Raw genomic sequence first — 71,434 nt, 5'->3', positions numbered from 1 at the left:
GTTTCTCAGTCGGTTTCCTAGTGCCGGTTTGAAGTGCCTGCCGTTTTCACTGTAAAACCGAGTTGGAGCTTGTACCTCCCCATATATATGTATGGAGTGGAGTTGGCAACTGAAAAGAAACTTTGTGTTCCCTTCAAGCTAGGTGAAGGACGGCTTTCACACACACTTATCTCTCAGAACTGAGCATGTGGAGAGACGTTCGTTCATCCAGCACAAAGGGAACGGGTTGCAGGAGAAACCCTTACTCTGGTTTCTCAGTCTGTTTCCTAGTGCCGGTTTGAAGTGCCTGGCGTTTTCACTGTAAAACCGAGTTGGAGCTTGTACCTCCCCATATATATGTATGGAGTGGAGTTGGCAACTGAAAAGAAACTTTGTGTTCCCTTCAAGCTAGGTGAAGGACGGCTTTCACACACACTTATCTCTCAGAACTGAGCATGAGGAGAGACGTTCGTTCATCCAGCACAAAGGGAACGGTTTGCAGGAGAAACCCTTACTCTGGTTTCTCAGTCTGTTTCCTAGTGCCGGTTTGAAGTGCCTGCCGTTTTCACTGTAAAACCGAGTTGGAGCTTGTACCTCCCCATATATATGTATGGAGTGGAGTTGGCAACTGAAAAGAAACTTTGTGTTCCCTTCAAGCTAGGTGAAGGACGGCTTTCACACACACTTATCTCTCAGAACTGAGCATGTGGAGAGACGTTCGTTCATCCAGCACAAAGGGAACGGGTTGCAGGAGAAACCCTTACTCTGGTTTCTCAGTCTGTTTCCTAGTGCCGGTTTGAAGTGCCTGCCGTTTTCACTGTAAAACCGAGTTGGAGCTTGTACCTCCCCATATATATGTATGGAGTGGAGTTGGCAACTGAAAAGAAACTTTGTGTTCCCTTCAAGCTAGGTGAAGGACGGCTTTCACACACACTTATCTCTCAGAACTGAGCATGAGGAGAGACGTTCGTTCATCCAGCACAAAGGGAACGGGTTGCAGGAGAAACCCTTATTCTGGTTTCTCAGTCTGTTTCCTAGTGCCGGTTTGAAGTGCCTGCCGTTTTCACTGTAAAACCGAGTTGGAGCTTGTACCTCCCCATATATATGTATGGAGTGGAGTTGGCAACTGAAAAGAAACTTTGTGTTCCCTTCAAGCTAGGTGAAGGACGGCTTTCACACACACTTATCTCTCAGAACTGAGCATGTGGAGAGACGTTCGTTCATCCAGCACAAAGGGAACGGGTTGCAGGAGAAACCCTTACTCTGGTTTCTCAGTCGGTTTCCTAGTGCCGGTATGAAGTGCCTGCCGTTTTCACTGTAAAACCGAGTTGGAACTTGTTCCTCCCCATATATATGTATGGAGTGGAGTTGGCAACTGAAAAGAAACTTTGTGTTCCCTTCAAGCTAGGTGAAGGACGGCTTTCACACACACTTATCTCTCAGAACTGAGCATGTGGAGAGACGTTCGTTCATCCAGCACAAAGGGAACGGGTTGCAGGAGAAACCCTTACTCTGGTTTCTCAGTCGGTTTCCTAGTGCCGGTTTGAAGTGCCTGCCGTTTTCACTGTAAAACCGAGTTGGAGCTTGTACCTCCCCATATATATGTATGGAGTGGAGTTGGCAACTGAAAAGAAACTTTGTGTTCCCTTCAAGCTAGGTGAAGGACGGCTTTCACACACACTTATCTCTCAGAACTGAGCATGTGGAGAGACGTTCGTTCATCCAGCACAAAGGGAACGGGTTGCAGGAGAAACCCTTACTCTGGTTTCTCAGTCTGTTTCCTAGTGCCGGTTTGAAGTGCCTGCCGTTTTCACTGTAAAACCGAGTTGGAGCTTGTACCTCCCCATATATATGTATGGAGTGGAGTTGGCAACTGAAAAGAAACTTTGTTTTCCCTTCAAGCTAGGTGAAGGACGGCTTTCACACACACTTATCTCTCAGAACTGAGCATGTGGAGAGACGTTCGTTCATCCAGCACAAAGGGAACGGGTTGCAGGATAAACCCTTACTCTGGTTTCTCAGTCTGTTTCCTAGTGCCGGTTTGAAGTGCCTGCCGTTTTCACTGTAAAACCGAGTTGGAGCTTTACCTCCCCATATATATGTATGGAGTGGAGTTGGCAACTGAAAAGAAACTTTGTGTTCCCTTCAAGCTAGGTGAAGGACGGCTTTCACACACACTTATCTCTCAGAACTGAGCATGTGGAGAGACGTTCGTTCATCCAGCACAAAGGGAACGGGTTGCAGGATAAACCCTTACTCTGGTTTCTCAGTCTGTTTCCTAGTGCCGGTTTGAAGTGCCTGCCGTTTTCACTGTAAAACCGAGTTGGAGCTTTACCTCCCCATATATATGTATGGAGTGGAGTTGGCAACTGAAAAGAAACTTTGTGTTCCCTTCAAGCTAGGTGAAGGACGGCTTTCACACACACTTATCTCTCAGAACTGAGCATGTGGAGAGACGTTCGTTCATCCAGCACAAAGGGAACGGGTTGCAGGAGAAACCCTTACTCTGGTTTCTCAGTCTGTTTCCTAGTGCCGGTTTGAAGTGCCTGCCGTTTTCACTGTAAAACCGAGTTGGAGCTTGTACCTCCCCATATATATGTATGGAGTGGAGTTGGCAACTGAAAAGAAACTTTGTGTTCCCTTCAAGCTAGGTGAAGGACGGCTTTCACACACACTTATCTCTCAGAACTGAGCATGAGGAGAGACGTTCGTTCATCCAGCACAAAGGGAACGGGTTGCAGGAGAAACCCTTACTCTGGTTTCTCAGTCTGTTTCCTAGTGCCGGTTTGAAGTGCCTGCCGTTTTCACTGTAAAACCGAGTTGGAGCTTCTACCTCCCCATATATATGTATGGAGTGGAGTTGGCAACTGAAAAGAAACTTTGTGTTCCCTTCAAGCTAGGTGAAGGACGGCTTTCACACACACTTATCTCTCAGAACTGAGCATGTGGAGAGACGTTCGTTCATCCAGCACAAAGGGAACGGGTTGCAGGATAAACCCTTACTCTGGTTTCACAGTCTGTTTCCTAGTGCCGGTTTGAAGTGCCTGCCGTTTTCACTGTAAAACCGAGTTGGAGCTTGTACCTCCCCATATATATGTATGGAGTGGAGTTGGCAACTGAAAAGAAACTTTGTGTTCCCTTCAAGCTAGGTGAAGGACGGCTTTCACACACACTTATCTCTCAGAACTGAGCATGTGGAGAGACGTTCGTTCATCCAGCACAAAGGGAACGGGTTGCAGGAGAAACCCTTACTCTGGTTTCTCAGTCGGTTTCCTAGTGCCGGTTTGAAGTGCCTGCCGTTTTCACTGTAAAACCGAGTTGGAGCTTGTACCTCCCAATATATATGTATGGAGTGGAGTTGGCAACTGAAAAGAAACTTTGTGTTCCCTTCAAGCTAGGTGAAGGACGGCTTTCACACACACTTATCTCTCAGAACTGAGCATGTGGAGAGACGTTCGTTCATCCAGCACAAAGGGAACGGGTTGCAGGAGAAACCCTTACTCTGGTTTCTCAGTCTGTTTCCTAGTTCCGGTTTGAAGTGCCTGCCGTTTTCACTGTAAAACCGAGTTGGAACTTGTTCCTCCCCATATATATGTATGGAGTGGAGTTGGCAACTGAAAAGAAACTTTGTGTTCCCTTCAAGCTAGGTGAAGGACGGCTTTCACACACACTTATCTCTCAGAACTGAGCATGTGGAGAGACGTTCGTTCATCCAGCACAAAGGGAACGGGTTGCAGGAGAAACCCTTACTCTGGTTTCTCAGTCTGTTTCCTAGTGCCGGTTTGAAGTGCCTGCCGTTTTCACTGTAAAACCGAGTTGGAGCTTGTACCTCCCCATATATATGTATGGAGTGGAGTTGGCAACTGAAAAGAAACTTTGTGTTCCCTTCAAGCTAGGTGAAGGACGGCTTTCACACACACTTATCTCTCAGAACTGAGCATGAGGAGAGACGTTCGTTCATCCAGCACAAAGGGAACGGGTTGCAGGAGAAACCCTTACTCTGGTTTCTCAGTCTGTTTCCTAGTGCCGGTTTGAAGTGCCTGCCGTTTTCACTGTAAAACCGAGTTGGAGCTTGTACCTCCCCATATATATGTATGGAGTGGAGTTGGCAACTGAAAAGAAACTTTGTGTTCCCTTCAAGCTAGGTGAAGGACGGCTTTCACACACACTTATCTCTCAGAACTGAGCATGTGGAGAGACGTTCGTTCATCCAGCACAAAGGGAACGGGTTGCAGGAGAAACCCTTACTCTGGTTTCTCAGTCTGTTTCCTAGTGCCGGTTTGAAATGCCTGCCGTTTTCACTGTAAAACCGAGTTGGAGCTTGTACCTCCCCATATATATGTATGGAGTGGAGTTGGCAACTGAAAAGAAACTTTGTGTTCCCTTCAAGCTAGGTGAAGGACGGCTTTCACACACACTTATCTCTCAGAACTGAGCATGTGGAGAGACGTTCGTTCATCCAGCACAAAGGGAACGGGTTGCAGGAGAAACCCTTACTCTGGTTTCTCAGTCTGTTTCCTAGTGCCGGTTTGAAGTGCCTGCCGTTTTCACTGTAAAACCGAGTTGGAGCTTGTACCTCCCCATATATATGTATGGAGTGGAGTTGGCAACTGAAAAGAAACTTTGTGTTCCCTTCAAGCTAGGTGAAGGACGGCTTTCACACACACTTATCTCTCTGAACTGAGCAAGTGGAGAGACGTTCGTTCATCCAGCACAAAGGGAACGGGTTGCAGGAGAAACCCTTACTCTGGTTTCTCAGTCGGTTTCCTAGTGCCGGTTTGAAGTGCCTGGCGTTTTCACTGTAAAACCGAGTTGGAGCTTGTACCTCCCCATATATATGTATGGAGTGGAGTTGGCAACTGAAAAGAAACTTTGTGTTCCCTTCAAGCTAGGTGAAGGATGGCTTTCACACACACTTATCTCTCAGAACTGAGCATGAGGAGAGACGTTCGTTCATCCAGCACAAAGGGAACGGGTTGCAGGAGAAACCCTTACTGTGGTTTCTCAGTCTGTTTCCTAGTGCCGGTTTGAAGTGCCTGCCGTTTTCACTGTAAAACCGAGTTGGAGCTTGTACCTCCCCATATATATGTATGGAGTGGAGTTGGCAACTGAAAAGAAACTTTGTGTTCCCTTCAAGCTAGGTGAAGGACGGCTTTCACACACACTTATCTCTCAGAACTGAGCATGTGGAGAGACGTTCGTTCATCCAGCACAAAGGGAACGGGTTGCAGGAGAAACCCTTACTCTGGTTTCTCAGTCGGTTTCCTAGTGCCGGTTTGAAGTGCCTGCCGTTTTCACTGTAAAACCGAGTTGGAGCTTGTACCTCCCCATATATATGTATGGAGTGGAGTTGGCAACTGAAAAGAAACTTTGTGTTCCCTTCAAGCTAGGTGAAGGACGGCTTTCACACACACTTATCTCTCAGAACTGAGCATGTGGAGTGACGTTCGTTCATCCAGCACAAAGGGAACGGGTTGCAGGAGAAACCCTTACTCTGGTTTCTCAGTCTGTTTCCTAGTGCCGGTTTGAAGTGCCTGCCGTTTTCACTGTAAAACCGAGTTGGAGCTTGTACCTCCCCATATATATGTATGGAGTGGAGTTGGCAACTAAAAGAAACTTTGTGTTCCCTTCAAGCTAGGTGAAGGACGGCTTTCACACACACTTATCTCTCAGAACTGAGCATGTGGAGAGACGTTCGTTCATCCAGCACAAAGGGAACGGGTTGCAGGAGAAACCCTTACTCTGGTTTCTCAGTCGGTTTCCTAGTGCCGGTTTGAAGTGCCTGCCGTTTTCACTGTAAAACCGAGTTGGAGCTTGTACCTCCCCATATATATGTATGGAGTGGAGTTGGCAACTGAAAAGAAACTTTGTGTTCCCTTCAAGCTAGGTGAAGGACGGCTTTCACACACACTTATCTCTCAGAACTGAGCATGTGGAGAGACGTTCGTTCATCCAGCACAAAGGGAACGGGTTGCAGGAGAAACCCTTACTCTGGTTTCTCAGTCTGTTTCCTAGTGCCGGTTTGAAGTGCCTGCCGTTTTCACTGTAAAACCGAGTTGGAGCTTGTACCTCCCCATATATATGTATGGAGTGGAGTTGGCAACTGAAAAGAAACTTTGTGTTCCCTTCAAGCTAGGTGAAGGACGGCTTTCACACACCCTTATCTCTCAGAACTGAGCATGTGGAGTGACGTTCGTTCATCCAGCACAAAGGGAACGGGTTGCAGGAGAAACCCTTACTCTGGTTTCTCAGTCTGTTTCCTAGTGCCGGTTTGAAGTGCCTGCCGTTTTCACTGTAAAACCGAGTTGGAGCTTGTACCTCCCCATATATATGTATGGAGTGGAGTTGGCAACTAAAAGAAACTTTGTGTTCCCTTCAAGCTAGGTGAAGGACGGCTTTCACACACACTTATCTCTCAGAACTGAGCATGTGGAGAGACGTTCGTTCATCCAGCACAAAGGGAACGGGTTGTAGGAGAAACCCTTACTCTGGTTTCTCAGTCGGTTTCCTAGTGCCGGTTTGTAGTGCCTGCCGTTTTCACTGTAAAACCGAGTTGGAGCTTGTACCTCCCCATATATATGTATGGAGTGGAGTTGGCAACTGAAAAGAAACTTTGTGTTCCCTTCAAGCTAGGTGAAGGACGGCTTTCACACACACTTATCTCTCAGAACTGAGCATGTGGAGAGACGTTCGTTCATCCAGCACAAAGGGAACGGGTTGCAGGAGAAACCCTTACTCTGGTTTCTCAGTCTGTTTCCTAGTGCCGGTTTGAAGTGCCTGCCGTTTTCACTGTAAAACCGAGTTGGAGCTTGTACCTCCCCATATATATGTATGGAGTGGAGTTGGCAACTGAAAAGAAACTTTGTGTTCCCTTCAAGCTAGGTGAAGGACGGCTTTCACACACACTTATCTCTCAGAACTGAGCATGTGGAGAGACGTTCGTTCATCCAGCACAAAGGGAACAGGTTGCAGGAGAAACCCTTACTCTGGTTTCTCAGTCTGTTTCCTAGTGCCGGTTTGAAGTGCCTGCCGTTTTCACTGTAAAGCCGAGTTGGAGCTTGTACCTCCCCATATATATGTATGGAGTGGAGTTGGCAACTGAAAAGAAACTTTGTGTTCCCTTCAAGCTAGGTGAAGGACGGCTTTCACACACACTTATCTCTCAGAACTGAGCATGTGGAGAGACGTTCGTTCATCCAGCACAAAGGGAACGGGTTGCAGGAGAAACCCTTACTCTGGTTTCTCAGTCGGTTTCCTAGTGCCGGTTTGAAGTGCCTGCCGTTTTCACTGTAAAACCGAGTTGGAGCTTGTACCTCCCCATATATATGTATGGAGTGGAGTTGGCAACTGAAAAGAAACTTTGTGTTCCCTTCAAGCTAGGTGAAGGACGGCTTTCACACACACTTATCTCTCAGAACTGAGCATGTGGAGAGACGTTCGTTCATCCAGCACAAAGTGAACGGGTTGCAGGAGAAACCCTTACTCTGGTTTCTCAGTCGGTTTCCTAGTGCCGGTTTGTAGTGCCTGCCGTTTTCACTGTAAAACCGAGTTGGAGCTTGTACCTCCCCATATATATGTATGGAGTGGAGTTGGCAACTGAAAAGAAACTTTGTGTTCCCTTCAAGCTAGGTGAAGGACGGCTTTCACACACACTTATCTCTCAGAACTGAGCATGTGGAGAGACGTTCGTTCATCCAGCACAAAGGGAACGGGTTGCAGGAGAAACCCTTACTCTGGTTTCTCAGTCTGTTTCCTAGTGCCGGTTTGAAGTGCCTGCCGTTTTCACTGTAAAACCGAGTTGGAGCTTGTACCTCCCCATATATATGTATGGAGTGGAGTTGGCAACTGAAAAGAAACTTTGTGTTCCCTTCAAGCTAGGTGAAGGACGGCTTTCACACACACTTATCTCTCAGAACTGAGCATGAGGAGAGACGTTCGTTCATCCAGCACAAAGGGAACGGGTTGCAGGAGAAACCCTTACTCTGGTTTCTCAGTCTGTTTCCTAGTGCCGGTTTGAAGTGCCTGCCGTTTTCACTGTAAAACCGAGTTGGAGCTTGTACCTCCCCATATATATGTATGGAGTGGAGTTGGCAACTGAAAAGAAACTTTGTGTTCCCTTCAAGCTAGGTGAAGGACGGCTTTCACACACACTTATCTCTCAGAACTGAGCATGTGGAGAGACGTTCGTTCATCCAGCACAAAGGGAACGGGTTGCAGGATAAACCCTTACTCTGGTTTCTCAGTCTGTTTCCTAGTGCCGGTTTGAAGTGCCTGCCGTTTTCACTGTAAAACCGAGTTGGAGCTTTACCTCCCCATATATATGTATGGAGTGGAGTTGGCAACTGAAAAGAAACTTTGTGTTCCCTTCAAGCTAGGTGAAGGACGGCTTTCACACACACTTATCTCTCAGAACTGAGCATGTGGAGAGACGTTCGTTCATCCAGCACAAAGGGAACGGGTTGCAGGAGAAACCCCTACTCTGGTTTCTCAGTCTGTTTCCTAGTGCCGGTTTGAAGTGCCTGCCGTTTTCACTGTAAAACCGAGTTGGAGCTTGTACCTCCCCATATATATGTATGGAGTGGAGTTGGCAACTGAAAAGAAACTTTGTGTTCCCTTCAAGCTAGGTGAAGGACGGCTTTCACACACACTTATCTCTCAGAACTGAGCATGAGGAGAGACGTTCGTTCATCCAGCACAAAGGGAACGGGTTGCAGGAGAAACCCTTACTCTGGTTTCTCAGTCTGTTTCCTAGTGCCGGTTTGAAGTGCCTGCCGTTTTCACTGTAAAACCGAGTTGGAGCTTCTACCTCCCCATATATATGTATGGAGTGGAGTTGGCAACTGAAAAGAAACTTTGTGTTCCCTTCAAGCTAGGTGAAGGACGGCTTTCACACACACTTATCTCTCAGAACTGAGCATGTGGAGAGACGTTCGTTCATCCAGCACAAAGGGAACGGGTTGCAGGATAAACCCTTACTCTGGTTTCACAGTCTGTTTCCTAGTGCCGGTTTGAAGTGCCTGCCGTTTTCACTGTAAAACCGAGTTGGAGCTTGTACCTCCCCATATATATGTATGGAGTGGAGTTGGCAACTGAAAAGAAACTTTGTGTTCCCTTCAAGCTAGGTGAAGGACGGCTTTCACACACACTTATCTCTCAGAACTGAGCATGTGGAGAGACGTTCGTTCATCCAGCACAAAGGGAACGGGTTGCAGGAGAAACCCTTACTCTGGTTTCTCAGTCGGTTTCCTAGTGCCGGTTTGAAGTGCCTGCCGTTTTCACTGTAAAACCGAGTTGGAGCTTGTACCTCCCAATATATATGTATGGAGTGGAGTTGGCAACTGAAAAGAAACTTTGTGTTCCCTTCAAGCTAGGTGAAGGACGGCTTTCACACACACTTATCTCTCAGAACTGAGCATGTGGAGAGACGTTCGTTCATCCAGCACAAAGGGAACGGGTTGCAGGAGAAACCCTTACTCTGGTTTCTCAGTCTGTTTCCTAGTTCCGGTTTGAAGTGCCTGCCGTTTTCACTGTAAAACCGAGTTGGAACTTGTTCCTCCCCATATATATGTATGGAGTGGAGTTGGCAACTGAAAAGAAACTTTGTGTTCCCTTCAAGCTAGGTGAAGGACGGCTTTCACACACACTTATCTCTCAGAACTGAGCATGTGGAGAGACGTTCGTTCATCCAGCACAAAGGGAACGGGTTGCAGGAGAAACCCTTACTCTGGTTTCTCAGTCTGTTTCCTAGTGCCGGTTTGAAGTGCCTGCCGTTTTCACTGTAAAACCGAGTTGGAGCTTGTACCTCCCCATATATATGTATGGAGTGGAGTTGGCAACTGAAAAGAAACTTTGTGTTCCCTTCAAGCTAGGTGAAGGACGGCTTTCACACACACTTATCTCTCAGAACTGAGCATGAGGAGAGACGTTCGTTCATCCAGCACAAAGGGAACGGGTTGCAGGAGAAACCCTTACTCTGGTTTCTCAGTCTGTTTCCTAGTGCCGGTTTGAAGTGCCTGCCGTTTTCACTGTAAAACCGAGTTGGAGCTTGTACCTCCCCATATATATGTATGGAGTGGAGTTGGCAACTGAAAAGAAACTTTGTGTTCCCTTCAAGCTAGGTGAAGGACGGCTTTCACACACACTTATCTCTCAGAACTGAGCATGTGGAGAGACGTTCGTTCATCCAGCACAAAGGGAACGGGTTGCAGGAGAAACCCTTACTCTGGTTTCTCAGTCTGTTTCCTAGTGCCGGTTTGAAATGCCTGCCGTTTTCACTGTAAAACCGAGTTGGAGCTTGTACCTCCCCATATATATGTATGGAGTGGAGTTGGCAACTGAAAAGAAACTTTGTGTTCCCTTCAAGCTAGGTGAAGGACGGCTTTCACACACACTTATCTCTCAGAACTGAGCATGTGGAGAGACGTTCGTTCATCCAGCACAAAGGGAACGGGTTGCAGGAGAAACCCTTACTCTGGTTTCTCAGTCTGTTTCCTAGTGCCGGTTTGAAGTGCCTGCCGTTTTCACTGTAAAACCGAGTTGGAGCTTGTACCTCCCCATATATATGTATGGAGTGGAGTTGGCAACTGAAAAGAAACTTTGTGTTCCCTTCAAGCTAGGTGAAGGACGGCTTTCACACACACTTATCTCTCAGAACTGAGCAAGTGGAGAGACGTTCGTTCATCCAGCACAAAGGGAACGGGTTGCAGGAGAAACCCTTACTCTGGTTTCTCAGTCGGTTTCCTAGTGCCGGTTTGAAGTGCCTGGCGTTTTCACTGTAAAACCGAGTTGGAGCTTGTACCTCCCCATATATATGTATGGAGTGGAGTTGGCAACTGAAAAGAAACTTTGTGTTCCCTTCAAGCTAGGTGAAGGACGGCTTTCACACACACTTATCTCTCAGAACTGAGCATGAGGAGAGACGTTCGTTCATCCAGCACAAAGGGAACGGGTTGCAGGAGAAACCCTTACTGTGGTTTCTCAGTCTGTTTCCTAGTGCCGGTTTGAAGTGCCTGCCGTTTTCACTGTAAAACCGAGTTGGAGCTTGTACCTCCCCATATATATGTATGGAGTGGAGTTGGCAACTGAAAAGAAACTTTGTGTTCCCTTCAAGCTAGGTGAAGGACGGCTTTCACACACACTTATCTCTCAGAACTGAGCATGTGGAGAGACGTTCGTTCATCCAGCACAAAGGGAACGGGTTGCAGGAGAAACCCTTACTCTGGTTTCTCAGTCGGTTTCCTAGTGCCGGTTTGAAGTGCCTGCCGTTTTCACTGTAAAACCGAGTTGGAGCTTGTACCTCCCCATATATATGTATGGAGTGGAGTTGGCAACTGAAAAGAAACTTTGTGTTCCCTTCAAGCTAGGTGAAGGACGGCTTTCACACACACTTATCTCTCAGAACTGAGCATGTGGAGTGACGTTCGTTCATCCAGCACAAAGGGAACGGGTTGCAGGAGAAACCCTTACTCTGGTTTCTCAGTCTGTTTCCTAGTGCCGGTTTGAAGTGCCTGCCGTTTTCACTGTAAAACCGAGTTGGAGCTTGTACCTCCCCATATATATGTATGGAGTGGAGTTGGCAACTAAAAGAAACTTTGTGTTCCCTTCAAGCTAGGTGAAGGACGGCTTTCACACACACTTATCTCTCAGAACTGAGCATGAGGAGAGACGTTCGTTCATCCAGCACAAAGGGAACGGGTTGCAGGAGAAACCCTTACTCTGGTTTCTCAGTCTGTTTCCTAGTGCCGGTTTGAAGTGCCTGCCGTTTTCACTGTAAAACCGAGTTGGAGCTTGTACCTCCCCATATATATGTATGGAGTGGAGTTGGCAACTGAAAAGAAACTTTGTGTTCCCTTCAAGCTAGGTGAAGGACGGCTTTCACACACACTTATCTCTCAGAACTGAGCATGTGGAGAGACGTTCGTTCATCCAGCACAAAGGGAACGGGTTGCAGGAGAAACCCTTACTCTGGTTTCTCAGTCTGTTTCCTAGTGCCGGTTTGAAATGCCTGCCGTTTTCACTGTAAAACCGAGTTGGAGCTTGTACCTCCCCATATATATGTATGGAGTGGAGTTGGCAACTGAAAAGAAACTTTGTGTTCCCTTCAAGCTAGGTGAAGGACGGCTTTCACACACACTTATCTCTCAGAACTGAGCATGTGGAGAGACGTTCGTTCATCCAGCACAAAGGGAACGGGTTGCAGGAGAAACCCTTACTCTGGTTTCTCAGTCTGTTTCCTAGTGCCGGTTTGAAGTGCCTGCCGTTTTCACTGTAAAACCGAGTTGGAGCTTGTACCTCCCCATATATATGTATGGAGTGGAGTTGGCAACTGAAAAGAAACTTTGTGTTCCCTTCAAGCTAGGTGAAGGACGGCTTTCACACACACTTATCTCTCAGAACTGAGCAAGTGGAGAGACGTTCGTTCATCCAGCACAAAGGGAACGGGTTGCAGGAGAAACCCTTACTCTGGTTTCTCAGTCGGTTTCCTAGTGCCGGTTTGAAGTGCCTGGCGTTTTCACTGTAAAACCGAGTTGGAGCTTGTACCTCCCCATATATATGTATGGAGTGGAGTTGGCAACTGAAAAGAAACTTTGTGTTCCCTTCAAGCTAGGTGAAGGACGGCTTTCACACACACTTATCTCTCAGAACTGAGCATGAGGAGAGACGTTCGTTCATCCAGCACAAAGGGAACGGGTTGCAGGAGAAACCCTTACTGTGGTTTCTCAGTCTGTTTCCTAGTGCCGGTTTGAAGTGCCTGCCGTTTTCACTGTAAAACCGAGTTGGAGCTTGTACCTCCCCATATATATGTATGGAGTGGAGTTGGCAACTGAAAAGAAACTTTGTGTTCCCTTCAAGCTAGGTGAAGGACGGCTTTCACACACACTTATCTCTCAGAACTGAGCATGTGGAGAGACGTTCGTTCATCCAGCACAAAGGGAACGGGTTGCAGGAGAAACCCTTACTCTGGTTTCTCAGTCGGTTTCCTAGTGCCGGTTTGAAGTGCCTGCCGTTTTCACTGTAAAACCGAGTTGGAGCTTGTACCTCCCCATATATATGTATGGAGTGGAGTTGGCAACTGAAAAGAAACTTTGTGTTCCCTTCAAGCTAGGTGAAGGACGGCTTTCACACACACTTATCTCTCAGAACTGAGCATGTGGAGTGACGTTCGTTCATCCAGCACAAAGGGAACGGGTTGCAGGAGAAACCCTTACTCTGGTTTCTCAGTCTGTTTCCTAGTGCCGGTTTGAAGTGCCTGCCGTTTTCACTGTAAAACCGAGTTGGAGCTTGTACCTCCCCATATATATGTATGGAGTGGAGTTGGCAACTAAAAGAAACTTTGTGTTCCCTTCAAGCTAGGTGAAGGACGGCTTTCACACACACTTATCTCTCAGAACTGAGCATGTGGAGAGACGTTCGTTCATCCAGCACAAAGGGAACGGGTTGCAGGAGAAACCCTTACTCTGGTTTCTCAGTCGGTTTCCTAGTGCCGGTTTGAAGTGCCTGCCGTTTTCACTGTAAAACCGAGTTGGAGCTTGTACCTCCCCATATATATGTATGGAGTGGAGTTGGCAACTGAAAAGAAACTTTGTGTTCCCTTCAAGCTAGGTGAAGGACGGCTTTCACACACACTTATCTCTCAGAACTGAGCATGTGGAGAGACGTTCGTTCATCCAGCACAAAGGGAACGGGTTGCAGGAGAAACCCTTACTCTGGTTTCTCAGTCTGTTTCCTAGTGCCGGTTTGAAGTGCCTGCCGTTTTCACTGTAAAACCGAGTTGGAGCTTGTACCTCCCCATATATATGTATGGAGTGGAGTTGGCAACTGAAAAGAAACTTTGTGTTCCCTTCAAGCTAGGTGAAGGACGGCTTTCACACACCCTTATCTCTCAGAACTGAGCATGTGGAGTGACGTTCGTTCATCCAGCACAAAGGGAACGGGTTGCAGGAGAAACCCTTACTCTGGTTTCTCAGTCTGTTTCCTAGTGCCGGTTTGAAGTGCCTGCCGTTTTCACTGTAAAACCGAGTTGGAGCTTGTACCTCCCCATATATATGTATGGAGTGGAGTTGGCAACTAAAAGAAACTTTGTGTTCCCTTCAAGCTAGGTGAAGGACGGCTTTCACACACACTTATCTCTCAGAACTGAGCATGTGGAGAGACGTTCGTTCATCCAGCACAAAGGGAACGGGTTGTAGGAGAAACCCTTACTCTGGTTTCTCAGTCGGTTTCCTAGTGCCGGTTTGTAGTGCCTGCCGTTTTCACTGTAAAACCGAGTTGGAGCTTGTACCTCCCCATATATATGTATGGAGTGGAGTTGGCAACTGAAAAGAAACTTTGTGTTCCCTTCAAGCTAGGTGAAGGACGGCTTTCACACACACTTATCTCTCAGAACTGAGCATGTGGAGAGACGTTCGTTCATCCAGCACAAAGGGAACGGGTTGCAGGAGAAACCCTTACTCTGGTTTCTCAGTCTGTTTCCTAGTGCCGGTTTGAAGTGCCTGCCGTTTTCACTGTAAAACCGAGTTGGAGCTTGTACCTCCCCATATATATGTATGGAGTGGAGTTGGCAACTGAAAAGAAACTTTGTGTTCCCTTCAAGCTAGGTGAAGGACGGCTTTCACACACACTTATCTCTCAGAACTGAGCATGTGGAGAGACGTTCGTTCATCCAGCACAAAGGGAACAGGTTGCAGGAGAAACCCTTACTCTGGTTTCTCAGTCTGTTTCCTAGTGCCGGTTTGAAGTGCCTGCCGTTTTCACTGTAAAACCGAGTTGGAGCTTGTACCTCCCCATATATATGTATGGAGTGGAGTTGGCAACTGAAAAGAAACTTTGTGTTCCCTTCAAGCTAGGTGAAGGACGGCTTTCACACACACTTATCTCTCAGAACTGAGCATGTGGAGAGACGTTCGTTCATCCAGCACAAAGGGAACGGGTTGCAGGAGAAACCCTTACTCTGGTTTCTCAGTCGGTTTCCTAGTGCCGGTTTGAAGTGCCTGCCGTTTTCACTGTAAAACCGAGTTGGAGCTTGTACCTCCCCATATATATGTATGGAGTGGAGTTGGCAACTGAAAAGAAACTTTGTGTTCCCTTCAAGCTAGGTGAAGGACGGCTTTCACACACACTTATCTCTCAGAACTGAGCATGTGGAGAGACGTTCGTTCATCCAGCACAAAGTGAACGGGTTGCAGGAGAAACCCTTACTCTGGTTTCTCAGTCGGTTTCCTAGTGCCGGTTTGTAGTGCCTGCCGTTTTCACTGTAAAACCGAGTTGGAGCTTGTACCTCCCCATATATATGTATGGAGTGGAGTTGGCAACTGAAAAGAAACTTTGTGTTCCCTTCAAGCTAGGTGAAGGACGGCTTTCACACACACTTATCTCTCAGAACTGAGCATGTGGAGAGACGTTCGTTCATCCAGCACAAAGGGAACGGGTTGCAGGAGAAACCCTTACTCTGGTTTCTCAGTCTGTTTCCTAGTGCCGGTTTGAAGTGCCTGCCGTTTTCACTGTAAAACCGAGTTGGAGCTTGTACCTCCCCATATATATGTATGGAGTGGAGTTGGCAACTGAAAAGAAACTTTGTGTTCCCTTCAAGCTAGGTGAAGGACGGCTTTCACACACACTTATCTCTCAGAACTGAGCATGAGGAGAGACGTTCGTTCATCCAGCACAAAGGGAACGGGTTGCAGGAGAAACCCTTACTCTGGTTTCTCAGTCTGTTTCCTAGTGCCGGTTTGAAGTGCCTGCCGTTTTCACTGTAAAACCGAGTTGGAGCTTGTACCTCCCCATATATATGTATGGAGTGGAGTTGGCAACTGAAAAGAAACTTTGTGTTCCCTTCAAGCTAGGTGAAGGACGGCTTTCACACACACTTATCTCTCAGAACTGAGCATGTGGAGAGACGTTCGTTCATCCAGCAAAAAGGGAACGGGTTGCAGGAGAAACCCTTACTCTGGTTTCTCAGTCTGTTTCCTAGTGCCGGTTTGAAGTGCCTGCCGTTTTCACTGTAAAACCGAGTTGGAGCTTGTACCTCCCCATATATATGTATGGAGTGGAGTTGGCAACTGAAAAGAAACTTTGTGTTCCCTTCAAGCTAGGTGAAGGACGGCTTTCACACACACTTATCTCTCAGAACTGAGCATGTGGAGAGAGGTTCGTTCATCCAGCACAAAGGGAACGGGTTGCAGGGGAAACCCTTACTCTGGTTTCTCAGTCTGCTTCCTAGTGCCGGTTTGAAGTGCCTGCCGTTTTCACTGTAAAACCGAGTTGGAGCTTGTACCTCCCCATATATATGTATGGAGTGGAGTTGGCAACTGAAAAGAAACTTTGTGTTCCCTTCAAGCTAGGTGAAGGACGGCTTTCACACACACTTATCTCTCAGAACTGAGCATGAGGAGAGACGTTCGTTCATCCAGCACAAAGGGAACGGTTTGCAGGAGAAACCCTTACCCTGGTTCTCAGTCTGTTTCCTAGTGCCGGTTTGAAGTGCCTGCCGTTTTCACTGTAAAACCGAGTTGGAGCTTGTACCTCCCCATATATATGTATGGAGTGGAGTTGGCAACTGAAAAGAAACTTTGTGTTCCCTTCAAGCTAGGTGAAGGACGGCTTTCACACACACTTATCTCTCAGAACTGAGCATGTGGAGAGACGTTCGTTCATCCTGCACAAAGGGAACGGTTTGCAGGAGAAACCCTTACTCTGATTTCTCAGTCTGTTTCCTAGTGCCGGTTTGAAGTGCCTGCCGTTTTCACTGTAAAACCGAGTTGGAGCTTGTACCTCCCCATATATATGTATGGAGTGGAGTTGGCAACTGAAAAGAAACTTTGTGTTCCCTTCAAGCTAGGTGAAGGACGGCTTTCACACACACTTATCTCTCAGAACTGAGCATGAGGAGAGACGTTCGTTCATCCAGCACAAAGGGAACGGGTTGCAGGAGAAACCCTTTCTCTGGTTTCTCAGTCGGTTTCCTAGTGCCGGTTTGAAGTGCCTGCCGTTTTCACTGTAAAACCGAGTTGGAGCTTGTACCTCCCCATATATATGTATGGAGTGGAGTTGGCAACTGAAAAGAAACTTTGTGTTCCCTTCAAGCTAGGTGAAGGACGGCTTTCACACACACTTATCTCTCAGAACTGAGCATGTGGAGAGACGTTCGTTCATCCAGCACAAAGGGAACGGGTTGCAGGAGAAACCCTTACTCTGGTTTCTCAGTCGGTTTCCTAGTGCCGGTTTGAAGTGCCTGCCGTTTTCACTGTAAAACCGAGTTGGAGCTTGTTCCTCCCCATATATATGTATGGAGTGGAGTTGGCAACTGAAAAGAAACTTTGTGTTCCCTTCAAGCTAGGTGAAGGACGGCTTTCACACACACTTATCTCTCAGAACTGAGCATGTGGAGAGACGTTCGTTCATCCAGCACAAAGGGAACGGGTTGCAGGAGAAACCCTTACTCTGGTTTCTCAGTCTGTTTCCTAGTGCCGGTTTGAAGTGCCTGCCGTTTTCACTGTAAAACCGAGTTGGAGCTTGTACCTCCCCATATATATGTATGGAGTGGAGTTGGCAACTGAAAAGAAACTTTGTGTTCCCTTCAAGCTAGGTGAAGGACGGCTTTCACACACCCTTATATCTCAGAACTGAGCATGAGGAGAGACGTTCGTTCATCCAGCACAAAGGGAACGGGTTGCAGGAGAAACCCTTACTCTGGTTTCTCAGTCTGTTTCCTAGTGCCGGTTTGAAGTGCCTGCCGTTTTCACTGTAAAACCGAGTTGGAGCTTGTACCACCCCATATATATGTATGGTGTGGATTTGGCAACTGAAAAGAAACTTTGTGTTCCCTTCAAGCTAGGTGAAGGACGGCTTTCACACACACTTATCTCTCAGAACTGAGCATGTGGAGAGACGTTCGTTCATCCAGCACAAAGGGAACGGGTTGCAGGAGAAACCCTTACTCTGGTTTCTCAGTCTGTTTCCTAGTGCCGGTTTGAAGTGCCTGCCGTTTTCACTGTAAAACCGAGTTGGAGCTTGTACCTCCCCATATATATGTATGGAGTGGAGTTGGCAACTGAACAGAAACTTTGTGTTCCCTTCAAGCTAGGTGAAGTACGGCTTTCACACACACTTATCTCTCAGAACTGAGCATGTGGAGAGACGTTCGTTCATCCAGCACAAAAGGAACGGGTTGCAGGGAAACCCTTACTCTGGTTTCTCAGTCTGTTTCCTAGTGCCGGTTTGAAGTGCCTGCCGTTTTCACTGTAAAACCGAGTTGGAGCTTGTACCTCCCCATATATATGTATGGAGTGGAGTTGGCAACTGAAAAGAAACTTTGTGTTCCCTTCAAGCTAGGTGAAGGACGGCTTTCACACACACTTATCTCTCAGAACTGAGCATGTGGAGAGACGTTCGTTCATCCAGCACAAAGGGAACGGGTTGCAGGAGAAACCCTTTCTCTGGATTCTCAGTCTGTTTCCTAGTGCCGGTTTGAAGTGCCTGCCGTTTTCACTGTAAAACCGAGTTGGAGCTTGTACCTCCCCATATATATGTATGGATTGGAGTTGGCAACTGAAAAGAAACTTTGTGTTCCATTCAAGCTAGGTGAAGGACGGCTTTCACACACACTTATCTCTCAGAACTGAGCATGTGGAGAGACGTTCGTTCATCCAGCACAAAGGGAACGGGTTGCAGGAGAAACCCTTACTCTGGTTTCTCAGTCTGTTTCCTAGTGCCGGTTTGAAGTGCCTGCCGTTTTCACTGTAAAACCGAGTTGGAGCTTGTACCTCCCCATATATATGTATGGAGTGGAGTTGGCAACTGAAAAGAAACTTTGTGTTCCCTTCAAGCTAGGTGAAGGACGGCTTTCACACACCCTTATATCTCAGAACTGAGCATGAGGAGAGACGTTCGTTCATCCAGCACAAAGGGAACGGGTTGCAGGAGAAACCCTTACTCTGGTTTCTCAGTCTGTTTCCTAGTGCCGGTTTGAAGTGCCTGCCGTTTTCACTGTAAAACCGAGTTGGAGCTTGTACCACCCCATATATATGTATGGTGTGGATTTGGCAACTGAAAAGAAACTTTGTGTTCCCTTCAAGCTAGGTGAAGGACGGCTTTCACACACACTTATCTCTCAGAACTGAGCATGTGGAGAGACGTTCGTTCATCCAGCACAAAGGGAACGGGTTGCAGTAGAAACCCTTACTCTGGTTTCTCAGTCTGTTTCCTAGTGCCGGTTTGAAGTGCCTGCCGTTTTCACTGTAAAACCGAGTTGGAGCTTGTACCTCCCCATATATATGTATGGAGTGGAGTTGGCAACTGAACAGAAACTTTGTGTTCCCTTCAAGCTAGGTGAAGTACGGCTTTCACACACACTTATCTCTCAGAACTGAGCATGTGGAGAGACGTTCGTTCATCCAGCACAAAAGGAACGGGTTGCAGGGAAACCCTTACTCTGGTTTCTCAGTCTGTTTCCTAGTGCCGGTTTGAAGTGCCTGCCGTTTTCACTGTAAAACCGAGTTGGAGCTTGTACCTCCCCATATATATGTATGGAGTGGAGTTGGCAACTGAAAAGAAACTTTGTGTTCCCTTCAAGCTAGGTGAAGGACGGCTTTCACACACACTTATCTCTCAGAACTGAGCATGTGGAGAGACGTTCGTTCATCCAGCACAAAGGGAACGGGTTGCAGGAGAAACCCTTTCTCTGGATTCTCAGTCTGTTTCCTAGTGCCGGTTTGAAGTGCCTGCCGTTTTCACTGTAAAACCGAGTTGGAGCTTGTACCTCCCCATATATATGTATGGATTGGAGTTGGCAACTGAAAAGAAACTTTGTGTTCCATTCAAGCTAGGTGAAGGACGGCTTTCACACACACTTATCTCTCAGAACTGAGCATGTGGAGAGACGTTCGTTCATCCAGCACAAAGGGAACGGGTTGCAGGAGAAACCCTTACTCTGGTTTCTCAGTCTGTTTCCTAGTGCCGGTTTGAAGTGCCTGCCGTTTTCACTGTAAAACCGAGTTGGAGCTTGTACCTCCCCATATATATGTATGGAGTGGAGTTGGCAACTGAAAAGAAACTTTGTGTTCCCTTCAAGCTAGGTGAAGGACGGCTTTCACACACACTTATCTCTCAGAACTGAGCATGTGGAGAGACGTTCGTTCATCCAGCACAAAGGGAACGGTTTGCAGGAGAAACCCTTACTCTGGTTTCTCAGTCGGTTTCCTAGTGCCGGTTTGAAGTGCCTGCCGTTTTCACTGTAAAACCGAGTTGGAGCTTGTACCTCCCCATATATATGTATGGAGTGGAGTTGGCAACTGAAAAGAAACTTTGTGTTCCCTTCAAGCTAGGTGAAGGACGGCTTTCACACACACTTATCTCTCAGAACTGAGCATGTGGAGAGACGTTCGTTCTTCCAGCACAAAGGGAACGGGTTGCAGGAGAAACCCTTACTCTGGTTTCTCAGTCTGTTTCCTAGTGCCGGTTTGAAGTGCCTGCCGTTTTCACTGTAAAACCGAGTTGGAGCTTGTCCCTCCCCATATATATGTATGGAGTGGAGTTGGCAACTGAAAAGAAACTTTGTGTTCCCTTCAAGCTAGGTGAAGGACGGCTTTCACACACACTTATCTCTCAGAACTGAGCATGTGGAGAGACGTTCGTTCATCCAGCACAAAGGGAACGGGTTGCAGGAGAAACCCTTACTCTGGTTTCTCAGTCGGTTTCCTAGTGCCGGTTTGAAGTGCCTGCCGTTTTCACTGTAAAACCGAGTTGGAGCTTGTTCCTCCCCATATATATGTATGGAGTGTAGTTGGCAACTGAAAAGAAACTTTGTGTTCCCTTCAAGCTAGGTGAAGGACGGCTTTCACACACACTTATCTCTCAGAACTGAGCATGTGGAGAGACGTTCGTTCATCCAGCACAAAGGGAACGGGTTGCAGGAGAAACCATTACTCTGGTTTCTCAGTCTGTTTCCTAGTGCCGGTTTGAAGTGCCTGCCGTTTTCACTGTAAAACCGAGTTGGAGCTTGTACCTCCCCATATATATGTATGGAGTGGAGTTGGCAACTGAAAAGAAACTTTGTGTTCCCTTCAAGCTAGGTGAAGGACGGCTTTCACACACCCTTATATCTCAGAACTGAGCATGAGGAGAGACGTTCGTTCATCCAGCACAAAGGGAACGGGTTGCAGGAGAAACCCTTACTCTGGTTTCTCAGTCTGTTTCCTAGTGCCGGTTTGAAGTGCCTGCCGTTTTCACTGTAAAACCGAGTTGGAGCTTGTACCACCCCATATATATGTATGGTGTGGATTTGGCAACTGAAAAGAAACTTTGTGTTCCCTTCAAGCTAGGTGAAGGACGGCTTTCACACACACTTATCTCTCAGAACTGAGCATGTGGAGAGACGTTCGTTCATCCAGCACAAAGGGAACGGGTTGCAGGAGAAACCCTTACTCTGGTTTCTCAGTCTGTTTCCTAGTGCCGGTTTGAAGTGCCTGCCGTTTTCACTGTAAAACCGAGTTGGAGCTTGTACCTCCCCATATATATGTATGGAGTGGAGTTGGCAACTGAACAGAAACTTTGTGTTCCCTTCAAGCTAGGTGAAGTACGGCTTTCACACACACTTATCTCTCAGAACTGAGCATGTGGAGAGACGTTCGTTCATCCAGCACAAAAGGAACGGGTTGCAGGAGAAACCCTTACTCTGGTTTCTCAGTCTGTTTCCTAGTGCCGGTTTGAAGTGCCTGCCGTTTTCACTGTAAAACCGAGTTGGAGCTTGTACCTCCCCATATATATGTATGGAGTGGAGTTGGCAACTGAAAAGAAACTTTGTGTTCCATTCAAGCTAGGTGAAGGACGGCTTTCACACACACTTATCTCTCAGAACTGAGCATGTGGAGAGACGTTCGTTCATCCAGCACAAAGGGAACGGGTTGCAGGAGAAACCCTTACTCTGGTTTCTCAGTCTGTTTCCTAGTGCCGGTTTGAAGTGCCTGCCGTTTTCACTGTAAAACCGAGTTGGAGCTTGTACCTCCCCATATATATGTATGGAGTGGAGTTGGCAACTGAAAAGAAACTTTGTGTTCCCTTCAAGCTAGGTGAAGGACGGCTTTCACACACACTTATCTCTCAGAACTGAGCATGTGGAGAGACGTTCGTTCATCCAGCACAAAGGGAACGGTTTGCAGGAGAAACCCTTACTCTGGTTTCTCAGTCGGTTTCCTAGTGCCGGTTTGAAGTGCCTGCCGTTTTCACTGTAAAACCGAGTTGGAGCTTGTACCTCCCCATATATATGTATGGAGCGGAGTTGGCAACTGAAAAGAAACTTTGTGTTCCCTTCAAGCTAGGTGAAGGACGGCTTTCACACACACTTATCTCTCAGAACTGAGCATGTGGAGAGACGTTCGTTCTTCCAGCACAAAGGGAACGGGTTGCAGGAGAAACCCTTACTCTGGTTTCTCAGTCTGTTTCCTAGTGCCGGTTTGAAGTGCCTGCCGTTTTCACTGTAAAACCGAGTTGGAGCTTGTCCCTCCCCATATATATGTATGGAGTGGAGTTGGCAACTGAAAAGAAACTTTGTGTTCCCTTCAAGCTAGGTGAAGGATGGCTTTCACACACACTTATCTCTCAGAACTGAGCATGTGGAGAGACGTTCGTTCATCCAGCACAAAGGGAACGGGTTGCAGGAGAAACCCTTACTCTGGTTTCTCAGTCTGTTTCCTAGTGCCGGTTTGAAGTGCCTGCCGTTTTCACTGTAAAACCGAGTTGGAGCTTGTACCTCCCCATATATATGTATGGAGTGGAGTTGGCAACTGAAAAGAAACTTTGTGTTCCCTTCAAGCTAGGTGAAGGACGGCTTTCACACACACTTATCTCTCAGAACTGAGCATGTGGAGAGACATTCGTTCATCCAGCACAAAGGGAACGGGTTGCAGGTGAAACCCTTTCTCTGGTTTCTCAGTCTGTTTCCTAGTGCCGGTTTGAAGTGCCAGCCGTTTTCACTGTAAAACCGAGTTGGAGTTTGTACCTGCCCATATATATGTATGGAGTGGAGTTGCAACTGAAAAGAAACTTTGTGTTCCCTTCAAGCTAGGTGAAGGACGGCTTTCACACACACTTATCTCTCAGAACTGAGCATGTGGAGAGACGTTCGTTCATCCAGCACAAAGGGAACGTTTTGCAGGGGAAACCCTTACTCTGGTTTCTCAGTCTGTTTCCTAGTGCCGGTTTGAAGTGCTGCCGTTTTCACTGTAAAACCGAGTTGGAGCTTGTACCTCCCCATATATATGTATGGAGTGGAGTTGGCAACTGAAAAGAAACTTTGTGTTCCCTTCAAGCTAGGTGAAGGACGGCATTCACACACACTTATCTCTCAGAACTGAGCATGTGGAGAGACGTTCGTTCATTCAGCACAAAAGGAACGGGTTGCAGGAGAAACCCTTACTCTGGTTTCTCAGTCTGTTTCCTAGTGCCGGTTTGAAGTGCCTGCCGTTTTCACTGTAAAACCGAGTTGGAGCTTGTCCCTCCCCATATATATGTATGGAGTGGAGTTGGCAACTGAAAAGAAACTTTGTGTTCCCTTCAAGCTAGGTGAAGGACGGCTTTCACACACACTTATCTCTCAGAACTGAGCATGTGGAGAGACGTTCGTTCATCCAGCACAAAGGGAACGGGTTGCAGGAGAAACCCTTACTCTCGTTTCTCAGTCGGTTTCCTAGTGCCGGTTTGAAGTGCCTGCCGTTTTCACTGTAAAACCGAGTTGGAGCTTGTTCCTCCCCATATATATGTATGGAGTGTAGTTGGCAACTGAAAAGAAACTTTGTGTTCCCTTCAAGCTAGGTGAAGGACGGCTTTCACACACACTTATCTCTCAGAACTGAGCATGTGGAGAGACGTTCGTTCATCCAGCACAAAGGGAACGGGTTGCAGGAGAAACCCTTACTCTGGTTTCTCAGTCTGTTTCCTAGTGCCGGTTTGAAGTGCCTGCCGTTTTCACTGTAAAACCGAGTTGGAGCTTGTACCTCCCCATATATATGTATGGAGTGGAGTTGGCAACTGAAAAGAAACTTTGTGTTCCCTTCAAGCTAGGTGAAGGACGGCTTTCACACACCCTTATATCTCAGAACTGAGCATGAGGAGAGACGTTCGTTCATCCAGCACAAAGGGAACGGGTTGCAGGAGAAACCCTTACTCTGGTTTCTCAGTCTGTTTCCTAGTGCCGGTTTGAAGTGCCTGCCGTTTTCACTGTAAAACCGAGTTGGAGCTTGTACCACCCCATATATATGTATGGTGTGGATTTGGCAACTGAAAAGAAACTTTGTGTTCCCTTCAAGCTAGGTGAAGGACGGCTTTCACACACACTTAACTCTCAGAACTGAGCATGTGGAGAGACGTTCGTTCATCCAGCACAAAGGGAACGGGTTGCAGGAGAAACCCTTACTCTGGTTTCTCAGTCTGTTTCCTAGTGCCGGTTTGAAGTGCCTGCCGTTTTCACTGTAAAACCGAGTTGGAGCTTGTACCTCCCCATATATATGTATGGAGTGGAGTTGGCAACTGAACAGAAACTTTGTGTTCCCTTCAAGCTAGGTGAAGTACGGCTTTCACACACACTTATCTCTCAGAACTGAGCATGTGGAGAGACGTTCGTTCATCCAGCACAAAAGGAACGGGTTGCAGGAGAAACCCTTACTCTGGTTTCTCAGTCTGTTTCCTAGTGCCGGTTTGAAGTGCCTGCCGTTTTCACTGTAAAACCGAGTTGGAGCTTGTACCTCCCCATATATATGTATGGAGTGGAGTTGGCAACTGAAAAGAAACTTTGTGTTCCCTTCAAGCTAGGTGAAGGACGGCTTTCACACACACTTATCTCTCAGAACTGAGCATGTGGAGAGACGTTCGTTCATCCAGCACAAAGGAACGGGTTGCAGGAGAAACCCTTTCTCTGGATTCTCAGTCTGTTTCCTAGTGCCGGTTTGAAGTGCCTGCCGTTTTCACTGTAAAACCGAGTTGGAGCTTGTACCTCCCCATATATATGTATGGATTGGAGTTGGCAACTGAAAAGAAACTTTGTGTTCCATTCAAGCTAGGTGAAGGACGGCTTTCACACACACTTATCTCTCAGAACTGAGCATGTGGAGAGACGTTCGTTCATCCAGCACAAAGGGAACGGGTTGCAGGAGAAACCCTTACTCTGGTTTCTCAGTCTGTTTCCTAGTGCCGGTTTGAAGTGCCTGCCGTTTTCACTGTAAAACCGAGTTGGAGCTTGTACCTCCCCATATATATGTATGGAGTGGAGTTGGCAACTGAAAAGAAACTTTGTGTTCCCTTCAAGCTAGGTGAAGGACGGCTTTCACACACACTTATCTCTCAGAACTGAGCATGTGGAGAGACGTTCGTTCATCCAGCACAAAGGGAACGGTTTGCAGGAGAAACCCTTACTCTGGTTTCTCAGTCGGTTTCCTAGTGCCGGTTTGAAGTGCCTGCCGTTTTCACTGTAAAACCGAGTTGGAGCTTGTACCTCCCCATATATATGTATGGAGCGGAGTTGGCAACTGAAAAGAAACTTTGTGTTCCCTTCAAGCTAGGTGAAGGACGGCTTTCACACACACTTATCTCTCAGAACTGAGCATGTGGAGAGACGTTCGTTCATCCAGCACAAAGGGAACGGGTTGCAGGAGAAACCCTTACTCTCGTTTCTCAGTCGGTTTCCTAGTGCCGGTTTGAAGTGCCTGCCGTTTTCACTGTAAAACCGAGTTGGAGCTTGTTCCTCCCCATATATATGTATGGAGTGTAGTTGGCAACTGAAAAGAAACTTTGTGTTCCCTTCAAGCTAGGTGAAGGACGGCTTTCACACACACTTATCTCTCAGAACTGAGCATGTGGAGAGACGTTCGTTCATCCAGCACAAAGGGAACGGGTTGCAGGAGAAACCCTTACTCTGGTTTCTCAGTCTGTTTCCTAGTGCCGGTTTGAAGTGCCTGCCGTTTTCACTGTAAAACCGAGTTGGAGCTTGTACCTCCCCATATATATGTATGGAGTGGAGTTGGCAACTGAAAAGAAACTTTGTGTTCCCTTCAAGCTAGGTGAAGGACGGCTTTCACACACACTTATCTCTCAGAACTGAGCATGTGGAGAGACGTTCGTTCATCCAGCACAAAGGGAACGGGTTGCAGGAGAAACCCTTACTCTCGTTTCTCAGTCGGTTTCCTAGTGCCGGTTTGAAGTGCCTGCCGTTTTCACTGTAAAACCGAGTTGGAGCTTGTTCCTCCCCATATATATGTATGGAGTGTAGTTGGCAACTGAAAAGAAACTTTGTGTTCCCTTCAAGCTAGGTGAAGGACGGCTTTCACACACACTTATCTCTCAGAACTGAGCATGTGGAGAGACGTTCGTTCATCCAGCACAAAGGGAACGGGTTGCAGGAGAAACCCTTACTCTGGTTTCTCAGTCTGTTTCCTAGTGCCGGTTTGAAGTGCCTGCCGTTTTCACTGTAAAACCGAGTTGGAGCTTGTACCTCCCCATATATATGTATGGAGTGGAGTTGGCAACTGAAAAGAAACTTTGTGTTCCCTTCAAGCTAGGTGAAGGACGGCTTTCACACACCCTTATATCTCAGAACTGAGCATGAGGAGAGACGTTCGTTCATCCAGCACAAAGGGAACGGGTTGCAGGAGAAACCCTTACTCTGGTTTCTCAGTCTGTTTCCTAGTGCCGGTTTGAAGTGCCTGCCGTTTTCACTGTAAAACCGAGTTGGAGCTTGTACCACCCCATATATATGTATGGTGTGGATTTGGCAACTGAAAAGAAACTTTGTGTTCCCTTCAAGCTAGGTGAAGGACGGCTTTCACACACACTTAACTCTCAGAACTGAGCATGTGGAGAGACGTTCGTTCATCCAGCACAAAGGGAACGGGTTGCAGGAGAAACCCTTACTCTGGTTTCTCAGTCTGTTTCCTAGTGCCGGTTTGAAGTGCCTGCCGTTTTCACTGTAAAACCGAGTTGGAGCTTGTACCTCCCCATATATATGTATGGAGTGGAGTTGGCAACTGAACAGAAACTTTGTGTTCCCTTCAAGCTAGGTGAAGTACGGCTTTCACACACACTTATCTCTCAGAACTGAGCATGTGGAGAGACGTTCGTTCATCCAGCACAAAAGGAACGGGTTGCAGGAGAAACCCTTACTCTGGTTTCTCAGTCTGTTTCCTAGTGCCGGTTTGAAGTGCCTGCCGTTTTCACTGTAAAACCGAGTTGGAGCTTGTACCTCCCCATATATATGTATGGAGTGGAGTTGGCAACTGAAAAGAAACTTTGTGTTCCCTTCAAGCTAGGTGAAGGACGGCTTTCACACACACTTATCTCTCAGAACTGAGCATGTGGAGAGACGTTCGTTCATCCAGCACAAAGGAACGGGTTGCAGGAGAAACCCTTTCTCTGGATTCTCAGTCTGTTTCCTAGTGCCGGTTTGAAGTGCCTGCCGTTTTCACTGTAAAACCGAGTTGGAGCTTGTACCTCCCCATATATATGTATGGATTGGAGTTGGCAACTGAAAAGAAACTTTGTGTTCCATTCAAGCTAGGTGAAGGACGGCTTTCACACACACTTATCTCTCAGAACTGAGCATGTGGAGAGACGTTCGTTCATCCAGCACAAAGGGAACGGGTTGCAGGAGAAACCCTTACTCTGGTTTCTCAGTCTGTTTCCTAGTGCCGGTTTGAAGTGCCTGCCGTTTTCACTGTAAAACCGAGTTGGAGCTTGTACCTCCCCATATATATGTATGGAGTGGAGTTGGCAACTGAAAAGAAACTTTGTGTTCCCTTCAAGCTAGGTGAAGGACGGCTTTCACACACACTTATCTCTCAGAACTGAGCATGTGGAGAGACGTTCGTTCATCCAGCACAAAGGGAACGGTTTGCAGGAGAAACCCTTACTCTGGTTTCTCAGTCGGTTTCCTAGTGCCGGTTTGAAGTGCCTGCCGTTTTCACTGTAAAACCGAGTTGGAGCTTGTACCTCCCCATATATATGTATGGAGCGGAGTTGGCAACTGAAAAGAAACTTTGTGTTCCCTTCAAGCTAGGTGAAGGACGGCTTTCACACACACTTATCTCTCAGAACTGAGCATGTGGAGAGACGTTCGTTCATCCAGCACAAAGGGAACGGGTTGCAGGAGAAACCCTTACTCTCGTTTCTCAGTCGGTTTCCTAGTGCCGGTTTGAAGTGCCTGCCGTTTTCACTGTAAAACCGAGTTGGAGCTTGTTCCTCCCCATATATATGTATGGAGTGTAGTTGGCAACTGAAAAGAAACTTTGTGTTCCCTTCAAGCTAGGTGAAGGACGGCTTTCACACACACTTATCTCTCAGAACTGAGCATGTGGAGAGACGTTCGTTCATCCAGCACAAAGGGAACGGGTTGCAGGAGAAACCCTTACTCTGGTTTCTCAGTCTGTTTCCTAGTGCCGGTTTGAAGTGCCTGCCGTTTTCACTGTAAAACCGAGTTGGAGCTTGTACCTCCCCATATATATGTATGGAGTGGAGTTGGCAACTGAAAAGAAACTTTGTGTTCCCTTCAAGCTAGGTGAAGGACGGCTTTCACACACCCTTATATCTCAGAACTGAGCATGAGGAGAGACGTTCGTTCATCCAGCACAAAGGGAACGGGTTGCAGGAGAAACCCTTACTCTGGTTTCTCAGTCTGTTTCCTAGTGCCGGTTTGAAGTGCCTGCCGTTTTCACTGTAAAACCGAGTTGGAGCTTGTACCACCCCATATATATGTATGGTGTGGATTTGGCAACTGAAAAGAAACTTTGTGTTCCCTTCAAGCTAGGTGAAGGACGGCTTTCACACACACTTAACTCTCAGAACTGAGCATGTGGAGAGACGTTCGTTCATCCAGCACAAAGGGAACGGGTTGCAGGAGAAACCCTTACTCTGGTTTCTCAGTCTGTTTCCTAGTGCCGGTTTGAAGTGCCTGCCGTTTTCACTGTAAAACCGAGTTGGAGCTTGTACCTCCCCATATATATGTATGGAGTGGAGTTGGCAACTGAACAGAAACTTTGTGTTCCCTTCAAGCTAGGTGAAGTACGGCTTTCACACACACTTATCTCTCAGAACTGAGCATGTGGAGAGACGTTCGTTCATCCAGCACAAAAGGAACGGGTTGCAGGAGAAACCCTTACTCTGGTTTCTCAGTCTGTTTCCTAGTGCCGGTTTGAAGTGCCTGCCGTTTTCACTGTAAAACCGAGTTGGAGCTTGTACCTCCCCATATATATGTATGGAGTGGAGTTGGCAACTGAAAAGAAACTTTGTGTTCCCTTCAAGCTAGGTGAAGGACGGCTTTCACACACACTTATCTCTCAGAACTGAGCATGTGGAGAGACGTTCGTTCATCCAGCACAAAGGAACGGGTTGCAGGAGAAACCCTTTCTCTGGATTCTCAGTCTGTTTCCTAGTGCCGGTTTGAAGTGCCTGCCGTTTTCACTGTAAAACCGAGTTGGAGCTTGTACCTCCCCATATATATGTATGGATTGGAGTTGGCAACTGAAAAGAAACTTTGTGTTCCATTCAAGCTAGGTGAAGGACGGCTTTCACACACACTTATCTCTCAGAACTGAGCATGTGGAGAGACGTTCGTTCATCCAGCACAAAGGGAACGGGTTGCAGGAGAAACCCTTACTCTGGTTTCTCAGTCTGTTTCCTAGTGCCGGTTTGAAGTGCCTGCCGTTTTCACTGTAAAACCGAGTTGGAGCTTGTACCTCCCCATATATATGTATGGAGTGGAGTTGGCAACTGAAAAGAAACTTTGTGTTCCCTTCAAGCTAGGTGAAGGACGGCTTTCACACACACTTATCTCTCAGAACTGAGCATGTGGAGAGACGTTCGTTCATCCAGCACAAAGGGAACGGTTTGCAGGAGAAACCCTTACTCTGGTTTCTCAGTCGGTTTCCTAGTGCCGGTTTGAAGTGCCTGCCGTTTTCACTGTAAAACCGAGTTGGAGCTTGTACCTCCCCATATATATGTATGGAGCGGAGTTGGCAACTGAAAAGAAACTTTGTGTTCCCTTCAAGCTAGGTGAAGGACGGCTTTCACACACACTTATCTCTCAGAACTGAGCATGTGGAGAGACGTTCGTTCTTCCAGCACAAAGGGAACGGGTTGCAGGAGAAACCCTTACTCTGGTTTCTCAGTCTGTTTCCTAGTGCCGGTTTGAAGTGCCTGCCGTTTTCACTGTAAAACCGAGTTGGAGCTTGTCCCTCCCCATATATATGTATGGAGTGGAGTTGGCAACTGAAAAGAAACTTTGTGTTCCCTTCAAGCTAGGTGAAGGATGGCTTTCACACACACTTATCTCTCAGAACTGAGCATGTGGAGAGACGTTCGTTCATCCAGCACAAAGGGAACGGGTTGCAGGAGAAACCCTTACTCTGGTTTCTCAGTCTGTTTCCTAGTGCCGGTTTGAAGTGCCTGCCGTTTTCACTGTAAAACCGAGTTGGAGCTTGTACCTCCCCATATATATGTATGGAGTGGAGTTGGCAACTGAAAAGAAACTTTGTGTTCCCTTCAAGATAGGTGAAGGACGGCTTTCACACACACTTATCTCTCAGAACTGAGCATGTGGAGAGACATTCGTTCATCCAGCACAAAGGGAACGGGTTGCAGGTGAAACCCTTTCTCTGGTTTCTCAGTCTGTTTCCTAGTGCCGGTTTGAAGTGCCAGCCGTTTTCACTGTAAAACCGAGTTGGAGTTTGTACCTGCCCATATATATGTATGGAGTGGAGTTGCAACTGAAAAGAAACTTTGTGTTCCCTTCAAGCTAGGTGAAGGACGGCTTTCACACACACTTATCTCTCAGAACTGAGCATGTGGAGAGACGTTCGTTCATCCAGCACAAAGGGAACGTTTTGCAGGGGAAACCCTTACTCTGGTTTCTCAGTCTGTTTCCTAGTGCCGGTTTGAAGTGCTGCCGTTTTCACTGTAAAACCGAGTTGGAGCTTGTACCTCCCCATATATATGTATGGAGTGGAGTTGGCAACTGAAAAGAAACTTTGTGTTCCCTTCAAGCTAGGTGAAGGACGGCATTCACACACACTTATCTCTCAGAACTGAGCATGTGGAGAGACGTTCGTTCATTCAGCACAAAAGGAACGGGTTGCAGGAGAAACCCTTACTCTGGTTTCTCAGTCTGTTTCCTAGTGCCGGTTTGAAGTGCCTGCCGTTTTCACTGTAAAACCGAGTTGGAGCTTGTCCCTCCCCATATAAATGTATGGAGTGTAGTTGGCAACTGAAAAGAAACTTTGTGTTCCCTTCAAGCTAGGTGAAGGACGGCTTTCACACACACTTATCTCTCAGAACTGAGCATGTGGAGAGACGTTCGTTCATCCAGCACAAAGGGAACGGGTTGCAGGGGAAACCCTTTCTCTGGTTTCTCAGTCTGTTTCCTAGTGCCGGTTTGAAGTGCCTGCCGTTTTCACTGTAAAACTGAGTTGGAGCTTGTACCTCCCCATATATATGTATGGAGTGGAGTTGGCAACTGAAAAGAAACTTTGTGTTCCCTTCAAGCTAGGTGAAGGACGGCTTTCACACACACTTATCTCTCAGAACTGAGCATGTGGAGAGACGTTCGTTCATCCAGCACAAAGGGAACGGGTTGCAGGGGAAACCCTTACTCTGGGTTCTCAGTCTGTTTCCTAGTGCCGGTTTGAAGTGCCTGCCGTTTTCACTGTAAAACCGAGTTGGAGCTTGTACCTCCCCATATATATGTATGGAGTGGAGTTGGCAACTGAAAAGAAACTTTGTGTTCCCTTCAAGCTAGGTGAAGGACGGCTTTCACACACACTTATCTCTCAGAACTGAGCATGTGGAGGGACGTTCGTTCATCCAGCACAAAGGGAACGGGTTGCAGGAGAAACCCTTTCTCTGGTTTCTCAGTGTGTTTCCTAGTGCCGGTTTGAAGTGCCTGCCGTTTTCACTGTAAAACCGAGTTGGAGCTTGTACCTCCCCATATATATGTATGGAGTGGAGTTGGCAACTGAAAAGAAACTTTGTGTTCCCTTCAAGCTAGGTGAAGGACGGCTTTCACACACACTTATCTCTCAGAACTGAGCATGTGGAGAGACGTTCGTTCATCCAGCACAAAGGGAACGGGTTGCAGGAGAAACCCTTACTCTGGTTTCTCAGTCTGTTTCCTAGTGCCGGTTTGAAGTGCCTGCCGTTTTCACTGTAAAACCGAGTTGGAGCTTGTCCCTCCCCATATATATGTATGGAGTGGAGTTGGCAACTGAAAAGAAACTTTGTGTTCCCTTCAAGCTAGGTGAAGGACGGCTTTCACACACACTTATCTCTCAGAACTGAGCATGTGGAGGGACGTTCGTTCATCCAGCACAAAGGGAACGGGTTGCAGGAGAAACCCTTACTCTGGTTTCTCAGTCTGTTTCCTAGTGCCGGTTTGAAGTGCCTGCCGTTTTCACTGTAAAACCGAGTTGGAGCTTGTATCTCCCCATATATATGTATGGATTGGAGTTGGCAACTGAAAAGAAACTTTGTGTTCCCTTCAAGCTAGGTGAAGGACGGCTTTCACACACACTTATCTCTCAGAACTGAGCATGTGGAGAGACGTTCGTTCATCCAGCACAAACGGAACGGGTTGCAGGAGAAACCCTTACTCTGGTTTCTCAGTCTGTTTCCTAGTGCCGGTTTGAAGTGCCTGCCGTTTTCACTGTAAAACCGAGTTGGAGCTTGTACCTCCCCATATATATGTATGGAGTGGAGTTGGCAACTGAAAAGAAACTTTGTGTTCCCTTCAAGCTAGGTGAAGGACGGCTTTCACACACACTTATCTCTCAGAACTGAGCATGTGGAGAGACGTTCGTTCATCCAGCACAAAGGGAACGGGTTGCAGGAGAAACCCTTACTCTGGTTTCTCAGTCTGTTTCCTAGTGCCGGGTTGAAGTGCCTGCCGTTTTCACTGCAAAGCCGAGTTGGAGCTTGTACCTCCCCATATATATGTATGGAGTGGAGTTGGCAACTGAAAAGAAACTTTGTGTTCCCTTCAAGCTAGGTGAAGGACGGCTTTCACACACACTTATCTCTCAGAACTGAGCATGTGGAGAGACGTTCGTTCATCCAGCACAAAGGGAACGGGTTGCAGGAGAAACCCTTACTCTGGTTTCTCAGTCTGTTTCCTAGTGCCGTTTTGAAGTGCCTGCCGTTTTCACTGTAAAACCGAGTTGGAGCTTGTACCTCCCCATATATATGTATGGAGTGTAGTTGGCAACTGAAAAGAAACTTTGTGTTCCCTTCAAGCTAGGTGAAGGACGGCTTTCACACACACTTATCTCTCAGATCTGAGCATGTGGAGAGACGTTCGTACATCCAGCACAAAGGGAACGGGTTGCAGGAGAAACCCTTACTCTGGTTTCTCAGTGTGTTTCCTAGGGCCGGTTTGAAGTGCCTGCCGTTTTCACTGTAAACCCGAGTTGGAGCTTGTACATCCCCATATATATGTATGGAGTGGAGTTGGCAACTGAAAAGAAACTTTGTGTTCCCTTCAAGCTAGGTGAAGGACGGCTTTCACACACACTTATCTCTCAGAACTGAGCATGTGGAGAGACGTTCGTTCATCCAGCACAAAGGGAACGGGTTGCAGGGGAAACCCTTACTCTGGGTTTTCAGTCTGTTTCCTAGTGCCGGTTTGAAGTGCCTGCCGTTTTCACTGTAAAACCGAGTTGGAGCTTGTACCTCCCCATATATATGTATGGAGTGGAGTTGGCAACTGAAAAGAAACTTTGTGTTCCCTTCAAGCTAGGTGAAGGACGGCTTTCACACACACTTATCTCTCAGAACTGAGCATGTGGAGGGACGTTCGTTCATCCAGCACAAAGGGAACGGGTTGCAGGAGAAACCCTTTCTCTGGTTTCTCAGTCTGTTTCCTAGTGCCGGTTTGAAGTGCCTGCCGTTTTCACTGTAAAACCGAGTTGGAGCTTGTACCTCCCCATATATATGTATGGAGTGGAGTTGGCAACTGAAAAGAAACTTTGTGTTCCCTTCAAGCTAGGTGAAGGACGGCTTTCACACACACTTATCTCTCAGAACTGAGCATGTGGAGAGACGTTCGTTCATCCAGCACAAAGGGAACGGGTTGCAGGAGAAACCCTTACTCTGGTTTCTCAGTCTGTTTCCTAGTGCCGGTTTGAAGTGCCTGCCGTTTTCACTGTAAAACCGAGTTGGAGCTTGTCCCTCCCCATATATATGTATGGAGTGGAGTTGGCAACTGAAAAGAAACTTTGTGTTCCCTTCAAGCTAGGTGAAGGACGGCTTTCACACACACTTATCTCTCAGAACTGAGCATGTGGAGGGACGATCGTTCATCCAGCACAAAGGGAACGGGTTGCAGGAGAAACCCTTACTCTGGTTTCTCAGTCTGTTTCCTAGTGCCGGTTTGAAGTGCCTGCCGTTTTCACTGTAAAACCGAGTTGGAGCTTGTATCTCCCCATATATATGTATGGATTGGAGTTGGCAACTGAAAAGAAACTTTGTGTTCCCTTCAAGCTAGGTGAAGGACGGCTTTCACACACACTTATCTCTCAGAACTGAGCATGTGGAGAGACGTTCGTTCATCCAGCACAAACGGAACGGGTTGCAGGAGAAACCCTTACTCTGGTTTCTCAGTCTGTTTCCTAGTGCCGGTTTGAAGTGCCTGCCGTTTTCACTGTAAAACCGAGTTGGAGCTTGTACCTCCCCATATATATGTATGGAGTGGAGTTGGCAACTGAAAAGAAACTTTGTGTTCCCTTCAAGCTAGGTGAAGGACGGCTTTCACACACACTTATCTCTCAGAACTGAGCATGTGGAGAGACGTTCGTTCATCCAGCACAAAGGGAACGGGTTGCAGGAGAAACCCTTACTCTGGTTTCTCAGTCTGTTTCCTAGTGCCGGGTTGAAGTGCCTGCCGTTTTCACTGCAAAGCCGAGTTGGAGCTTGTACCTCCCCGTATATATGTATGGAGTGGAGTTGGCAACTGAAAAGAAACTTTGTGTTCCCTTCAAGCTAGGTGAAGGACGGCTTTCACACACACTTATCTCTCAGAACTGAGCATGTGGAGAGACGTTCGTTCATCCAGCACAAAGGGAACGGGTTGCAGGAGAAACCCTTACTCTGGTTTCTCAGTCTGTTTCCTAGTGCCGTTTTGAAGTGCCTGCCGTTTTCACTGTAAAACCGAGTTGGAGCTTGTACCTCCCCATATATATTTATGGAGTGTAGTTGGCAACTGAAAAGAAACTTTGTGTTCCCTTCAAGCTAGGTGAAGGACGGCTTTCACACACACTTATCTCTCAGATCTGAGCATGTGGAGAGACGTTCGTACATCCAGCACAAAGGGAACGGGTTGCAGGAGAAACCCTTACTCTGGTTTCTCAGTGTGTTTCCTAGGGCCGGTTTGAAGTGCCTGCCGTTTTCACTGTAAACCCGAGTTGGAGCTTGTACATCCCCATATATATGTATGGAGTGGAGTTGGCAACTGAAAAGAAACTTTGTGTTCCCTTCAAGCTAGGTGAAGGACGGCTTTCACACACACTTATCTCTCAGAACTGAGCATGTGGAGAGACGATCGTTCATCCAGCACAAAGGGAACGGGTTGCAGGAGAAACGCTTACTCTGGTTTCTCTGTCTGTTTCCTAGTGCCGGTTTGAAGTGCCTGCCGTTTTCACTGTAAAACCGAGTTGGAGCTTGTACCTCCCCATATATATGTATGGAGTGGAGTTGGCAACTGAAAAGAAACTTTGTGTTCCCTTCAAGCTAGGTGAAGGACGGATTTCACACACAATTATCTCTCAGAACTGAGCATGTGGAGAGACGTTCGTTCATCCAGCACAAAGGGAACGGGTTGCAGGAGAAACCCTTACTCTGGTTTCTCAGTCTGTTTCCTAGTGCCGGGTTGAAGTGCCTGCCGTTTTCATTGTAAAGCCGAGTTGGAGCTTGTACCTCCCCATATATATGTATGGAGTGGAGTTGGCAACTGAAAAGAAACTTTGTGTTCCCTTCAAGCTAGGTGAAGGACGGCTTTCACACACACTTATCTCTCAGAACTGAGCATGTGGAGAGACGTTCGTTCATCCAGCACAAAGGGAACGGGTTGCAGGAGAAACCCTTACTCTGGTTTCTCAGTCTTTTTCCTAGTGCCGGTTTGAAGTGCCTGCCATTTTCACTGTAAAACCGAGTTGGAGCTTGTACCTCCCCATATATATGTATGGAGTGGAGTTTGCAACTGACAAGAAACTTTGTGTTCCCTTCAAGCTAGGTGAAGGACGGCTTTCACACACACTTATCTCTCAGAACTGAGCATGTGGAGAGACATTCGTTCATCCAGCACAAAGGGAACGGGTTGCAGGTGAAACCATTACTCTGGTTTCTCAGTCTGTTTCCTAGTGCCGGTTTGAAGTGCCTGCCGTTTTCACTGTTAAACCGAGTTGGAGCTTTTACCTCCCCATATATATGTATGGAGTGGAGTTGGCAACTGAAAAGAAACTTTGTGTTCCCTTCAAGCTAGGTGAAGGACGGCTTTCACACACACTTATCTCTCAGAACTGAGCATGTGGAGAGACGTTCGTTCATCCAGCACAAAGGGAACGGGTTGCAGGAGAAACCCTTACTCTGGTTTCTCAGTCTGTTTCCTAGTGCCGGTTTGAAGTGCCTGCTGTTTTCACTGTAAAACCGAGTTGGAGCTTGTACCTCCCCATATATATGTAAGGAGTGGAGTTGGCAACTGAAAAGAAACTTTGTGTTCCCTTCAAGCTAGTTGAAGGACGGCTTTCACACACACTTATCTCTCAGAACTGAGCATGTGGAGAGACGTTCGTTCATCCAGCACAAAGGGAACGGGTTGCAGGAGAAACCCTTACTCTGGTTTCTCAGTCTGTTTCCTAGTGCCGGTTTGAAGTGCCTGCCGTTTTCACTGTAAAACCGAGTTGGAGCTTGTCCCTCCCCATATATATGTATGAAGTGGAGTTGGCAACTGAAAAGAAACTTTGTGTTCCCTTCAAGCTAGGTGAAGGACGGCTTTCACACACACTTATCTCTCAGAACTGAGCATGTGGAGAGACGTTCTTTCATCCAGCACAAAGGGAACGGGTTGCAGGAGAAACCCTTACTCTGGTTTCTCAGTCTGTTTCCTAGTGCCGGTTTGAAGTGCCTGCCGTTTTCACTGTAAAACCGAGTTGGAGCTTGTACCTCCCCATATATATGTATGGAGTGGAGTTGGCAACTGAAAAGAAACTTTGTTTTCCCTTCAAGCTAGGTGAAGGACGGCTTTCACACACACTTATCTCTCAGAACTGAGCATGTGGAGAGACGTTCGTTCATCCAGCACAAAGGGAACGGGTTGCAGGAGAAACCCTTACTCTGGTTTCTCAGTCTGTTTCCTAGTGCCGGTTTGAAGTGCCTGCCGTTTTCACTGTAAAACCGAGTTGGAGCTTGTACCTCCCCATATATATGTATGGAGTGGAGTTGGCAACTGAAAAGAAACTTTGTGTTCCCTTCAAGCTAGGTGAAGGACGGCTTTCACACACACTTATCTCTCAGAACTGAGCATGTGGAGAGACGTTCGTTCATCCAGCACAAAGGGAACGGGTTGCAGGAGAAACCATTACTCTGGTTTCTCAGTCTGTTTCCTAGTGCCGGTTTGAAGTGCCTGCCGTTTTCACTGTAAAACCGAGTTGGAGCTTGTACCTCCCCATATATATGTATGGAGTGGAGTTGACAACTGAAAAGAAACTTTGTGTTCCCTTCAAGCTAGGTGAAGGACGGCTTTCACACACACTTATCTCTCAGAACTGAGCATGTGGAGAGACGTTCGTTCATCCAGCACAAAGGGAACGGGTTGCAGGAGAAACCCTTACTCTGGTTTCTCAGTCTGTTTCCTAGTGCCGGGTTGAAGTGCCTGCCGTTTTCATTGTCAAGCCGAGTTGGAGCTTGTACCTCCCCATATATATGTATGGAGTGGAGTTGGCAACTGAAAAGAAACTTTGTGTTCCCTTCAAGCTAGGTGAAGGACGGCTTTCACACACACTTATCTCTCAGAACTGAGCATGTGGAGAGACGTTCGTTCATCCAGCACAAAGGGAACGGGTTGCAGGAGAAACCCTTAGTCTGGTTTCTCAGTCTTTTTCCTAGTGCCGGTTTGAAGTGCCTGCCATTTTCACTGTAAAACCGAGTTGGAGCTTGTACCTCCCCATATATATGTATGGAGTGGAGTTGGCTACTGACAAGAAACTTTGTGTTCCCTTCAAGCTAGGTGAAGGACGGCTTTCACACACACTTATCTCTCAGAACTGAGCATGTGGAGAGACATTCGTTCATCCAGCACAAAGGGAACGGGTTGCAGGTGAAACCCTTACTCTGGTTTCTCAGTCTGTTTCCTAGTGCCGGTTTAAAGTGCCTGCCGTTTTCACTGTAAAACCGAGTTGGAGCTTGTACCTCCCCATATATATGTATGGAGTGGAGTTGGCAACTGAAAAGAAACTTAGTGTTCCCTTCAAGCTAGGTGAAGGATGGCTTTCAAACACACTTATCTCTCAGATCTGAGCATGTGGAGAGACGTTCGTACATCCAGCACCAAGGGAACGGTTTGCAGGAGAAACCCTTACTCTGGTTTCTCAGTGTGTTTCCTAGGGCCGGTTTGAAGTGCCTGCCGTTTTCACTGTAAACCCGAGTTGGAGCTTGTACATCCCCATATATATGTATGGAGTGGAGTTGGCAACTGAAAAGAAACTTTGTGTTCCCTTCAAGCTAGGTGAAGGACGGCTTTCACACACACTTATCTCTCAGAACTGAGCATGTGGAGAGACGTTCGTTCATCCAGCACAAACGGAACGGGTTGCAGGAGAAACTCTTACTCTGGTTTCTCTGTCTGTTTCCTATTGCCGGTTTGAAGTGCCTGCCGTTTTCACTGTATAACCGAGTTGGAGCTTGTACCTCCCCATATATATGTATGGAGTGGAGTTGGCTACTGAAAAGAAACTTTGTGTTCCCTTCAAGCTAGGTGAAGGACAGCTTTCACACACACTTATCTCTCAGAACTGAGCATGTGGAGAGACGATCGTTCATCCAGCACAAAGGGAACGGTTTGCAGGAGAAACGCTTACTCTGGTTTCTCTGTCTGTTTCCTAGTTCCGGTTTGAAGTGCCTGCCGTTTTCACTGTAAAACCGAGTTGGAGCTTGTACCTCCCCATATATATGTATGGAGTGGAGTTTGCAACTGAAAAGAAACTTTGTGTTCCCTTCAAGCTAGGTGAAGGACGGCTTTCACACACACTTATCTCTCAGAACTGAGCATGTGGAGAGACGTTCGTTCATCCAGCACAAAGGGAACGGGTTGCAGGAGAAACCCTTACTCTGGTTTCTCAGTCTGTTTCCTAGTGCCGGGTTGAAGTGCCTGCCGTTTTCATTGTCAAGCCGAGTTGGAGCTTGTACCTCCCCATATATATGTATGGAGTGGAGTTGGCAACTGAAAAGAAACTTTGTGTTCCCTTCAAGCTAGGTGAAGGACGGCTTTCACACACACTTATCTCTCAGAACTGAGCATGTGGAGAGACGTTCGTTCATCCAGCACAAAGGGAACGGGTTGCAGGAGAAACCCTTAGTCTGGTTTCTCAGTCTTTTTCCTAGTGCCGGTTTGAAGTGCCTGCCATTTTCACTGTAAAACCGAGTTGGAGCTTGTACCTCCCCATATATATGTATGGAGTGGAGTTGGCTACTGACAAGAAACTTTGTGTTCCCTTCAAGCTAGGTGAAGGACGGCTTTCACACACACTTATCTCTCAGAACTGAGCATGTGGAGAGACATTCGTTCATCCAGGACAAAGGGAACGGGTTGCAGGTGAAACCCTTACTCTGGTTTCTCAGTCTGTTTCCTAGTGCCGGTTTGAAGTGCCTGCCGTTTTCACTGTAAAACCGAGTTGGAGCTTGTACCTCCCCATATATATGTATGGAGTGGAGTTGGCAACTGAAAAGAAACTTTGTGTTCCCTTCAAGCTAGGTGAAGGACGGCTTTCACACACACTTACCTCTCAGAACTGAGCATGTGGAGAGACGTTCGTTCATCCAGCACAAAGGGAACGGGTTGCAGGAGAAACCCTTACTCTGGTTTCTCAGTCGGTTTCCTAGTGCCGGTTTGAAGTGCCTGCTGTTTTCACTGTAAAACCGAGTTGGAGCTTGTACCTCCCCATATATATGTAAGGAGTGGAGTTGGCAAATGAAAAGAAACTTTGTGTTCCCTTCAAGCTAGTTGAAGGACGGCTTTCACACACACTTATCTCTCAGAACTGAGCATGTGGAGAGACGTTCGTTCATCAAGCACAAAGGGAACGGGTTGCAGGAGAAACCCTTACTCTGGTTTCTCAGTCTGTTTCCTAGTGCCGGTTTGATGAGCCTGCCGTTTTCACTGTAAAACCGAGTTGGAGCTTGTCCCTCCCCATATATATGTATGGAGTGGAGTTGGCAACTGAAAAGAAACTTTGTGTTCCCTTCAAGCTAGGTGAAGGACGGCTTTCACACACACTTATCTCTCAGAACTGAGCATGTGGAGAGACGTTCGTTCATCCAGCACAAAGGGAACGGGTTGCAGGAGAAACCCTTACTCTGGTTTCTCAGTCTGTTTCCTAGTGCCGGTTTGAAGTGCCTGCCGTTTTCACTGTAAAACCGTGTTGGAGCTTGTACCTCCCCATATATATGTATGGAGTGGAGTTGGCAACTGAAAAGAAACTTTGTGTTACCTTCAATCTAGGTGAAGGACGGCTTTCACACACACTTATCTCTCAGAACTGAGCATGTGGAGAGACGTTCGTTCATCCAGCACAAAGGGAACGGGTTGCAGGAGAAACCCTTACTCAGGTTTCTCAGTCTGTTTCCTAGTGCCGGTTTGAAGTGCCTGCCGTTTTCACTGTAAAACCGAGTTGGAGCTTGTACCTCCCCATATATATGTATGGAGTGGAGCTGGCAAATGAAAAAAAACTTTGTGTTCCCTTCAAGCTAGGTGAAGGACGGCATTCACACACACTTATCTCTCAGATCTGAGCATGTGGAGAGACGTTCGTACATCCAGCACAAAGGGAACGGGTTGCAGGAGAAACCCTTTCTCAGGTTTCTCAGTGTGATTCCTAGGGCCGGTTTGAAGTGCCTGCCGTTTTCACTGTAAATCCGAGTTGGAGCTTGTACCTCCCCATATATATGTATGGAGTGGAGTTGGCAACTGAAAAGAAACTTTGTGTTCCCTTCAAGCTAGGTGAAGGACGGCTTTCACACACACTTATCTCTCAGAACTGAGCATGTGGAGAGACGTTCGTTCATCCAGCACAAAGGGAACGGGTTGCAGGAGAAACCATTACTCTGGTTTCTCTGTCTGTTTCCTAGTGCCGGTTTGACGTGCCTGCCGTTTTCACTGTAAAACCGAGTTGGAGCTTGTACCTCCCCATATATATGTATGGAGTGGAGTTGGCAACTGAAAAGAACCTTTGTGTTCCCTTCAAGCTAGGTGAAGGACGGCTTTCACACACACTTATCTCTCAGAACTGAGCATGTGGAGAGACGTTCGTTCATCCAGCACAAAGGGAACGGGTTGCAGGAGAAACCCTTACTCTGGTTTCTCAGTCTGTTTCCTAGTGCCGGGTTGAAGTGCCTGCCGTTTTCATTGTCAAGCCGAGTTGGAGCTTGTACCTCCCCATATATATGTATGGAGTGGAGTTGGCAACTGAAAAGAAACTTTGTGTTCCCTTCAAGCTAGGTGAAGGACGGCTTTCACACACACTTATCTCTCAGAACTGAGCATGTGGAGAGACGTTCGTTCATCCAGCACAAAGGGAACGGGTTGCAGGAGAAACCCTTAGTCTGGTTTCTCAGTCTTTTTCCTAGTGCCGGTTTGTAGTGCCTGCCATTTTCACTGTAAAACCGAGTTGGAGCTTGTACCTCCCCATATATATGTATGGAGTGGAGTTGGCTACTGACAAGAAACTTTGTGTTCCCTTCAAGCTAGGTGAAGGACGGCTTTCACACACACTTATCTCTCAGAACTGAGCATGTGGAGAGACATTCGTTCATCCAGCACAAAGGGAACGGGTTGCAGGTGAAACCCTTACTCTGGTTTCTCAGTCTGTTTCCTAGTGCCGGTTTGAAGTGCCTGCCGTTTTCACTGTAAAACCGAGTTGGAGCTTGTACCTCCCCATATATATGTATGGAGTGGAGTTGGCAACTGAAAAGAAACTTTGTGTTCCCTTCAAGCTAGGTGAAGGACGGCTTTCACACACACTTACCTCTCAGAACTGAGCATGTGGAGAGACGTTCGTTCATCCAGCACAAAGGGAACGGGTTGCAGGAGAAACCCTTACTCTGGTTTCTCAGTCGGTTTCCTAGTGCCGGTTTGAAGTGCCTGCTGTTTTCACTGTAAAACCGAGTTGGAGCTTGTACCTCCCCATATATATGTAAGGAGTGGAGTTGGCAAATGAAAAGAAACTTTGTGTTCCCTTCAAGCTAGTTGAAGGACGGCTTTCACACACACTTATCTCTCAGAACTGAGCATGTGGAGAGACGTTCGTTCATCAAGCACAAAGGGAACGGGTTGCAGGAGAAACCCTTACTCTGGTTTCTCAGTCTGTTTCCTAGTGCCGGTTTGATGTGCCTGCCGTTTTCACTGTAAAACCGAGTTGGAGCTTGTCCCTCCCCATATATATGTATGGAGTGGAGTTGGCAACTGAAAAGAAACTTTGTGTTCCCTTCAAGCTAGGTGAAGGACGGCTTTCACACACACTTATCTCTCAGAACTGAGCATGTGGAGAGACGTTCGTTCATCCAGCACAAAGGGAACGGGTTGCAGGAGAAACCATTACTCTGGTTTCTCAGTCTGTTTCCTAGTGCCGGTTTGAAGTGCCTGCCGTTTTCACTGTAAAACCGTGTTGGAGCTTGTACCTCCCCATATATATGTATGGAGTGGAGTTGGCAACTGAAAAGAAACTTTGTGTTACCTTCAATCTAGGTGAAGGACGGCTTTCACACACACTTATCTCTCAGAACTGAGCATGTGGAGAGACGTTCGTTCATCCAGCACAAAGGGAACGGGTTGCAGGAGAAACCCTTACTCAGGTTTCTCAGTCTGTTTCCTAGTGCCGGTTTGAAGTGCCTGCCGTTTTCACTGTAAAACCGAGTTGGAGCTTGTACCTCCCCATATATATGTATGGAGTGGAGCTGGCAAATGAAAAAAAACTTTGTGTTCCCTTCAAGCTAGGTGAAGGACGGCATTCACACACACTTATCTCTCAGATCTGAGCATGTGGAGAGACGTTCGTACATCCAGCACAAAGGGAACGGGTTGCAGGAGAAACCCTTTCTCAGGTTTCTCAGTGTGATTCCTAGGGCCGGTTTGAAGTGCCTGCCGTTTTCACTGTAAATCCGAGTTGGAGCTTGTACCTCCCCATATATATGTATGGAGTGGAGTTGGCAACTGAAAAGAAACTTTGTGTTCCCTTCAAGCTAGGTGAAGGACGGCTTTCACACACACTTTTCTCTCAGAACTGAGCATGTGGAGAGACGTTCGTTCATCCAGCACAAAGGGAACGGGTTGCAGGAGAAACCATTACTCTGGTTTCTCTGTCTGTTTCCTAGTGCCGGTTTGACGTGCCTGCCGTTTTCACTGTAAAACCGAGTTGGAGCTTGTACCTCCCCATATATATGTATGGAGTGGAGTTGGCAACTGAAAAGAACCTTTGTGTTCCCTTCAAGCTAGGTGAAGGACGGCTTTCACACACACTTATCTCTCAGAACTGAGCATGTGGAGAGACGTTCGTTCATCCAGCACAAAGGGAACGGGTTGCAGGAGAAACCATTACTCTGATTTCTCAGTCTGTTTCCTAGTGCCGGTTTGAAGTGCCTGCCGTTTTCACTGTAAAACCGAGTTGGAGCTTGTACCTCCCCATATATATGTATGGAGTGGAGTTGGCAACTGAAAAGAAACTTTGTGTTCCCTTCAATCTAGGTGAAGGACGGCTTTCACACACACTTATCTCTCAGAACTGAGCATGTGGAGAGACGTTCGTTCATCCAGCACAAAGGGAACGGGTTGCAGGAGAAACCCTTACTCTGGTTTCTCAGTCTGTTTCCTAGTGCCGGTTTGAAGTGCCTGCCGTTTTCACTGTAAAACCGAGTTGGAGCTTGTACCTCCCCATATATATGTATGGAGTGGAGCTGGCAAATGAAAAAAAACTTTGTGTTCCCTTCAAGCTAGGTGAAGGACGGCTTTCACACACACTTATCTCTCAGATCTGAGCATGTGGAGAGACGTTCGTACATCCAGCACAAAGGGAACGGGTTGCAGGAGAAACCCTTACTCTGGTTTCTCAGTGTGATTCCTAGGGCCGGTTTGAAGTGCCTGCCGTTTTCACTGTAAATCCGAGTTGGAGCTTGTACATCCCCATATATATGTATGGAGTGGAGTTGGCAACTGAAAAGAAACTTTGTGTTCCCTTCAAGCTAGGTGAAGGACGGCTTTCACACACACTTATCTCTCAGAACTGAGCATGTGGAGAGACGTTCGTTCATCCAGCACAAAGGGAACGGGTTGCAGGAGAAACCATTACTCTGGTTTCTCTGTCTGTTTCCTAGTGCCGGTTTGAAGTGCCTGCCGTTTTCACTGTAAAACCGAGTTGGAGCTTGTACCTCCCCATATATATGTATGGAGTGGAGTTGGCAACTGAAAACTAACTTTGTGTTCCCTTCAAGCTAGGTGAAGGACGGCTTTCACACACACTTATCTCTCAGAACTGAGCATGTGGAGAGACGTTCGTTCATCCAGCACAAAGGGAACGGGTTGCAGGAGAAACCCTTACTCTGGTTTCTCAGTCTGTTTCCTAGTGCCGGGTTGAAGTGCCTGCCGTTTTCACTGTAAAGCCGAGTTGGAGCTTGTACCTCCCCATATATATGTATGGAGTGGAGTTGGCAACTGAAAAGAAACTTTGTGTTCCCTTCAAGCTAGGTGAAGGACGGCTTTCACACACACTTATCTCTCAGAACTGAGCATGTGGAGAGACGTTCGTTCATCCAGCACAAAGGGAACGGGTTGCAGGAGAAACCCTTACTCTGGTTTCTCAGTCTGTTTCCTAGTGCCGGGTTGAAGTGCCTGCCGTTTTCACTGTAAAACCGAGTTGGAGCTTGTACCTCCCCATATATATGTATGGAGTGGAGTTGGCAACTGGAAAGAAACTTTGTGTTCCCTTCAAGCTAGGTGAAGGACGGCTTTCACACACACTTATCTCTCAGAACTGAGCATGTGGAGAGACGTTCGTTCATCCAGCACAAAGGGAACGGGTTGCAGGAGAAACCCTTTCTCAGGTTTCTCAGTCTGTTTCCTAGTGCCGGTTTGAAGTGCCTGCCGTTTTCACTGTAAAACCGAGTTGGAGCTTGTACCTCCCCATATATATGTATGGAGTGGAGTTGGCAACTGAAAAGAAACTTTGTGTTCCCTTCAAGCTAGGTGAAGGACGGCTTTCACACACACTTATCTCTCAGAACTGAGCATGTGGAGAGACGTTCGTTCATCCAGCACAAAGGGAACGGGTTGCAGGAGAAACCCTTACTCTGGTTTCTCAGTCTGTTTCCTAGTGCCGGTTTGAAGTGCCTGCCGTTTTCACTGTAAAACCGAGTTGGAGCTTGTACCTCCCCATATATATGTATGGAGTGGAGTTGGCAACTGGAAAGAAACTGTGTGTTCCCTTCAAGCTAGGTGAAGGACGGCTTTCACACACACTTATCTCTCAGAACTGAGCATGTGGAGAGACGTTCGTTCATCCAGCACAAAGGGAACGGGTTGCAGGAGAAACCCTTACTCTGGTTTCTCAGTCGGTTTCCTAGTGCCGGTTTGAAGTGCCTGCCGTTTTCACTGTAAAACCGAGTTGGAGCTTGTACCTCCCCATATATATGTATGGAGTGGAGTTGGCAACTGAAAAGTAACTTTGTGTTCCCTTCAAGCTAGGTGAAGGACGGCTTTCACACTCACTTATCTCTCAGAACTGAGCATGTGGAGAGAAGTTCGTTCATCCAGCACAAAGGGAACGGGTTGCAGGAGAAACCATTACTCTAGTTTCTCAGTCTGTTTCCTAGTGCCGGTTTGAAGTGCCTGCCGTTTTCACTGTAAAACCGAGTTGGAGCTTGTACCTCCCCATATATATGTATGGAGTGGAGTTGGCAACTGAAAAGAAACTTTGTGTTCCCTTCAAGCTAGGTGAAGGACGGCTTTCACACACACTTATCTCTCAGAACTGAGCATGTGGAGAGACGTTCGTTCATCCAGCACAAAGGGAACGGGTTGCAGGAGAAACCCTTACTCTGGTTTCTCAGTCGGTTTCCTAGTGCCGGTTTGAAGTGCCTGCCGTTTTCACTGTAAAACCGAGTTGGAGCTTGTACCTCCCCATATATATGTATGGAGTGGAGTTGGCAACTGAAAAGAAACTTTGTGTTCCCTTCAAGCTAGGTGAAGGACGGCTTTCACACACACTTATCTCTCAGAAATGAGCATGTGGAGAGACGTTCGTTCATCCAGCACAAAGGGAACGGGTTGCAGGGGAAACCCTTACTCTGGTTTCTCAGTCTGTTTCCTAGTGCCGGTTTGAAGTGCCTGCCGTTTTCACTGTAAAACCGAGTTGGAGCTTGTACCTCCCCATATATATGTATGGAGTGGAGTTGGCAACTGAAAAGAAACTTTGTGTTCCCTTCAAGCTAGGTGAAGGACGGCTTTCACACACACTTATCTCTCAGAACTGAGCATGTGGAGAGACGTTCGTTCATCCAGCACAAAGGGAACGGGTTGCAGGAGAAACCCTTACTCTGGTTTCTCAGTCTGTTTCCTAGTGCCGGTTTGAAGTGCCTGCCGTTTTCACTGTAAAACCGAGTTGGCGCTTGTACCTCCCCATATATATGTATGGAGTGGAGTTGGCAACTGAAAAGAAACTTTATGTTCCCTTCAAGCTAGGTGAAGGACGGCTTTCACACACACTTATCTCTCAGAACTGAGCATGTGGAGAGACGTTCGTTCATCCAGCACAAAGGGAACGGGTTGCAGGAGAAACCCTTACTCTGGTTTCTCAGTCTGTTTCCTAGTGCCGGTTTGAAGTGCCTGCCGTTTTCACTGTAAAACCGAGTTGGAGCTTGTACCTCCCCATATATATGTATGGAGTGGAGTTGGCAACTGAAAAGAAACTTTGTGTTCCCTTCAAGCTAGGTGAAGGACGGCTTTCACACACACTTATCTCTCAGAACTGAGCATGTGGAGAGACGTTCGTTCATCCAGCACAAAGGGAACGGGTTGCAGGAGAAACCCTTACTCTGGTTTCTCAGTCGGTTTCCTAGTGCCGGTTTGAAGTGCCTGCCGTTTTCACTGTAAAACCGAGTTGGAGCTTGTACCTCCCCATATATATGTATGGAGTGGAGTTGGCAACTGAAAAGAAACTTTGTGTTCCATTCAAGCTAGGTGAAGGACGGCTTTCACACACACTTATCTCTCAGAAATGAGCATGTGGAGAGACGTTCGTTCATCCAGCACAAAGGGAACGGGTTGCAGGAGAAACCCTTACTCTGGTTTCTCAGTCTGTTTCCTAGTGCCGGTTTGAAGTGCCTGCCGTTTTCACTGTAAAACCGAGTTGGCGCTTGTACCTCCCCATATATATGTATGGAGTGGAGTTGGCAACTGAAAAGAAACTTTATGTTCCCTTCAAGCTAGGTGAAGGACGGCTTTCACACACACTTATCTCTCAGAACTGAGCATGTGGAGAGACGTTCGTTCATCCAGCACAAAGGGAACGGGTTGCAGGAGAAACCCTTACTCTGGTTTCTCAGTCTGTTTCCTAGTGCCGGTTTGAAGTGCCTGCCGTTTTCACTGTAAAACCGAGTTGGAGCTTGTACCTCCCCATATATATGTATGGAGTGGAGTTGGCAACTGAAAAGAAACTTTGTGTTCCCTTCAAGCTAGGTGAAGGACGGCTTTCACACACACTTATCTCTCAGAACTGAGCATGTGGAGAGACGTTCGTTCATCCAGCACAAAGGGAACGGGTTGCAGGGAAACACTTACTCTGGTTTCTCAGTCGGTTTCCTAGTGCCGGTTTGAAGTGCCTGCCGTTTTCACTGTAAAACCGAGTTGGAGCTTGTACCTCCCCATATATATGTATGGAGTGGAGCTGGCAACTGAAAAAAAACTTTGTGTTCCCTTCAAGCTAGGTGAAGGACGGCTTTCACACACACTTATCTCTCAGATCTGAGCATGTGGAGAGACGTTCGTACATCCAGCACAAAGGGAACGGGTTGTAGGAGAAACCCTTACTCTGGTTTCTCAGTGTGTTTCCTAGTGCCGGTTTGAAGTGCCTGCCGTTTTCACTGTAAAACCGAGTTGGAGCTTGTACCTCCCCATATATATGTATGGAGTGGAGTTGGCAACTGAAAAGAAACTTTGTGTTCCCTTCAAGCTAGGTGAAGGACGGCTTTCACACACACTTATCTCTCAGAACTGAGCATGTGGAGAGACGTTCGTTCATCCAGCACAAAGGGAACGGGTTGCAGGAGAAACCCTTACTCTGGTTTCTCAGTCGGTTTCCTAGTGCCGGTTTGAAGTGCCTGCCGTTTTCACTGTAAAACCGAGTTGGAGCTTGTACCTCCCCATATATATGTATGGAGTGGAGTTGGCAACTGAAAAGAAACTTTGTGTTCCCTTCAAGCTAGGTGAAGGACGGCTTTCACACACACTTATCTCTCAGAACTGAGCATGTGGAGAGACGTTCGTTCATCCAGCACAAAGGGAACGGGTTGCAGGAGAAACCCTTACTCTGGTTTCTCAGTCGGTTTCCTAGTGCCGGTTTGAAGTGCCTCCCGTTTTCACTGTAAAACCGAGTTGGAGCTTGTACCTCCCCATATATATGTATGGAGTGGAGCTGGCAACTGAAAAAAAACTTTGTGTTCCCTTCAAGCTAGGTGAAGGACGGCTTTCACACACACTTATCTCTCAGATCTGAGCATGTGGAGAGACGTTCGTACATCCAGCACAAAGGGAACGGGTTGTAGGAGAAACCCTTACTCTGGTTTCTCAGTGTGTTTCCTAGGGCCGGTTTGAAGTGCCTGCCGTTTTCACTGTAAATCCGAGTTGGAGCTTGTACATCCCCATATATATGTATGGAGGGGAGTTGGCAACTGAAAAGAAACTTTGTGTTCCCTTCAAGCTAGGTGAAGGACGGCTTTCACACACACTTATCTCTCAGAAATGAGCATGTGGAGAGACGTTCGTTCATCCAGCACAAAGGGAACGGGTTGCAGGAGAAATCCTTACTCTAGTTTCTCTGTCTGTTTCCTAGTGCCGGTTTGAAGTGCCTGCCGTTTTCACTGTAAAACCGAGTTGGAGCTTGTACCTCCCCATATATATGTATGGAGTGGAGTTGGCAACTGAAAAGAAACTTTGTGTTCCCTTCAAGCTAGGTGAAGGACGGCTTTCACACACACTTATCTCTCAGAACTGAGCATGTGGAGAGACGATCGTTCATCCAGCACAAAGGGAACGGGTTGCAGGAGAAACGCTTACTCTTGTTTCTCTGTATGTTTCCTAGTGCCGGTTTGAAGTGCCTGCCGTTTTCACTGTAAAACCGAGTTGGAGCTTGTACCTCCCCATATATATGTATGGAGTGGAGTTGGCAACTGAAAAGAAACTTTGTGTTCCGTTCAAGCTAGGTGAAGGACGGCTTTCACACACACTTATCTCTCAGAACTGAGCATGTGGAGAGACGTTCGTTCATCCAGCACAAAGGGAACGGGTTGCAGGAGAAACACTTACTCTGGTTTCTCAGTCTGTTTCCTAGTGCCGGGTTGAAGTGCCTGCCGTTTTCACTGTAAAGCCGAGTTGGAGCTTGTACCTCCCCATATATATGTATGGAGTGGAGTTGGCAACTGAAAAGAAACTTTGTGTTCCCTTCAAGCTAGGTGAAGGACGGCTTTCACACACACTTATCTCTCAGAACTGAGCATGTGGAGAGACGTTCGTTCATCCAGCACAAAGGGAACGGGTTGCAGGAGAAACCCTTACTCTGGTTTCTCAGTCGGTTTCCTAGTGCCGGTTTGAAGTGCCTGCCGTTTTCACTGTAAAACCGAGTTGGAGCTTGTACCTCCCCATATATATGTATGGAGTGGAGTTGGCAACTGAAAAGTAACTTTGTGTTCCCTTCAAGCTAGGTGAAGGACGGCTTTCACACTCACTTATCTCTCAGAACTGAGCATGTGGAGAGAAGTTCGTTCATCCAGCACAAAGGGAACGGGTTGCAGGAGAAACCATTACTCTAGTTTCTCAGTCTGTTTCCTAGTGCCGGTTTGAAGTGCCTGCCGTTTTCACTGTAAAACCGAGTTGGAGCTTGTACCTCCCCATATATATGTATGGAGTGGAGTTGGCAACTGAAAAGAAACTTTGTGTTCCCTTCAAGCTAGGTGAAGGACGGCTTTCACACACACTTATCTCTCAGAACTGAGCATGTGGAGAGACGTTCGTTCATCCAGCACAAAGGGAACGGTTTGCAGGAGAAACCCTAACTCTGGTTTCTCAGTCGGTTTCCTAGTGCCGGTTTGAAGTGCCTGCCGTTTTCACTGTAAAACCGAGTTGGAGCTTGTACCTCCCCATATATATGTATGGAGTGGAGTTGGCAACTGAAAAGAAACTTTGTGTTCCCTTCAAGCTAGGTGAAGGACGGCTTTCACACACACTTATCTCTCAGAAATGAGCATGTGGAGAGACGTTCGTTCATCCAGCACAAAGGGAACGGGTTGCAGGGGAAACCCTTACTCTGGTTTCTCAGTCTGTTTCCTAGTGCCGGTTTGAAGTGCCTGCCGTTTTCACTGTAAAACCGAGTTGGAGCTTGTACCTCCCCATATATATGTATGGAGTGGAGTTGGCAACTGAAAAGAAACTTTGTGTTCCCTTCAAGCTAGGTGAAGGACGGCTTTCACACACACTTATCTCTCAGAACTGAGCATGTGGAGAGACGTTCGTTCATCCAGCACAAAGGGAACGGGTTGCAGGAGAAACCCTTACTCTGGTTTCTCAGTCTGTTTCCTAGTGCCGGTTTGAAGTGCCTGCCGTTTTCACTGTAAAACCGAGTTGGCGCTTGTACCTCCCCATATATATGTATGGAGTGGAGTTGGCAACTGAAAAGAAACTTTATGTTCCCTTCAAGCTAGGTGAAGGACGGCTTTCACACACACTTATCTCTCAGAACTGAGCATGTGGAGAGACGTTCGTTCATCCAGCACAAAGGGAACGGGTTGCAGGAGAAACCCTTACTCTGGTTTCTCAGTCTGTTTCCTAGTGCCGGTTTGAAGTGCCTGCCGTTTTCACTGTAAAACCGAGTTGGAGCTTGTACCTCCCCATATATATGTATGGAGTGGAGTTGGCAACTGAAAAGAAACTTTGTGTTCCCTTCAAGCTAGGTGAAGGACGGCTTTCACACACACTTATCTCTCAGAACTGAGCATGTGGAGAGACGTTCGTTCATCCAGCACAAAGGGAACGGGTTGCAGGAGAAACCCTTACTCTGGTTTCTCAGTCGGTTTCCTAGTGCCGGTTTGAAGTGCCTGCCGTTTTCACTGTAAAACCGAGTTGGAGCTTGTACCTCCCCATATATATGTATGGAGTGGAGTTGGCAACTGAAAAGAAACTTTGTGTTCCATTCAAGCTAGGTGAAGGACGGCTTTCACACACACTTATCTCTCAGAAATGAGCATGTGGAGAGACGTTCGTTCATCCAGCACAAAGGGAACGGGTTGCAGGAGAAACCCTTACTCTGGTTTCTCAGTCTGTTTCCTAGTGCCGGTTTGAAGTGCCTGCCGTTTTCACTGTAAAACCGAGTTGGCGCTTGTACCTCCCCATATATATGTATGGAGTGGAGTTGGCAACTGAAAAGAAACTTTATGTTCCCTTCAAGCTAGGTGAAGGACGGCTTTCACACACACTTATCTCTCAGAACTGAGCATGTGGAGAGACGTTCGTTCATCCAGCACAAAGGGAACGGGTTGCAGGAGAAACCCTTACTCTGGTTTCTCAGTCTGTTTCCTAGTGCCGGTTTGAAGTGCCTGCCGTTTTCACTGTAAAACCGAGTTGGAGCTTGTACCTCCCCATATATATGTATGGAGTGGAGTTGGCAACTGAAAAGAAACTTTGTGTTCCCTTCAAGCTAGGTGAAGGACGGCTTTCACACACACTTATCTCTCAGAACTGAGCATGTGGAGAGACGTTCGTTCATCCAGCACAAAGGGAACGGGTTGCAGGGAAACACTTACTCTGGTTTCTCAGTCGGTTTCCTAGTGCCGGTTTGAAGTGCCTGCCGTTTTCACTGTAAAACCGAGTTGGAGCTTGTACCTCCCCATATATATGTATGGAGTGGAGCTGGCAACTGAAAAAAAACTTTGTGTTCCCTTCAAGCTAGGTGAAGGACGGCTTTCACACACACTTATCTCTCAGATCTGAGCATGTGGAGAGACGTTCGTACATCCAGCACAAAGGGAACGGGTTGTAGGAGAAACCCTTACTCTGGTTTCTCAGTGTGTTTCCTAGTGCCGGTTTGAAGTGCCTGCCGTTTTCACTGTAAAACCGAGTTGGAGCTTGTACCTCCCCATATATATGTATGGAGTGGAGTTGGCAACTGAAAAGAAACTTTGTGTTCCCTTCAAGCTAGGTGAAGGACGGCTTTCACACACACTTATCTCTCAGAACTGAGCATGTGGAGAGACGTTCGTTCATCCAGCACAAAGGGAACGGGTTGCAGGAGAAACCCTTACTCTGGTTTCTCAGTCGGTTTCCTAGTGCCGGTTTGAAGTGCCTGCCGTTTTCACTGTAAAACCGAGTTGGAGCTTGTACCTCCCCATATATATGTATGGAGTGGAGTTGGCAACTGAAAAGAAACTTTGTGTTCCCTTCAAGCTAGGTGAAGGACGGCTTTCACACACACTTATCTCTCAGAACTGAGCATGTGGAGAGACGTTCGTTCATCCAGCACAAAGGGAACGGGTTGCAGGAGAAACCCTTACTCTGGTTTCTCAGTCGGTTTCCTAGTGCCGGTTTGAAGTGCCTCCCGTTTTCACTGTAAAACCGAGTTGGAGCTTGTACCTCCCCATATATATGTATGGAGTGGAGCTGGCAACTGAAAAAAAACTTTGTGTTCCCTTCAAGCTAGGTGAAGGACGGCTTTCACACACACTTATCTCTCAGATCTGAGCATGTGGAGAGACGTTCGTACATCCAGCACAAAGGGAACGGGTTGTAGGAGAAACCCTTACTCTGGTTTCTCAGTGTGTTTCCTAGGGCCGGTTTGAAGTGCCTGCCGTTTTCACTGTAAATCCGAGTTGGAGCTTGTACATCCCCATATATATGTATGGAGGGGAGTTGGCAACTGAAAAGAAACTTTGTGTTCCCTTCAAGCTAGGTGAAGGACGGCTTTCACACACACTTATCTCTCAGAAATGAGCATGTGGAGAGACGTTCGTTCATCCAGCACAAAGGGAACGGGTTGCAGGAGAAATCCTTACTCTAGTTTCTCTGTCTGTTTCCTAGTGCCGGTTTGAAGTGCCTGCCGTTTTCACTGTAAAACCGAGTTGGAGCTTGTACCTCCCCATATATATGTATGGAGTGGAGTTGGCAACTGAAAAGAAACTTTGTGTTCCCTTCAAGCTAGGTGAAGGACGGCTTTCACACACACTTATCTCTCAGAACTGAGCATGTGGAGAGACGATCGTTCATCCAGCACAAAGGGAACGGGTTGCAGGAGAAACGCTTACTCTTGTTTCTCTGTATGTTTCCTAGTGCCGGTTTGAAGTGCCTGCCGTTTTCACTGTAAAACCGAGTTGGAGCTTGTACCTCCCCATATATATGTATGGAGTGGAGTTGGCAACTGAAAAGAAACTTTGTGTTCCGTTCAAGCTAGGTGAAGGACGGCTTTCACACACACTTATCTCTCAGAACTGAGCATGTGGAGAGACGTTCGTTCATCCAGCACAAAGGGAACGGGTTGCAGGAGAAACACTTACTCTGGTTTCTCAGTCTGTTTCCTAGTGCCGGGTTGAAGTGCCTGCCGTTTTCACTGTAAAGCCGAGTTGGAGCTTGTACCTCCCCATATATATGTATGGAGTGGAGTTGGCAACTGAAAAGAAACTTTGTGTTCCCTTCAAGCTAGGTGAAGGACGGCTTTCACACACACTTATCTCTCAGAACTGAGCATGTGGAGAGACGTTCGTTCATCCAGCACAAAGGGAACGGGTTGCAGGAGAAACCCTTACTCTGGTTTCTCAGTCTTTTTCCTAGTGCCGGTTTGAAGTGCCAGCCATTTTCACTGTAAAACCGAGTTGGAGCTTGTACCTCCCCATATATATGTATGGAGTGGAGTTTGCAACTGACAAGAAACTTTGTGTTCCCTTCAAGCTAGGTGAAGGACGGCTTTCAAACACACTTATCTCTCAGAACTGAGCATGTGGAGAGACGTTCGTTCATCCAGCACAAAGGGAACGGGTTGCAGGGGAAACCCTTACTCTGGTTTCTCAGTCTGTTTCCTAGTGCCGGTTTGAAGTGCCTGCCGTTTTCACTGTAAAGCCGAGTTGGAGCTTGTACCTCCCCATATATATGTATGGAGTGGAGTTGGCAACTGAAAAGAAACTTTGTGTTCCCTTCAAGCTAGGTGAAGGACGGCTTTCACACACACTTATCTCTCAGAACTGAGCATGTGGAGAGACGTTCGTTCATCCAGCACAAAGGGAACGGGTTGCAGGAGAAACCCTTACTCTGGTTTCTAAGTCTGTTTCCTATTGCCGGTTTGAAGTGCCTGCTGTTTTCACTGTAAAACCGAGTTGGAGCTTGTACCTCCCCATATATATGTATGGAGTGGAGTTGGCAACTGGAAAGAAACTTTGTGTTCCCTTCAAGCTAGGTGAAGGACGGCTTTCACACACACTTATCTCTCAGAACTGAGCATGTGGAGAGACGTTCGTTCATCCAGCACAAAGGGAACGGGTTGCAGGAGAAACCCTTACTCTGGTTTCTAAGTCTGTTTCCTAGTGCCGGTTTGAAGTGCCTGCCGTTTTCACTGTAAAACCGAGTTGGAGCTTGTACCTCCCCATATATATGTATGGAGGGGAGTTGGCAACTGAAAAGAAACTTTGTGTTCCCTTCAAGCTAGGTGAAGGACGGCTTTCACACACACTTATCTCTCAGAAATGAGCATGTGGAGAGACGTTCGTTCATCCAGCACAAAGGGAACGGGTTGCAGGAGAAATCCTTACTCTAGTTTCTCTGTCTGTTTCCTAGTGCCGGTTTGAAGTGCCTGCCGTTTTCACTGTAAAACCGAGTTGGAGCTTGTACCTCCCCATATATATGTATGGAGTGGAGTTGGCAACTGAAAAGAAACTTTGTGTTCCCTTCAAGCTAGGTGAAGGACGGCTTTCACACACACTTATCTCTCAGAACTGAGCATGTGGAGAGACGATCGTTCATCCAGCACAAAGGGAACGGGTTGCAGGAGAAACGCTTACTCTGGTTTCTCTGTATGTTTCCTAGTGCCGGTTTGAAGTGCCTGCCGTTTTCACTGTAAAACCGAGTTGGAGCTTGTACCTCCCCATATATATGTATGGAGTGGAGTTGGCAACTGAAAAGAAACTTTGTGTTCCCTTCAAGCTAGGTGAAGGACGGCTTTCACACACACTTATCTCTCAGAACTGAGCATGTGGAGAGACGTTCGTTCATCCAGCACAAAGGGAACGGTTTGCAGGAGAAACACTTACTCTGGTTTCTCAGTCTGTTTCCTAGTGCCGGGTTGAAGTGCCTGCCGTTTTCACTGTAAAGCCGAGTTGGAGCTTGTACCTCCCCATATATATGTATGGAGTGGAGTTGGCAACTGAAAAGAAACTTTGTGTTCCCTTCAAGCTAGGTGAAGGACGGCTTTCACACACACTTATCTCTCAGAACTGAGCATGTGGAGAGACGTTCGTTCATCCAGCACAAAGGGAACGGGTTGCAGGAGAAACCCTTACTCTGGTTTCTCAGTCTTTTTCCTAGTGCCGGTTTGAAGTGCCAGCCATTTTCACTGTAAAACCGAGTTGGAGCTTGTACCTCCCCATATATATGTATGGAGTGGAGTTTGCAACTGACAAGAAACTTTGTGTTCCCTTCAAGCTAGGTGAAGGACGGCTTTCAAACACACTTATCTCTCAGAACTGAGCATGTGGAGAGACGTTCGTTCATCCAGCACAAAGGGAACGGGTTGCAGGGGAAACCCTTACTCTGGTTTCTCAGTCTGTTTCCTAGTGCCGGTTTGAAGTGCCTGCCGTTTTCACTGTAAAGCCGAGTTGGAGCTTGTACCTCCCCATATATATGTATGGAGTGGAGTTGGCAACTGAAAAGAAACTTTGTGTTCCCTTCAAGCTAGGTGAAGGACGGCTTTCACACACACTTATCTCTCAGAACTGAGCATGTGGAGAGATGTTCGTTCATCCAGCACAAAGGGAACGGGTTGCAGGAGAAACCCTTACTCTGGTTTCTAAGTCTGTTTCCTATTGCCGGTTTGAAGTGCCTGCCGTTTTCACTGTAAAACCGAGTTGGAGCTTGTACCTCCCCATATATATGTATGGAGTGGAGTTGGCAACTGGAAAGAAACTTTGTGTTCCCTTCAAGCTAGGTGAAGGACGGCTTTCACACACACTTATCTCTCAGAACTGAGCATGTGGAGAGACGTTCGTTCATCCAGCACAAAGGGAACGGGTGGCAGGAGAAACCCTTACTCTGGTTTCTAAGTCTGTTTCCTAGTGCCGGTTTGAAGTGCCTGCCGTTTTCACTGTAAAACCGAGTTGGAGCTTGTACCTCCCCATATATATGTATGGAGTGGAGTTGGCAACTGAAAAGAAACTTTGTGTTCCCTTCAAGCTAGGTGAAGGACGGCTTTCACACACACTTATCTCTCAGAACTGAGCATGTGGAGAGACGTTCGTTCATCCAGCACAAAGGGAACGGGTTGCAGGAGAAACCCTTACTCTGGTTTCTCAGTCTGTTTCCTAGTGCCGGTTTGAAGTGCCTGCCGTTTTCACTGTAAAACCGAGTTGGAGCTTGTACCTCCCCATATATATGTATGGAGTGGAGTTGGCAACTGAAAAGAAACTTTGTGTTCCCTTCAAGCTAGGTGAAGGACGGCTTTCACACACACTTATCTCTCAGAACTGAGCATGTGGAGAGACGTTCGTTCATCCAGCACAAAGGGAACGGGTTGCAGGAGAAACCCTTACTCTGGTTTCTCAGTCTGTTTCCTAGTGCCGGTTTGAAGTGCCTGCCGTTTTCACTGTAAAACCGAGTTGGAGCTTGTACCTCCCCATATATATGTATGGAGTGGAGTTGGCAACTGAAAAGAAACTTTGTGTTCCCTTCAAGCTAGGTGAAGGACGGCTTTCACACACACTTATCTCTCAGAACTGAGCATGTGGAGAGACGTTCGTTCATCCAGCACAAAGGGAACGGGTTGCAGGAGAAACCCTTACTCTGGTTTCTCAGTCGGATTCCTAGTGCCGGTTTGAAGTGCCTGCCGTTTTCACTGTAAAACCGAGTTGGAGCTTGTACCTCCCCATATATATGTATGGAGTGGAGTTGGCAACTGAAAAGAAACTTTGTGTTCCATTCAAGCTAGGTGAAGGACGGCTTTCACACACACTTATCTCTCAGAAATGAGCATGTGGAGAGACGTTCGTTCATCCAGCACAAAGGGAACGGGTTGCAGGAGAAACCCTTACTCTGGTTTCTCAGTCTGTTTCCTAGTGCCGGTTTGAAGTGCCTGCCGTTTTCACTGTAAAACCGAGTTGGCGCTTGTACCTCCCCATATATATGTATGGAGTGGAGTTGGCAACTGAAAAGAAACTTTATGTTCCCTTCAAGCTAGGTGAAGGACGGCTTTCACACACACTTATCTCTCAGAACTGAGCATGTGGAGAGACGTTCGTTCATCCAGCACAAAGGGAACGGGTTGCAGGAGAAACCCTTACTCTGGTTTCTCAGTCTGTTTCCTAGTGCCGGTTTGAAGTGCCTTCCGTTTTCACTGTAAAACCGAGTTGGAGCTTGTACCTCCCCATATATATGTATGGAGTGGAGTTGGCAACTGAAAAGAAACTTTGTGTTCCCTTCAAGCTAGGTGAAGGACGGCTTTCACACACACTTATCTCTCAGAACTGAGCATGTGGAGAGACGTTCGTTCATCCAGCACAAAGGGAACGGGTTGCAGGGAAACACTTACTCTGGTTTCTCAGTCGGTTTCCTAGTGCCGGTTTGAAGTGCCTGCCGTTTTCACTGTAAAACCGAGTTGGAGCTTGTACCTCCCCATATATATGTATGGAGTGGAGCTGGCAACTGAAAAAAAACTTTGTGTTCCCTTCAAGCTAGGTGAAGGACGGCTTTCACACACACTTATCTCTCAGATCTGAGCATGTGGAGAGACGTTCGTACATCCAGCACAAAGGGAACGGGTTGTAGGAGAAACCCTTACTCTGGTTTCTCAGTGTGTTTCCTAGTGCCGGTTTGAAGTGCCTGCCGTTTTCACTGTAAAACCGAGTTGGAGCTTGTACCTCCCCATATATATGTATGGAGTGGAGTTGGCAACTGAAAAGAAACTTTGTGTTCCCTTCAAGCTAGGTGAAGGACGGCTTTCACACACACTTATCTCTCAGAACTGAGCATGTGGAGAGACGTTCGTTCATCCAGCACAAAGGGAACGGGTTGCAGGAGAAACCCTTACTCTGGTTTCTCAGTCTGTTTCCTAGTGCCGGTTTGAAGTGCCTGCCGTTTTCACTGTAAAACCGAGTTGGAGCTTGTACCTCCCCATATATATGTATGGAGTGGAGTTGGCAACTGAAAAGAAACTTTGTGTTCCCTTCAAGCTAGGTGAAGGACGGCTTTCACACACACTTATCTCTCAGAACTGAGCATGTGGAGAGACGTTCGTTCATCCAGCACAAATGGAACGGGTTGCAGGAGAAACCCTTACTCTGGTTTCTCAGTCGGTTTCCTAGTGCCGGTTTGAAGTGCCTCCCGTTTTCACTGTAAAACCGAGTTGGAGCTTGTACCTCCCCATATATATGTATGGAGTGGAGCTGGCAACTGAAAAAAAACTTTGTGTTCCCTTCAAGCTAGGTGAAGGACGGCTTTCACACACACTTATCTCTCAGATCTGAGCATGTGGAGAGACGTTCGTACATACAGCACAAAGGGAACGGGTTGTAGGAGAAACCCTTACTCTGGTTTCTCAGTGTGTTTCCTAGGGCCGGTTTGAAGTGCCTGCCGTTTTCACTGTAAATCCGAGTTGGAGCTTGTACATCCCCATATATATGTATGGAGGGGAGTTGGCAACTGAAAAGAAACTTTGTGTTCCCTTCAAGCTAGGTGAAGGACGGCTTTCACACACACTTATCTCTCAGAAATGAGCATGTGGAGAGACGTTCGTTCATCCAGCACAAAGGGAACGGGTTGCAGGAGAAATCCTTACTCTAGTTTCTCTGTCTGTTTCCTAGTGCCGGTTTGAAGTGCCTGCCGTTTTCACTGTAAAACCGAGTTGGAGCTTGTACCTCCCCATATATATGTATGGAGTGGAGTTGGCAACTGAAAAGAAACTTTGTGTTCCCTTCAAGCTAGGTGAAGGACGGCTTTCACACACACTTATCTCTCAGAACTGAGCATGTGGAGAGACGATCGTTCATCCAGCACAAAGGGAACGGGTTGCAGGAGAAACGCTTACTCTGGTTTCTCTGTATGTTTCCTAGTGCCGGTTTGAAGTGCCTGCCGTTTTCACTGTAAAACCGAGTTGGAGCTTGTACCTCCCCATATATATGTATGGAGTGGAGTTGGCAACTGAAAAGAAACTTTGTGTTCCCTTCAAGCTAGGTGAAGGACGGCTTTCACACACACTTATCTCTCAGAACTGAGCATGTGGAGAGACGTTCGTTCATCCAGCACAAAGGGAACGGGTTGCAGGAGAAACACTTACTCTGGTTTCTCAGTCTGTTTCCTAGTGCCGGGTTGAAGTGCCTGCCGTTTTCACTGTAAAGCCGAGTTGGAGCTTGTACCTCCCCATATATATGTATGGAGTGGAGTTGGCAACTGAAAAGAAACTTTGTGTTCCCTTCAAGCTAGGTGAAGGACGGCTTTCACACACACTTATCTCTCAGAACTGAGCATGTGGAGAGACGTTCGTTCATCCAGCACAAAGGGAACGGGTTGCAGGAGAAACCCTTACTCTGGTTTCTCAGTCTTTTTCCTAGTGCCGGTTTGAAGTGCCAGCCATTTTCACTGTAAAACCGAGTTGGAGCTTGTACCTCCCCATATATATGTATGGAGTGGAGTTTGCAACTGACAAGAAACTTTGTGTTCCCTTCAAGCTAGGTGAAGGACGGCTTTCAAACACACTTATCTCTCAGAACTGAGCATGTGGAGAGACGTTCGTTCATCCAGCACAAAGGGAACGGGTTGCAGGGGAAACCCTTACTCTGGTTTCTCAGTCTGTTTCCTAGTGCCGGTTTGAAGTGCCTGCCGTTTTCACTGTAAAGCCGAGTTGGAGCTTGTACCTCCCCATATATATGTATGGAGTGGAGTTGGCAACTGAAAAGAAACTTTGTGTTCCCTTCAAGCTAGGTGAAGGACGGCTTTCACACACACTTATCTCTCAGAACTGAGCATGTGGAGAGACGTTCGTTCATCCAGCACAAAGGGAACGGGTTGCAGGAGAAACCCTTACTCTGGTTTCTAAGTCTGTTTCCTAGTGCCGGTTTGAAGTGCCTGCCGTTTTCACTGTAAAACCGAGTTGGAGCTTGTACCTCCCCATATATATGTATGGAGTGGAGTTGGCAACTGGAAAGAAACTTTGTGTTCCCTTCAAGCTAGGTGAAGGACGGCTTTCACACACACTTATCTCTCAGAACTGAGCATGTGGAGAGACGTTCGTTCATCCAGCACAAAGGGAACGGGTTGCAGGGGAAACCCTTACTCTGGTTTCTCAGTCTGTTTCCTAGTGCCGGTTTGAAGTGCCTGCCGTTTTCACTGTAAAACCGAGTTGGAGCTTGTACCTCCCCATATATATGTATGGAGTGGAGTTGGCAACTGAAAAGAAACTTTGTGTTCCCTTCAAGCTAGGTGAAGGACGGCTTTCACACACACTTATCTCTCAGAACTGAGCATGTGGAGAGACGTTCGTTCATCCAGCACAAAGGGAACGGGTTGCAGGAGAAACCCTTACTCTGGTTTCTCAGTCTGTTTCCTAGTGCCGGTTTGAAGTGCCTGCCGTTTTCACTGTAAAACCGAGTTGGAGCTTGTACCTCCCCATATATATGTATGGAGTGGAGTTGGCAACTGAAAAGAAACTTTGTGTTCCCTTCAAGCTAGGTGAAGGACGGCTTTCACACACACTTATCTCTCAGAACTGAGCATGTGGAGAGACGTTCGTTCATCCAGCACAAAGGGAACGGGTTGCAGGAGAAACCCTTACTCTGGTTTCTCAGTCGGTTTCCTAGTGCCGGTTTGAAGTGCCTGCCGTTTTCACTGTAAAACCGAGTTGGAGCTTGTACCTCCCCATATATATGTATGGAGTGGAGTTGGCAACTGAAAAGAAACTTTGTGTTCCATTCAAGCTAGGTGAAGGACGGCTTTCACACACACTTATCTCTCAGAAATGAGCATGTGGAGAGACGTTCGTTCATCCAGCACAAAGGGAACGGGTTGCAGGAGAAACCCTTACTCTGGTTTCTCAGTCTGTTTCCTAGTGCCGGTTTGAAGTGCCTGCCGTTTTCACTGTAAAACCGAGTTGGCGCTTGTACCTCCCCATATATATGTATGGAGTGGAGTTGGCAACTGAAAAGAAACTTTATGTTCCCTTCAAGCTAGGTGAAGGACGGCTTTCACACACACTTATCTCTCAGAACTGAGCATGTGGAGAGACGTTCGTTCATCCAGCACAAAGGGAACGGGTTGCAGGAGAAACCCTTACTCTGGTTTCTCAGTCTGTTTCCTAGTGCCGGTTTGAAGTGCCTTCCGTTTTCACTGTAAAACCGAGTTGGAGCTTGTACCTCCCCATATATATGTATGGAGTGGAGTTGGCAACTGAAAAGAAACTTTGTGTTCCCTTCAAGCTAGTTGAAGGACGGCTTTCACACACACTTATCTCTCAGAACTGAGCATGTGGAGAGACGTTCGTTCATCCAGCACAAAGGGAACGGGTTGCAGGGAAACACTTACTCTGGTTTCTCAGTCGGTTTCCTAGTGCCGGTTTGAAGTGCCTGCCGTTTTCACTGTAAAACCGAGTTGGAGCTTGTACCTCCCCATATATATGTATGGAGTGGAGCTGGCAACTGAAAAAAAACTTTGTGTTCCCTTCAAGCTAGGTGAAGGACGGCTTTCACACACACTTATCTCTCAGATCTGAGCATGTGGAGAGACGTTCGTACATCCAGCACAAAGGGAACGGGTTGTAGGAGAAACCCTTACTCTGGTTTCTCAGTGTGTTTCCTAGTGCCGGTTTGAAGTGCCTGCCGTTTTCACTGTAAAACCGAGTTGGAGCTTGTACCTCCCCATATATATGTATGGAGTGGAGTTGGCAACTGAAAAGAAACTTTGTGTTCCCTTCAAGCTAGGTGAAGGACGGCTTTCACACACACTTATCTCTCAGAACTGAGCATGTGGAGAGACGTTCGTTCATCCAGCACAAAGGGAACGGGTTGCAGGAGAAACCCTTACTCTGGTTTCTCAGTCTGTTTCCTAGTGCCGGTTTGAAGTGCCTGCCGTTTTCACTGTAAAACCGAGTTGGAGCTTGTACCTCCCCATATATATGTATGGAGTGGAGTTGGCAACTGAAAAGAAACTTTGTGTTCCCTTCAAGCTAGGTGAAGGACGGCATTCACACACACTTATCTCTCAGAACTGAGCATGTGGAGAGACGTTCGTTCATCCAGCACAAATGGAACGGGTTGCAGGAGAAACCCTTACTCTGGTTTCTCAGTCGGTTTCCTAGTGCCGGTTTGAAGTGCCTCCCGTTTTCACTGTAAAACCGAGTTGGAGCTTGTACCTCCCCATATATATGTATGGAGTGGAGCTGGCAACTGAAAAAAAACTTTGTGTTCCCTTCAAGCTAGGTGAAGGACGGCTTTCACACACACTTATCTCTCAGATCTGAGCATGTGGAGAGACGTTCGTACATACAGCACAAAGGGAACGGGTTGTAGGAGAAACCCTTACTCTGGTTTCTCAGTGTGTTTCCTAGGGCCGGTTTGAAGTGCCTGCCGTTTTCACTGTAAATCCGAGTTGGAGCTTGTACATCCCCATATATATGTATGGAGGGGAGTTGGCAACTGAAAAGAAACTTTGTGTTCCCTTCAAGCTAGGTGAAGGACGGCTTTCACACACACTTATCTCTCAGAAATGAGCATGTGGAGAGACGTTCGTTCATCCAGCACAAAGGGAACGGGTTGCAGGAGAAATCCTTACTCTAGTTTCTCTGTCTGTTTCCTAGTGCCGGTTTGAAGTGCCTGCCGTTTTCACTGTAAAACCGAGTTGGAGCTTGTACCTCCCCATATATATGTATGGAGTGGAGTTGGCAACTGAAAAGAAACTTTGTGTTCCCTTCAAGCTAGGTGAAGGACGGCTTTCACACACACTTATCTCTCAGAACTGAGCATGTGGAGAGACGATCGTTCATCCAGCACAAAGGGAACGGGTTGCAGGAGAAACGCTTACTCTGGTTTCTCTGTATGTTTCCTAGTGCCGGTTTGAAGTGCCTGCCGTTTTCACTGTAAAACCGAGTTGGAGCTTGTACCTCCCCATATATATGTATGGAGTGGAGTTGGCAACTGAAAAGAAACTTTGTGTTCCCTTCAAGCTAGGTGAAGGACGGCTTTCACACACACTTATCTCTCAGAACTGAGCATGTGGAGAGACGTTCGTTCATCCAGCACAAAGGGAACGGGTTGCAGGAGAAACACTTACTCTGGTTTCTCAGTCTGTTTCCTAGTGCCGGGTTGAAGTGCCTGCCGTTTTCACTGTAAAGCCGAGTTGGAGCTTGTACCTCCCCATATATATGTATGGAGTGGAGTTGGCAACTGAAAAGAAACTTTGTGTTCCCTTCAAGCTAGGTGAAGGACGGCTTTCACACACACTTATCTCTCAGAACTGAGCATGTGGAGAGACGTTCGTTCATCCAGCACAAAGGGAACGGGTTGCAGGAGAAACCCTTACTCTGGTTTCTCAGTCTTTTTCCTAGTGCCGGTTTGAAGTGCCAGCCATTTTCACTGTAAAACCGAGTTGGAGCTTGTACCTCCCCATATATATGTATGGAGTGGAGTTTGCAACTGACAAGAAACTTTGTGTTCCCTTCAAGCTAGGTGAAGGACGGCTTTCAAACACACTTATCTCTCAGAACTGAGCATGTGGAGAGACGTTCGTTCATCCAGCACAAAGGGAACGGGTTGCAGGGGAAACCCTTACTCTGGTTTCTCAGTCTGTTTCCTAGTGCCGGTTTGAAGTGCCTGCCGTTTTCACTGTAAAGCCGAGTTGGAGCTTGTACCTCCCCATATATATGTATGGAGTGGAGTTGGCAACTGAAAAGAAACTTTGTGTTCCCTTCAAGCTAGGTGAAGGACGGCTTTCACACACACTTATCTCTCAGAACTGAGCATGTGGAGAGACGTTCGTTCATCCAGCACAAAGGGAACGGGTTGCAGGAGAAACCCTTACTCTGGTTTCTAAGTCTGTTTCCTAGTGCCGGTTTGAAGTGCCTGCCGTTTTCACTGTAAAACCGAGTTGGAGCTTGTACCTCCCCATATATATGTATGGAGTGGAGTTGGCAACTGGAAAGAAACTTTGTGTTCCCTTCAAGCTAGGTGAAGGACGGCTTTCACACACACTTATCTCTCAGAACTGAGCATGTGGAGAGACGTTCGTTCATCCAGCACAAAGGGAACGGGTTGCAGGGGAAACCCTTACTCTGGTTTCTCAGTCTGTTTCCTAGTGCCGGTTTGAAGTGCCTGCCGTTTTCACTGTAAAACCGAGTTGGAGCTTGTACCTCCCCATATATATGTATGGAGTGGAGTTGGCAACTGAAAAGAAACTTTGTGTTCCCTTCAAGCTAGGTGAAGGACGGCTTTCACACACACTTATCTCTCAGAACTGAGCATGTGGAGAGACGTTCGTTCATCCAGCACAAAGGGAACGGGTTGCAGGAGAAACCCTTACTCTGGTTCCTCAGTCGGTTTCCTAGTGACGGTTTGAAGTGCCTGCCGTTTTCACTGTAAAACCGAGTTGGAGCTTGTACCTCCCCATATATATGTATGGAGTGGAGTTGGCAACTGAAAAGAAACTTTGTGTTCCCTTCAAGCTAGGTGAAGGACGGCTTTCACACTCACTTATCTCTCAGAACTGAGCATGTGGAGAGACGTTCGTTCATCCAGCACAAAGGGAACGGGTTGCAGGAGAAACCATTACTCTGGTTTCTCAGTCTGTTTCCTAGTGCCGGTTTGAAGTGCCTGCCGTTTTCACTGTAAAACCGAGTTGGAGCTGGTACCCCCCCATATATATGTATGGAGTGGAGTTGGAAACTGGAAAGAAACTTTGTGTTCCCTTCAAGCTAGGTGAAAGACGGCTTTCACACTCACTTATCTCTCAGAACTGAGCATGTGGAGAGACGTTCGTTCATCCAGCACAAAGGGAACGGTTTGCAGGAGAAACCCTTACTCTGGGTTCTCAGTCGGTTTCCTCGTGCCGGTTTGAAGTGCCTGCCGTTTTCACTGTAAAACCGAGTTGGAGCTTGTACCTCCCCATATATATGTATGGAGTGGAGTTGGCAACTGAAAAGAAACTTTGTGTTCCCTTCAAGCTAGGTGAAGGGCGGCTTTCACACTCACTTATCTCTCAGAACTGAGCATGTGGAGAGACGTTCGTTCATCCAGCATAAAGGGAACGGGTTGCAGGAGAAACCATTACTCTGGTTTCTCAGTCTGTTTCCTAGTGCCGGTTTGAAGTGCCTGCCGTTTTCACTGTAAAACCGAGTTGGAGCTTGTACCCCCCCATATATATGTATGGAGTGGAGTTGGCAACTGGAAAGAAACTTTGTGTTCCCTTCAAGCTAGGTGAAGGACGGCTTTCACACACACTTATCTCTCAGAACTGAGCATGTGGAGAGACGTTCGTTCATCCAGCACAAAGGGAACGGGTTGCAGGAGAAACCCTTACTCTGGTTTCTAAGTCTGTTTCCTAGTGCCGGTTTGAAGTGCCTGCCGTTTTCACTGTAAAACCGAGTTGGAGCTTGTACCTCCCCATATATATGTATGGAGTGGAGTTGGCAACTGGAAAGAAACTTTGTGTTCCCTTCAAGCTAGGTGAAGGACGGCTTTCACACACACTTATCTCTCAGAACTGAGCATGTGGAGAGACGTTCGTTCATCCAACACAAAGGGAACGGGTTGCAGGAGAAACCCTTACTCTGGTTTCTCAGTCTGTTTCCTAGTGCCGGTTTGAAGTGCCTGCCGTTTTCACTGTAAAACCGAGTTGGAGCTTGTACCTCCCCATATATATGTATGGAGTGGAGTTGGCAACTGAAAAGAAACTTTGTGTTCCCTTCAAGCTAGGTGAAGGACGGCTATCACACACACTTATCTCTCAGAACTGAGCATGTGGAGAGACGTTCGTTCATCCAGCACAAAGGGAACGGGTTGCAGGAGAAACCCTTACTCTGGTTCCTCAGTCGGTTTCCTAGTGCCGGTTTGAAGTGCCTGCCGTTTTCACTGTAAAACCGAGTTGGAGCTTGTACCTCCCCATATATATGTATGGAGTGGAGTTGACAACTGAAAAGAAACTTTGTGTTCCCTTCAAGCTAGGTGAAGGACGGCTTTCACACTCACTTATCTCTCAGAACTGAGCATGTGGAGAGACGTTCGTTCATCCAGCACAAAGGAACGGGTTGCAGGAGAAACCATTACTCTGGTTTCTCAGTCTGTTTCCTAGTGCCGGTTTGAAGTGCCTGCCGTTTTCACTGTAAAACCGAGTTGGAGCTTGTACCCCCCCATATATATGTATGGAGTGGAGTTGGCAACTGAAAAGAAACTTTGTGTTCCCTTCAAGCTAGGTGAAGGACGGCTTTCACACACACTTATCTCTCAGAACTGAGCATGTGGAGAGACGTTCGTTCATCCAGCACAAAGGGAACGGTTTGCAGGAGAAACCCTAACTCTGGTTTCTCAGTCGGTTTCCTAGTGCCGGTTTGAAGTGCCTGCCGTTTTCACTGTAAAACCGAGTTGGAGCTTGTACCTCCCCATATATATGTATGGAGTGGAGTTGGCAACTGAAAAGAAACTTTGTGTTCCCTTCAAGCTAGGTGAAGGACGGCTTTCACACACACTTTTCTCTCAGAAATGAGCATGTGGAGAGACGTTCGTTCATCCAGCACAAAGGGAACGGGTTGCAGGGGAAACCCTTACTCTGGTTTCTCAGTCTGTTTCCTAGTGCCGGTTTGAAGTGCCTGCCGTTTTCACTGTAAAACCGAGTTGGCGCTTGTACCTCCCCATATATATGTATGGAGTGGAGTTGGCTACTGAAAAGAAACTTTGTGTTCCCTTCAAGCTAGGTGAAGGACGGCTTTCACACACATTTATCTCTCAGAACTGAGCATGTGGAGAGACGTTCGTTCATCCAGCACAAAGGGAACGGGTTGCAGGGGAAACCCTTACTCTGGTTTCTCAGTCTGTTTCCTAGTGCCGGTTTGAAGTGCCTGCCGTTTTCACTGTAAAGCCGAGTTGGAGCTTGTACCTCCCCATATATATGTATGGAGTGGAGTTGGCAACTGAAAAGAAACTTTGTGTTCCCTTCAAGCTAGGTGAAGGACGGCTTTCACACACACTTATCTCTCAGAACTGAGCATGTGGAGAGACGTTCGTTCATCCAGCACAAAGGGAACGGGTTGCAGGAGAAACCCTTACTCTGGTTTCTAAGTCTGTTTCCTAGTGCCGGTTTGAAGTGCCTGCCGTTTTCACTGTAAAACCGAGTTGGAGCTTGTACCTCCCCATATATATGTATGGAGTGGAGTTGGCAACTGGAAAGAAACTTTGTGTTCCCTTCAAGCTAGGTGAAGGACGGCTTTCACACACACTTATCTCTCAGAACTGAGCATGTGGAGAGACGTTCGTTCTTCCAGCACAAAGGGAACGGGTTGCAGGAGAAACCCTTACTCTGGTTTCTCAGTCTGTTTCCTAGTGCCGGTTTGAAGTGCCTGCCGTTTTCACTGTAAAACCGAGTTGGAGCTTGTACCTCCCCATATATATGTATGGAGTGGAGTTGGCAACTGAAAAGAAACTTTGTGTTCCCTTCAAGCTAGGTGAAGGACGGCTTTCACACACACTTATCTCTCAGAACTGAGCATGTGGAGAGACGTTCGTTCATCCAGCACAAAGGGAACGGTTTGCAGGAGAAACCCTTACTCTGGTTCCTCAGTCGGTTTCCTAGTGCCGGTTTGAAGTGCCTGCCGTTTTCACTGTAAAACCGAGTTGGAGCTTGTACCTCCCCATATATATGTATGGAGTGGAGTTGGCAACTGAAAAGAAACTTTGTGTTCCCTTCAAGCTAGGTGAAGGACGGCTTTCACACTCACTTATCTCTCAGAACTGAGCATGTGGAGAGACGTTCGTTCATCCAGCACAAAGGGAACGGGTTGCAGGAGAAACCATTACTCTGGTTTCTCAGTCTGTTTCCTAGTGCCGGTTTGAAGTGCCTGCCGTTTTCACTGTAAAACCGAGTTGGAGCTGGTACCCCCCCATATATATGTATGGAGTGGAGTTGGAAACTGGAAAGAAACTTTGTGTTCCCTTCAAGCTAGGTGAAAGACGGCTTTCACACACACTTATCTCTCAGAACTGAGCATGTGGAGAGACGTTCGTTCATCCAGCACAAAGGGAACGGGTTGCAGGAGAAACCCTTACTCTGGGTTCTCAGTCGGTTTCCTAGTGCCGGTTTGAAGTGCCTGCCGTTTTCACTGTAAAACCGAGTTGGAGCTTGTACCTCCCCATATATATGTATGGAGTGGAGTTGGCAACTGAAAAGAAACTTTGTGTTCCCTTCAAGCTAGGTGAAGGACGGCTTTCACACTCACTTATCTCTCAGAACTGAGCATGTGGAGAGACGTTCGTTCATCCAGCACAAAGGGAACGGGTTGCAGGAGAAACCATTACTCTGGTTTCTCAGTCTGTTTCCTAGTGCCGGTTTGAAGTGCCTGCCGTTTTCACTGTAAAACCGAGTTGGAGCTTGTACCCCCCCATATATATGTATGGAGTGGAGTTGGCAACTGGAAAGAAACTTTGTGTTCCCTTCAAGCTAGGTGAAGGACGGCTTTCACACACACTTATCTCTCAGAACTGAGCATGTGGAGAGACGTTCGTTCATCCAGCACAAAGGGAACGGTTTGCAGGAGAAACCCTAACTCTGGTTTCTCAGTCGGTTTCCTAGTGCCGGTTTGAAGTGCCTGCCGTTTTCACTGTAAAACCGAGTTGGAGCTTGTACCTCCCCATATATATGTATGGAGTGGAGTTGGCAACTGAAAAGAAACTTTGTGTTCCCTTCAAGCTAGGTGAAGGACGGCTTTCACACACACTTATCTCTCAGAAATGAGCATGTGGAGAGATGTTCGTTCATCCAGCACAAAGGGAACGGGTTGCAGGGGAAACCCTTACTCTGGTTTCTCAGTGTGTTTCCTAGTGCCGGTTTGAAGTGCCTGCCGTTTTCACTGTAAAACCGAGTTGGCGCTTGTACCTCCCCATATATATGTATGGAGTGGAGTTGGCAACTGAAAAGAAACTTTGTGTTCCCTTCAAGCTAGGTGAAGGACGGCTTTCACACACACTTATCTCTCAGAACTGAGCATGTGGAGAGACGTTCGTTCATCCAGCACAAAGGGAACGGGTTGCAGGAGAAACCCTTACTCTGGTTTCTCAGTCTGTTTCCTAGTGCCGGTTTGAAGTGCCTGCCGTTTTCACTGTAAAACCGAGTTGGAGCTTGTACCTCCCCATATATATGTATGGAGTGGAGTTGGCAACTGAAAAGAAACTTTGTGTTCCCTTCAAGCTAGGTGAAGGACGGCTATCACACACACTTATCTCTCAGAACTGAGCATGTGGAGAGACGTTCGTTCATCCAGCACAAAGGGAACGGGTTGCAGGAGAAACCCTTACTCTGGTTCCTCAGTCGGTTTCCTAGTGCCGGTTTGAAGTGCCTGCCGTTTTCACTGTAAAACCGAGTTGGAGCTTGTACCTCCCCATATATATGTATGGAGTGGAGTTGACAACTGAAAAGAAACTTTGTGTTCCCTTCAAGCTAGGTGAAGGACGGCTTTCACACTCACTTATCTCTCAGAACTGAGCATGTGGAGAGACGTTCGTTCATCCAGCACAAAGGAACGGGTTGCAGGAGAAACCATTACTCTGGTTTCTCAGTCTGTTTCCTAGTGCCGGTTTGAAGTGCCTGCCGTTTTCACTGTAAAACCGAGTTGGAGCTTGTACCCCCCCATATATATGTATGGAGTGGAGTTGGCAACTGAAAAGAAACTTTGTGTTCCCTTCAAGCTAGGTGAAGGACGGCTTTCACACACACTTATCTCTCAGAACTGAGCATGTGGAGAGACGTTCGTTCATCCAGCACAAAGGGAACGGTTTGCAGGAGAAACCCTAACTCTGGTTTCTCAGTCGGTTTCCTAGTGCCGGTTTGAAGTGCCTGCCGTTTTCACTGTAAAACCGAGTTGGAGCTTGTACCTCCCCATATATATGTATGGAGTGGAGTTGGCAACTGAAAAGAAACTTTGTGTTCCCTTCAAGCTAGGTGAAGGACGGCTTTCACACACACTTTTCTCTCAGAAATGAGCATGTGGAGAGACGTTCGTTCATCCAGCACAAAGGGAACGGGTTGCAGGGGAAACCCTTACTCTGGTTTCTCAGTCTGTTTCCTAGTGCCGGTTTGAAGTGCCTGCCGTTTTCACTGTAAAACCGAGTTGGCGCTTGTACCTCCCCATATATATGTATGGAGTGGAGTTGGCTACTGAAAAGAAACTTTGTGTTCCCTTCAAGCTAGGTGAAGGACGGCTTTCACACACAATTATCTCTCAGAACTGAGCATGTGGAGAGACGTTCGTTCATCCAGCACAAAGGGAACGGGTTGCAGGGGAAACCCTTACTCTGGTTTCTCAGTCTGTTTCCTAGTGCCGGTTTGAAGTGCCTGCCGTTTTCACTGTAAAGCCGAGTTGGAGCTTGTACCTCCCCATATATATGTATGGAGTGGAGTTGGCAACTGAAAAGAAACTTTGTGTTCCCTTCAAGCTAGGTGAAGGACGGCTTTCACACACACTTATCTCTCAGAACTGAGCATGTGGAGAGACGTTCGTTCATCCAGCACAAAGGGAACGGGTTGCAGGAGAAACCCTTA

Source organism: Vicugna pacos, unplaced genomic scaffold (genome assembly GCF_048564905.1).
Source record: "Vicugna pacos unplaced genomic scaffold, VicPac4 scaffold_19, whole genome shotgun sequence".
NCBI classification, from domain to species: domain Eukaryota; kingdom Metazoa; phylum Chordata; class Mammalia; order Artiodactyla; family Camelidae; genus Vicugna; species Vicugna pacos.
The sequence above is the reverse complement of the archived record's forward strand: the minus strand, read 5'-3'. Positions refer to the sequence as shown.